At 40.7% G+C, this 72,089-nt stretch overlaps 1 protein-coding gene across 2 annotated transcripts; it reads left to right on the top strand.

Annotated features, from left to right (window-relative positions):
• Positions 1 to 24,424: 24,424 nt before the first annotated feature.
• LOC124291548 lies at positions 24,425 to 42,122 on the top strand. Of its 2 annotated transcripts, none has more exons than XM_046728565.1 (2): positions 24,425 to 24,534; positions 41,513 to 42,122. In XM_046728565.1, the coding sequence occupies exons 1-2, from the start codon at positions 24,426 to 24,428 to the stop codon at positions 42,046 to 42,048; spliced, it is 645 nt and encodes a 214-aa protein (XP_046584521.1). In that variant the 5' UTR covers position 24,425; the 3' UTR covers positions 42,049 to 42,122. The 2 variants fall into 2 exon arrangements, 1 of the variants encoding a protein (XP_046584521.1); XR_006902237.1 differs by lacking the exon at positions 24,425 to 24,534 and adding an exon at positions 32,060 to 32,131.
• Positions 42,123 to 72,089: the final 29,967 nt, after the last annotated feature.

Below are 72,089 nucleotides of genomic sequence, written 5' to 3'. Positions count from 1 at the left end.
TCGCATAATCCGGAATATCCCATTCTAGCAACACGTAGGCCTATCATTGTCTCTATAATCCAATGTTAATTTGCTAACGGACGGACCTTTTTCTTAACTCATCCGTTTGGACCAAAGGTCGATAGAGGGAGTTTCCATGTATATTCTCACGCCATTATCTAGATCAAAGTTACTACAACCAGGTGAATAGAAGTATACATGCATAGTGACAAGCAGCAAATTAACAACAGGTAATTCAGCAAGTAGCACATCGTTGGGGCCAACAGGAGAGTAAGATCAACAAGTCTAAATCCACTACATTGTCCAAGTGATGGAATCAATCAACATTCAATCAGCTTGTTTTTCCTGAACGATGTACATCGAAATGCCGCTCTATGCAATAAACAGGGAGTTGTTATCACGTAAGTGGTATGTTTCGTTGTGTATCCCCATACTGTTTACTGCAGTATAAGTGAGATCTGCTTCACCTTACGAATGACAAATCCTTTGAAGTTGATTAAAGTTCTACTTTTTAGTAAACTGCTACCTAACAGATTGATCTCTCAGATTAAAACATCTCATTCCAAATTCGTGTTTTCTATTTCAGGTACTAAGAAATACTGATTTTTTTACGTATTAGATATAAAATCTATCGGTACCAGTTGACGTGTCTGGTCATGAGTTAACTAACATAGTGATTATATATTTTTGACCATTACATGTCATTATCTCGTCATTTATGCCATTATAATGTTCTCTGATCCATTTCATCATACAGCATTTATTTCATTCAATGTTTTGAAGCTCATATGAAAACATGAAAAATGTTACTGTTCCAGTTCCTCTTGAAGAGTGAAATTATTTTTGTTCCTCAAGTGTTCCAAACAATAAAGTCATAATGGTTACAAACGGCCTGATTTTAATACCTATCAAGTTAGATGTTATACACGCGTGCATGCACACACACACAAAACATCCGTAATTTGTGAATTCTGTTCGGATTTGATAAGAATTACTATATAAATTATCTTCCCTTACTCTGAGAGAAGCATTGCATTATTCATTCATTTTTTAAATAATTTTATCTGCATAAAAAAAGGTATTATCAAAAATGTGAAACGAACTTCCGTACACTACCATTTCACTAACATTGCGATATTGACCATGGAATAATGTTAAGTTTAGTCTGTTTCCAATGGCATAATATGTGAGGTTCCTCATTCACACATACATACAAACTGACAGCATAACACAAAACAATATGCAACCAACCCAATAAAATACAATACAATTTTTCACCGCCTGTGCATACCACACCGTTGACGAATCTCTCAGGTGTGTTAGAGCGATAATCACATCGCGACATGATTAACAAACCTACAGCTCAGCAGATTTTAATAACTTACCTTTTAAATAAGAAAGCAAGATTTATGGATGTCAACTTCTATTGTGAATAACACGACGTTTCGGAGCATATGCTTGCTCCTTCATCAGGTGAAAATCAGGTCACAGTAAAGAAGTTGACATCCATAGATCTTGCTTTTTGTTTGCATTCTACTTCTAAACGCCCATCAAAGATTTAACTTACTTCCAGAGGCTTCTTTAAGAGGCATAAAAACTTGCAACTTGGTTTTCCTTCCAGAGGCTGTCTAAACTGACTTGACTCCCTCATTAATTGGTGACTCTTAACTGCCTTGACTCCCTCATCAATCAACAAGGGACTAGGTCCTGGGGCGTGCAAAGAACAATAATTTACCATCACCCACCAGTTATCTCCCCTTGTGGACATTTCCAAAATTGTAAATTTTAGGAAATCTAACATTTCCAAAATTGGATATGTCTTGGAAACATCATCTTTCCAAAATTAGAAATGTCTTGGAAACATCTTTCCAAGACATTTCCAAGCTTGTAAATGTGGACTTGTTTCCAGTGTTAGGAGCGACTGTTTGTACATGTCAGACCTGCTGGAATTTCATTCCAGCTTTGCTTTGAAACATTTGCAGCGGTTGGTTTGACACCGTTTGGCCCCAGCACAGTTTCATCTCGCAAATCCACCACAAATTGACTCAAGTTGAACTGCTTGATGTAGAGAGACTGTTTGATCTGTATTAAGTCACTGACATCATAGAGTTTCGTGACACATACATCAAATTGGTTACTGGAACACTTCCCATTTAGCACCCGACCCCTGACAGCAATCGTGAACATGTCATTGTCACTGCCTCCGGTCACTACACCAATGATGTTCCGAGGATCACTTCTTCCTCTGTCGACATGGGGGCTAGGAACAGTTACATTGTCTCCGATAGTTACAGTTCCAAAAAGACGTTTGCTGCTCTTCACCTAGACTAATGCTTAGCCTCTGAATATATATAATGTTAATAGTAACAAACAAGCCCATTTAAATTGAAAAAGAGCCCCAGGGAGACCAGAGATTCCCGAGGAAATCTAGACTTGCTTTATTTAGGGATTTAGCACTGCACAGAGGGCTTAGCAGTAGGGAAAATAATGCGGTTCAGGAACTGTGAGACAGACTACTCTTCACCATGCGCTGGGCCTGCTCTTCTTTTTGTGCATCTCTGGCTCTTTTTAAGAAACCTTTTCTGTTCTCAATTATGCTGTCATGTTGTGCTGATATGTGATCTTCCTGGGACTCAAGTGGAGGGGACATCTCTGGCGAGTCATCAGATGATTGCGTGGACACTAGTTATGAGGCATCAGCACTGGAAGTAGGAGATTCCATGGCAGACAGTAGATCATCTTCTGACTGCAGTCGCTGAAGGATCTCGTGTGGGAGGGTTGACGATGGAAGAGTGAGTGAGTGAGTTGATTTTTACGCCGCACTCAGCAACATTCCAGCTATATGGCGGCAGTCTGTAAATAATCGAGTCCGGACCAGAAAATCCATTGATCAACAGCATGAGCATCGATCTGCGCGATTGGGAACCGATGACATGTGTCAACCAAGTCAGCGAGCCTGACCACCCGATCCCGTTAGTCGCCTCTTACGACAAGCATAATCGCCTTTTGTGGCAAGCATGGGTAACTGGAAACCTACGGATCTTCACGGGTCCAAAAGTTTAGACTCACTTAAAACCATTCTCAAGAACCATTCACTGGACTTTCTTCATATATGACACCAAGCTTCATCCAGGGAAGGTGCAAGTTCCAGTAGATTTTGGTGACCGTCACAAAATTTTCAAGGTCACTGCGACACTTTGAAGATTTCAGCATGTTAAACTGCATGTTAAGATTGTCAGCGACATATCTCAAGAACAGTTCACTGGATTTTCTTCATAGACTTTCAAGACTTCCCTTGAATGTTTTTCAATAAGCAATTTCTTTCTTACTATTTTTGCATATTTCAAACACTAAGACATTCATGTCAAGGTCAAAGTGAGTCTTGAAAATATTTGTGCGTTTGAACAACTACAGAGCAAGATATCAAGAGAGGTTGACTGGTCATGTTTTGTTGACATTTAACGTCATCTTAAATTACGACCTTCACTTTCATTACTTTTTAAGTTTGATTTGATCATTTGCGTATGTAGCAGAGACATTTTTCATGTTTTTAATAAATCAGTTTGGTTTGTTTGATATAACTATTTTACAATTATTGAATATAAAATGGTGTTATAGTGTTTTATTGTTTACAAGTAAAATAAGAATAAAAAGATTATATAAGTCATAAAAAGGTCACTAAAAATATTGAAGGTTGGTGGTAGTGTTCTAAAGTTTGTGGTTTTATGCATATGTCAATCATATTGATATTTGGTTGTATTTGTCAAGTATTTCAGATGAATTTCATTCATCTGACACGTTCTTATTATGTTTAGGATTCACAAAATATGCTGGATCTAGAGTATGGTCTCATTCTGGATTATTGTTGATCACATGACCCTAATTCCTAGCTTTTAATTGGCTAATTTCAAATTCCCATAATTCCCAAGCACCAATATGAGCACCCCAGTAGAAACACTTTAGCACAGCACAGCACCCAGGCAACAAGGCAACAAGGTCTACTACACAGCATCAAACAGGTTAGTTAAATACTTTAACACTAAATTATGCTTAAGTGTATTTGTTCTTTGACATCTCCATTAAATTAATTGCAGTCTAAATGTTATTTGGTAATTTGTAATATATGGTCATGTTGTAAACCTACTAAAGTTGGTTAATTACCTTAAAGCCAAAATTCATGTTGTATTGTATTATAACTCATGTAAAACCAAATAGCATTGTAAGTAACGTTCTGTTTTTACAATCATCTCCCTCAGTTTTCTAAATGTATTTAAGTGCACTGGTTTTCTGTGTGTTCTGTGAGTGGAGAGCAGAACAAATTGTGAAAGCATTGTCATGTTGGTGAATGTTCTGTATGAGCAACCATGGTGCTCAGCTTTCCCTTTGTATGTGCTTACAATGGTTTTCTTTGCGTTGTGTGAACGTAGATCGCCAGTGACGGTGAATGTATTGTCACAATGATGAACGATGTTTGTAATTGGCAGGTCACATATGTATCAGATCAACACGGATTACTCCGTAAGGCTCTATTCCACAAATGGGTAAGATGTATTTTAATATGTCAATGTATATCCTTTTTTTTTTTTATGTACACCTTTCGGGTAACCTTTAAGGGTTACCAAATATTTATCTGGCTGTATGTCATGTTAATTGTGAACTTTATTGTCTGTCAGATATGTGTACATATTTTTGTAATTTAACATTATTTGGGCAAATGTGTTATTTGGCAATGAATTATCTCCCCTTGGTGTCACAACCAACGTTGTGCATATAGTTTCATGCTATTAATATTTCCTTTGACAGTTTATAATGTGGTATACTTCACATGTGTAAATGTTAGACTACAGAATTAATTGTGGTAAGCTAATTGTGATACCTATGCAAAACATTATGTAATGTGTACATGTTTCTAAGAATGTTATGTGTGTTTCAGGGCTTGAAGTATGATATATAGTATCTGAATAAACCGCACCTCACCCCTACAGCGAGTCATGTGATCCTTTGACATTACTTGGCGTTTAACCAGCTGTAACATTTGGAGCCCCCAGTGAGGACTATTCAGAAAGGACCATGAGCTGTTGTCTGCTGGAACAAGAATGTTGACCGGAAGTTGTAATTCAACTGCTACGGCTTGATGTGACCGTGAGTGACTTTGCCTTGTGCCATTTTGTCTTGTGATACCTATAATGTGCCTGTGTTAACGTCAACTGTGCTGTGTGAAACACACTGCTGTGCTCTTACACCAGAAACTCTGTCTACATTGACTTTTTATTCATTTTAAACGACAAGAATTTGACTTTTATATGTGTGCAGCAGTGAATCTACAGAGGTATTATATGGTGTTTGCAATTTACAGATTCTGTGATATTATACATTGTCTGATTTATAGCATGTTTTAATATATATACTTGTATCTCAACACTGATATTTGTATATTTTAGGGGTGGTGAAACACAAAATGAACTTAGTCGTTGCCCATGTGTGTCAATTATTGCCCATGTTTATTTTATAGGTTCATTTTTGTGCCTGTGTGATGTGTGGATTTTGTATGTTTATCTTGTGACATGATTGGGTGATTGCACGATGAGGTGACATGAATGAGTAGTCCTTGTGTTGTAAATTCCTTCAGTCATTTTTTTTAGGTAACTAGGTTCCTACTGCTATATCTTATTAATTCAAATACCAAATCCAAACTAAGGTTATATTAACTAAATATTTAAAACAGTACTCAGTTAATTCAATTCTTAACTACATTTAGCATTAACTATGTAGTAACATAGCTTACTTCAGGTCAATAACTGCCTTAGTAAATTTGTTGTTGCACGTTTCTTTCTTCACATAGTTAGGTACCCTCTACTCAACTAATTCGTCACATTGCCCTCTAGTCTGTATAGTTGTGTCGACTTTTATTTTAAATTTTGGTTTCTTCTTTATAGCTAGTAGTTCTTTTTATAAACCATTCACATTGGTTAGTGTCATTTTGTGGCTAGGCAGTTGGGTCTGTTAGTCATGGAGGGAGCGTCGGCTATCAAGGAGGAGGATCCAGAACAGGGTGATCCGAAAGGGTCAGATTCTATGCCAGAGTTAGAAGATGATCCAGATCTCACTGGTCTTAGTGACACTTTGAAGCAGATGGGTGTAGTGCCTGTGGTAGATAGCCCTGAACATTTTCAGGATTGGATGGTTTCCTATTTACAGTCGATAGGGAAGTTGTCGGGTGATACTCAGTCTAACCCTGAAGGTACTTTGGGTGGAAAAGGTTTTCAGCCTAAGCCTGATAGCAAGTCAGTAGTTACTTTAAGTCAGACTCCTAAATTGTCATCTTTCTTTGGGGAAGCTGGTAAAGGTGAGGCTCCTTATGATCTGTGGCGCTATGAGGTAGAGTGTCTATTGGTTGAGAGTGCTTATCCTAAGAATGTCATATTTGAGGCTGTTCGACGTTCTCTGAAAGGAAAGGCTGGTAAAGTAGCTTCACTCCTAGGTCCACAGTCTACCATTGATTCATTGTTAGCTAAACTTGCAAGTGTTTATGGTAGTTGTGAGGAACGTGAATCCTTGATGGCAAGATTCTATAGTGCTAAACAGATGGCAGAAGAGGATGTTTCTTCTTGGGGTTGCAGACTTGAAGATCTATATGCTAAGGCTAGACAGAGTAGCAAGTCATCACCAAGTGAGACTAACCAAGCCCTTAGAAGTGTTTTCTGGCAAGGTCTTAAACCAACTTTGAAGGATGTGTCTGGTCACAAGTATGATGCTATTGAGGAATTTGATGAGTTACGTGTAGCAATTAGACGGATTGAGTTTGAGTTGAATGAGAGGAAGCCCCAAGAATGTTCCAAGAAGCCCATCCCCTCTAAAATGGCTGCTCGTTCTTCTGACAAAGATTACCAGGAATTGAAAGGCATGGTACAGCAATTAACGTCAGAGTTTGGTGCCATTAAAAAGCAACTAGCTGACATTCCTACCCTTACTCATAGTCCATCTCCTTCCGGATTTAGAGGAAGAGGCATACCTAATCGAGGCTCAATTTGTAGTCATGGCAGATCTAATAACTTGTCATATTGGAACCATGTAGGACGAGGTCAAGTTAGTACAAGAGGTCAACCCAGATACAGTCCTATATACTTACCTTACAAGGGAACTGTTCCTCATGATGGCAGCCAGAGCGTTGTTTGTTGGAAATGTGGACAAATAGGACATTTGTGGCGTGGATGTAGGGTTATTATGGACCATAACTGGACTTTAAACGCAGGCAGGCCCATGGAGACTGGCAACACATGGGCCAACCCACAAGCACGCCAGGAACGACGTTCAGGCCACCTCCAGAAGGATTGATTGGGAAAAGCAAATGAAGCCAGTGTCACAGTATGTGGTACAGTATGCACAGCTTTACTTGATACAGGATCCACAGTATCTACTGTAAATGAATCTTTCTACAGGAATCACCTTTCTCATCTTCCATTGCATCAACTTGAACGTATTTTGGACATTGAATGTGCAGATGGTGGAACATTGCCCTACTTAGGATATGTTGAGAGTGAATTGTTTGTCCCAGACCTTGATTTACCGGACACTTTACCTTGCTTACTACTAGTTGTAGCAGACAGCAGATATAACTTGTCAGTGCCAGTATTGTTGGGTACCAATGTCTTGTCAACCTTGATGGAAAGATGCAAGTCAACAATGGGTCCTAGGTTTCTACAGAAAGCATCAGTTCACACTCCTTGGTATTTGTCATTCAGGAATATGGTCATTTATGAGAAGAAACTAGCAAAGAATGATTGGAGATTAGGACTTGTCAAGAGTGCCGAACATAGGAACATAGTTATTCCAGCAAACTCACAAGTTGTTGTCCAGGGTTATGTTGATAAGGAACTCAATTATCCTCAAGCTCTTGCCACACTACAGCAAAGTCAGAGTGCAACTATTCCATCAGACATAGATGTTTCCCCAACACTCATGTTGTACAAATATAAGAAGCAGGATCCTATCCAGGTACACTTGTCAAATGTTACCACTCGTACTGTTGTTATCCCGCCAAGGTCTGTACTTTGTGAACTTCAGCCAGTATCAGTAGAAGAGACAGAGCTGAATCAGTCATCCAATACCGAGTCAATTTTAAACCTTATTGATATCAATGACAAAGGACTTACCCCAGAGGAGTTGGATAAAGGTGTTAAGCTCATTTCAAAGTACATTGATGTCTTTTCAAGTGGAGAATTAGATCTTGGTCATTCAACTGCTGTACAGCATCGTATTGAGTTAGTGGATGAAACTCCTTTCAAACAGAGGCATCGACGTATTCCTCCATCAATGTTTCAGGAGGTGAAAGATCATCTTAAACAGTTGCTAGCATGTGGAGTTATACGTAGATCTCATAGTCCTTGGGCTTCCAATATAGTTCTTTGTAGAAAGAAGAATGGAAAACTTAGAATGTGCGTGGACTTTAGACAGTTAAACAATTCCACTATCAAAGACAGTTTTGCTCTACCAAGGATAGAGGAAACGTTAGATTGTCTCGCGGGCAGTAAGTTTTTCACAAAGTTGGATTTAAAATCTGGATATTACCAAGTTGAACTTGCAGAAGAACATAAGGAGCGTACTGCTTTTACAGTTGGCCCCCCTGGGTTTCTTTGAGTATAATAGGCTCCCGTTTGGTCTATGTAACAGTCCTGCAACATTTCAACGTCTCATGCAAGATTGTCTTGGAGATTTGCATTTGTCGATTTGTGTGATATATATTGATGATCTAATCATATTTGCTGATAGCTATGAGGAACACTTGGATCGTCTTGCCAAAGTTTTGGACCGCTTACAACAATGCAATTTGAAATTGTCACCTGACAAGTGTGAATTCTTCAAAGAGAAAGTTGCCTATGTTGGACATGTCATTTCCAAGGATGGAGTTGAACCAGATCCTACAAAAGTGGAAGCCATCAAAAACTGGCCACGACCTACAAACCCTTTTGAGGTAAGGAAGTTTCTAGGTTTTGCAGGATACTACAGACGATTTGTAGAGAATTTCTCCAAGATATCTAAGCCTTTGTCACAATTAATGCCTAGTCCAAAAGACAAGAAAGGAAAATCTACCGTGGAATGGATCTGGGGAGATTCTCAGGAAGCAGCATTTCAGGAGCTGAAAGATAGACTTTCATCACCGCCAGTGTTAGGTTACTGTGATTATTCTATCCCATTTGAGCTCCATACTGATGCCAGCCAACGAGGTTTGGGTGCTGTCCTATATCAATGTCAAGGTGCCAAACAGAGGGTCATTGCCTATGCCAGCCGTGGATTGTCAAGGTCAGAGCAAAATTATTCAGCCCACAAATTGGAATTTCTTGCACTGAAATGGTCAATTACCGAGAAGTTCCACGATTACCTTTTTGGGAACCAATTCACAGTATACACAGATAACAACCCGTTGACCTACATTCTGACAACTGCCAAGCTCGATGCAACTGGTCACAGATGGCTCGCTGCCTTGTCAGCTTACAATTTTGATGTGAAATACAGACCTGGAAAATCTAACATAGATGCGGATGTGTTGTCACGAATTCCAGATAAAACAACAGAACCTGAAGTTAGTCAGATTTCTTCTGAATCTGTTAAGGCTATCTGTAACTCTGTTTCTGCATCCAATTATGTTGAGTGTCTAAGCATGTCCCCCGAGTCAGTTGATGTTGGTGATATAGGTCATGATCTGAAGAGCATGTCACCTAAGGATTGGAGACGTGAACAGTTCCATGATCCAGCCCTTGCAGATATCATCAAATGGATCCGAACAGCACAAAAGCCAAGACATGACTACATGCACTCCAGTGAATTTACAGCCCTATCTCGAAGCTTTGACAACCTGAAACTGAAGCAAGGTGTATTATACAGAGTAACTGCTACAGATGATGAACTTACTGAACAGTTGGTAATACCTTATCATCTCCGTCCACAAGTTCTCAGAAGTCTTCATGATGATATGGGTCATTTAGGACGAGACAGAACTTTGGTGTTGGTAAGAGAGCGATTCTTTTGGCCTGGAATGGCAAGCCAAGTTGAGAAGTGGGTCAAGGACTGTCCGAGATGTTTACGTCGAAAGTCAGCAACTAATACAAGAGCTCCCTTAGTAAACATTGAGACTACATATCCACTGGAACTAGTTGCTATGGATTTTCTCACTTTGGAACCTTCAAAGGGAAACTATCAGCACATCCTTGTGATCACTGATCACTTTACCAAGTATTCTCAAGCCATTCCCACTAGAAATATGACTGCTCGTACAACAGCTGAAGCATTTCTGAACCATTTCGTTGTACATTATGGTTTACCAGCAAGAATCCATTCAGATCAAGGTGCCAACTTTGAAAGTCGTCTTATAGAAGAACTTTGTACAATTACCGGAATGAAAAAGTCAAGAACAACGCCGTACCATCCCATGGGTAATGGTCAGACTGAGCGCTTCAACCGAACACTTTTGAACATGCTTGGAACTCTTCAACCTGACCAAAAGAAGGATTGGAAAATGCATGTGTCTCCTCTAGTTCATGCCTACAATTGTACCAAACATGAAACTACTGGGTATTCTCCGTTTTATTTGATGTTTGGACGTCATCCACGATTGCCGATAGACCTTGCATTTGGAATTGACCGGGATCACACCAGCCAGTCATTACAATCCTACACAACGTCTCTTCGTGATAGACTGAAGAAATCTTATGAACTAGCCACTAATATCACTCAAAAGTCTAAAGGAAAACAAAAAACAGAACTATGATCAACGAGCAAGAGGAGCAGCTGTACATGTTGGTGATAGAGTGCTAGTGAGAACTCTTGCCTTTGAAGGTAAACATAAGCTAGCAGACAGATGGGAAGTGAATGCTTATGTTGTCAAAGGACACCCAAACCCTACTATACCTGTATTTGTTGTGGAACCTGAGTGTGGGGAGGTCGAGTAAGAACTTTGCATCGGAATCACCTTCTCCCCATTGGAAGCGTGGATACAGGACCAGGAAAACCACAGCCAAAACCACGAAAAAGAACCAAGATTCAAACTGTACCAAGTAACATGAATGGCATACAGCAACAGGATTATGATGACGAAGTCATTTTGTCTGTTTCAGCCAGTGATACTCCCACAGGTAACATGACTGGTGCTGAGGTTACACAGATGGAAACAAAGAAACAGGATGAAGGTAGTTTAGTCCTTGTTGATGACGTTATGCCAGATGAAACTGAGCAAGTAACTGGAACAGTGGAATATATCAGTGGTGATTCCCCACCAGAATCAGAGTCCACATTATTGATTGAAGATCAGGATACCACAGATCTTGTTGATGTCACTTCCATTAGAGATAAAACTGTCATTAATGATTCTGACGTCACAGAGCTTGCTGTTGCCCCTGACGTAGACAACGTCACAGATGTTGCAACTAGTATTGACAGTGTTTCGGATGATATTGACACAGGGACTAATAGTAGTCACGAGAATGCACAAGTGAATGATACAAGGATTCAAACTCCTGCTCAAGACATTCCACATGCTCAGATCAGACGATCAGAAAGAGCTAGACGGAAACCTGCATGGCAAACTAGTGGTGAATTTGTAATGTCACAAGCAGGTCGACCACCAGATTGGTTGGAGAAAGCAAGATTTTTTGGAACATCTTGCAACCAGTGGAACTTACTACACATTACCTTCGAAAGTATCAGATGTTCTCTTGTCGGTTGTCAAGGATAACTGAATGATGACGGGGACGTCATTTTTTGATAGGGGGGGTAGTGTGTAGCAGAGACATTTTTCATGTTTTTAATAAGTTAGTTTGGTTTGTTTGTATATAACTATTTTACTATTATTGAATATAAAATGGTGTTATAGTGTTTTATTGTTTACAAGTAAAATAAGAATAAAAAGATTATATAAGTCATAAAAAGGTCACTAAAAATATTGAAGGTTGGTGGTAGTGTTCTAAAGTTTGTGGTTTTATGCATATGTCAATCATATTGATATTTGGTTGTATTTGTCAAGTATTTCAGATGAATTTCATTCATCTGACACGTTCTTATTATGTTTAGGATTCACAAAATATGCTGGATCTAGAGTATGGTCTCATTCTGGATTATTGTTGATCACATGACCCTAATTCCTAGCTTTTAATTGGCTAATTTCAAATTCCCATAATTCCCAAGCACCAATATGAGCACCCCAGTAGAAACACTTTAGCACAGCACAGCACCCAGGCAACAAGGCAACAAGGTCTACTACACAGCATCAAACAGGTTAGTTAAATACTTTAACACTAAATTATGCTTAAGTGTATTTGTTCTTTGACATCTCCATTAAATTAATTGCAGTCTAAATGTTATTTGGTAATTTGTAATATATGGTCATGTTGTAAACCTACTAAAGTTGGTTAATTACCTTAAAGCCAAAATTCATGTTGTATTGTATTATAACTCATGTAAAACCAAATAGCATTGTAAGTAACGTTCTGTTTTTACAATCATCTCCCTCAGTTTTCTAAATGTATTTAAGTGCACTGGTTTTCTGTGTGTTCTGTGAGTGGAGAGCAGAACAAATTGTGAAAGCATTGTCATGTTGGTGAATGTTCTGTATGAGCAACCATGGTGCTCAGCTTTCCTTTGTATGTGCTTACAATGGTTTTCTTTGCGTTGTGTGAACGTAGATCGCCAGTGACGGTGAATGTATTGTCACAATGATGAACGATGTTTGTAATTGGCAGGTCACATATGTATCAGATCAACACGGATTACTCCGTAAGGCTCTATTCCACAAATGGGTAAGATGTATTTTAATATGTCAATGTATATCCTTTTTTTTTATGTACACCTTTCGGGTAACCTTTAAGGGTTACCAAATATTTATCTGGCTGTATGTCATGTTAATTGTGAACTTTATTGTCTGTCAGATATGTGTACATATTTTTGTAATTTAACATTATTTGGGCAAATGTGTTATTTGGCAATGAATTATCTCCCTTGGTGTCACAACCAACGTTGTGCATATAGTTTCATGCTATTAATATTTCCTTTGACAGTTTATAATGTGGTATACTTCACATGTGTAAATGTTAGACTACAGAATTAATTGTGGTAAGCTAATTGTGATACCTATGCAAAACATTATGTAATGTGTACATGTTTCTAAGAATGTTATGTGTGTTTCAGGGCTTGAAGTATGATATATAGTATCTGAATAAACCGCACCTCACCCCTACAGCGAGTCATGTGATCCTTTGACATTACTTGGCGTTTAACCAGCTGTAACAATTACATTCCTCGTTGAACAGGAAATAGATGATGATATTTTGACCTTGACTGCGAAAACAGAAGTTTTGGCTCTGTTGGAATTGGAAATGGAAGCTGGGAAAAAGAAATGAAATAAATGAGATTAGAAGCTGAAAAGAGAGAATTTGGGATTGAAAAGAAAAACGTCGCAATAGAATGTCATCTCTCTCAAAGTACCTCAAAAGATTAAAGATCATGTGATCTTTCAACGCAGATTAAACTTTTTTGCCTTTCTCTGAATGCGATGTTGAACGTTTTTTCGTATTTCGAAAAGGTGGCTAACAAACTGAAATGGCCCGTGAATCATTGGACCATGTTCTTGCAAAGTGTATTTAGGAGAAAAGCTCTGGACGTTTGTTCTGCCTCACCTATTATTAGAAGTTCTAATTAACAGACTGTTAATGCTGGAGTTCTGAAGGCTTATGAATTAGTTCATGAAGCTTACAGGCATAAGTTAAGATAAGATATAACTTCATTATATATACAAAATTCACAAACAATATGCACAATAATTATATGCACAAAATGAATGTTGATGATTCCATACAATTAACCACATAGGTAAAGAGGGTGAGTTAGTAGTTATCACATGCATGATGACTATTCAAAAACATTTGTTGTATTAAGTTGTACTCGATTATTTTGATCGTTTGAAACAGTCTGAAAGTTGATCAGTTTTAATATTAATAATATCCATTTATAAGGCGCCTTTCCATGCACAAAGCATGCTCAAGGTACACACAAAGAAGGAACACATAAAAGTGGTGGGAATCATTTGGAATAGGCGGGTCTGTAGACGTAGGTCTTGAGATAAGATCGAAAGGAAGAATAGTCTTGACAGAGTCTAATTTCAATGGGAAGGTATTCCAGGCAGTAGCAGCAGGCCAAATCGTTTGGTCCGGACACGAGAGACAACAAGGAGTTTGTTCTCTGATCTGCTATCGAGGAGACTAAACAAATAGTCTGGAGCCATTCAAGAGAGGCACTTAAAAGCAAGACAACATTGTTTGTAAGTTATTCTGTGCTCAATTGGGAGCCAGTACATTGATTGCAAAACTGGTGATATGTGATCCCATCTAATGGGATTAGTTTCAAGCAGTCAGGGTTTTAAAGCAGTTCACAGGGTTATAAACCAGGAAAGGATAATTCAACCTCTTCCAGTTCTCGTTCAAACATTTGAAAGTCTTCTCCTGGGTTTGTTGACAAAATGTCAAGTTGCAGTTGGTTGTAAAGATACGTCTGGATTTCGTCTGAACCTACTCGAAGATAGTCATTATTTCACCAGTGCTGATGTGAATGTCAAGTCACAGTAATGCTGTAGTTCGACTGACGAGCAGCGGTTTTGTAGACCTGTCATTAGTTGTTGTTATGAGACAGGTGTACGTACCTTTTATTGGTAAAGATTTTGTGTCAGCTAGCCCATTACCATTTTGAGGGATACCGGTGTTCTTCAAACTCTTGAAACATTTCGGATGTGCCACTTTCTGAGGAGTCATCAGCCAACTTTGAGGTTCTGTTAGAGGGTTTATGCAGATTTACCAGTACGCCTTTCCATTTTGTGAATTTGCAGACTGACTTCGTGTCTGACCTAGAACTCACAGTTGTTGCCAAAAGCTGACATGGTTCCAGTTTCCTATATTTCTAGGATAGATTTTAGATGATAAAATGGATGCCGTCAGGTGTACCTGCTGATTATGAATGGAGAGGTTTTCATCGAAATTCCTATCAAAAACATGTTTTGAGTTTTTCACATGAAACTCCTTTGTCATTTGACGTACAAAACTTGTTACAAAATTATGTCTTATTTCTACTGGCCTAATTTTGCAAAACCTGCCATGTTTGTCAATTGGATGGCAAACCAAATCAAAAAATCTTTTGAACAGCCTTTCACCAGGGTCGTCATTGCAACTACGTCAGGCAATGCGGATAGTGACTCGTGTGAAGGCGAAACGCCCCGCTCCCTAAACATGAGAATCAAGGAACCAAACCGAAACATGAGTCTCATTAACCTATTCAGACAATGACCTACTTTTCAGCCGATCCGAATTTTCTCGTGTGAAAGAGAAAATAGACATCACAAACAACTATGGTTACACTGAATTCCAATTTCTTGTTTCATAAGAAAATGGTATTTACAAATGAATTTTTATTTTAAACTTTCATAACGTTCAAATGCCATCAAATACTCATATGAGTATATTTGCTCATATAAGCAATTTTGCTTACATGAGTAAAAGCAAAAATACCACACGTTCACATGAGAAAATAGTGCCAGTTGCAAACCATGTTTACTTATATGAGTATTTGTATTGTTATCGTCATTTGAGAACGTACCATCGATCTGATAAGATGCAGGCACTGCTTTTAGCAAACAAAAAGATGTCAGGACTTCCCTTATTTCTTTAGCACAGGTCTGCTTCTAGGGCTTACAAGACAGAAGAGGATATGGGTGAAGCCCAGTTCTCAGCATTGGTGGTCAAATGTTGTCAGAGAAAGATTCACAAGTAAAGAATGGGTAGAGAACTTTAGAATGACAAAGACAACATTTGATATTCTGTGTCGAGAGCTTGAACCTGGCTTGACATCAAACTGTGCAGGTCGACCTGTCAGAGACAGACTGGAGATTGATCGCAAAGTTGCAATCGCAGTATACTGGCTTGCATCCTCGACTGAATATAGGACCATCGCAAATTTGTTTGGTGTTGGCAAGTCCACAGTATGGAAATGTGTGAGGGATGTATGTATTGCAATTGAGGAGATAATGCTGCCAACATAATGTCTCATTTCCAAAAGGTGAACTTCTCAAAGCTGTTATTGAGGGATTGAATCAACCTGGGATTTTCCAAACTGTGCAGGTGCCCTTGATGGCACACATATTTCTATCATCGATCCCGCTTATGTCCATGGTGACTACTTAAATCGAAAGGGATACTATTCAGTGATTCTGCAAGCCGTTTGTGATCACAGATGTATCTTGTTTGACATCAACGTGGGCTGGCCGGGACGGGTACATGACGCGCGTGTTCTGGGAAACTCTGAGCTTTTCCACAAAGGAGAGACAGATGATTTGTTTCCTCAGTGGTCAAAGAAACTAACGACTCCCCACAAGGAGTTTCACATGCCGATCATTCTCGTAGCTGATGCAGCCTATCCCCTTGGCTTTTGAAACCCTTTACTAACAGAGCTAACCTCAGCCTCTCCCAGACCGCCTGAGTCGTGCCCGTATGACTATAGAGAGTGCATTTGAGAGCCTGGGTTGTCTTCAGAAGCGCTTAGACACGTCTGTTGAGTTCACTAGTACAATGGTGATTGCGTGTGTGGTCCTGCTTATAAACCTATGGCCAATGTTGTCTATTGTTCTTGCAGTTGCTTCGCATTATGGAATAACCTCGGTAGAGGTTTTACAATGATCATTGTAATACCTCGCAGGAGGTTTTACAATGACCGTTGTAATACCTCATACGAGGTACGAAGTTTTACAATGTTCGTTGTAAAACCTCATACCCTGATGACTGCTCGTAAAATTTATAATTATTGAAAACTTCCAATATTCTTTGGCGATAACTGGTTTCGAACCCACAACCCATCGCTCTCTAGCTTGGCGGTTTTATCCACTACGCTACGAAGGATCGCTGTGAGGAATGAGATTGTTTGTCAGTATGAACCATGTGTTTCTCACACGACAGGTACTGCGGGCAGCGCATGTGCAGGACACGGGTAGCGCGTGCAGAGCACGAGCATTGCGCGTGCGGGGCAAGGTGTTGGCTGCCAATCGCATCCCAGTTGACACCGGCTGTTCCATCATTTGCGGGCTGTTCCATCAATGTTCTTCTACTCAGTACATGCACAAATTGAAATTAAGTGTTGTCTTAGACGGTTTATAAGTTAGATAAAACACTCCTCCTCGGTTTTGGTTGACCGAGGGCTAACGCGCCCTCGGGATTTCCTTCCCCTGAGGTTTTACAATCTCAACCAAAACCTCGGAGTCGTGTGTTGTCCTACACATAATCTCTGTGAGATGAACCGTGAAGCGTTTGGCCAAGAGGACGGTGACCTAGAGGACCAGGATGAGGTGGATCCAGAGGACGATGTAAACCTCAGCGCCAGAACTCTGCGCAAGGACTTGGCAGAATATTTTGTGCTGCAGTGAACCTTCCATTCTTTATATCTTATGTGAATATGATATGTTGCAATGTGTTCATATCGTTTTGTGAACAATAAAGAGATTCAATACATCTCAAAACTTTTTATTGTTATTGAATAATGCCCAAAAAGTTACAGTTCACACACTTTTAATAACCAAAAAGGACTGAAAAGACCAATGGATCCGGTTATATATCACAATGGAATAATACTCATATATGTTAAATTGAACAAACATATTTTAAAATAATTCCAATAAGAAAACCGTCTCTTCGCTTACGGAAGTGGTGTGCATAAACAATTATCAAACACAATTATCCTCAAACAACAAAGGTCATTCATCACATTATTAAAGTATTAAGGGAATAATTGAAAATGAAACAAGAAAACATTGTGTCCAGGGACACGGATGCCCCAGCTGACATTCATAAGACATATAAAGATCAATAATTGAACAAAATTCACGAACAAGTTCAATAAACATCTATGCAACTATGACATGCACACCTTTCGAGTCCCAATGAAGCACATGTATAGGCTTAATTAATTCTGTTGAGCAGTTTTTGTGGAGAAGTGGATAGACTTAATCCCCTATTTCACTATCATCAGAGAGAAATTAAACAATATTTATCTAAGCTCAAATGTCTCTAAACATACAAAAAACTATAAAATACAAAAACAAAATATGAGATGCAGACCTTTAGAGTCTCTATAAAAGACATATGTAAGCTAAATGTGTTTTGTGCAGTGTTTTTTTAGGAGAAGTGGATAAAGTACACCCTCTGTTGTATGGGACGTACAGGATGAATAGAACCAAATTCAAACATCTGTAGAAGTGACAAAAATAAGAACTTGGATGAACAAGGTATGTGATGCACACCTTTAGAGTCCCAATGAAACACACGTAGAAGCTGAGTCAATTCTGTTGAGCAGCTTTTTTGGAGAAGTGGATAGACTTCATCCCTATAACACTATATTCAGAGAGAAATTCAACAAAATTTATGCAAGTTCAAAACGGCATTAATATTGGAAAATATGATAAAATACAAAATCAAAATATGAAATGAACGCCTTTAGTGTCCCTATAAAGCACATGTGTAATCTAGATGAATTCCTTGAAGTAGTTTTTGGGGAGAAGTGGATAACGTACACCCCCCTGTTGGATGGAACGAACAGGCTGAATAGAACAAAATTCAACTAAGTTCAAACATCTGTAAAAGTGACAAAATTAAGAAATTGCATAAACCAATTATGAAAAGCACACCTTTAGAGTCCCTACGTAAGACATGTAGAAGTTCATTCAATTCTGTTGAGGAGTTTTTGTGGAGAAGTGGATAGACTTCATCCCCTATTACACTATCATCATAGAGAAATTCAGCAAAATGTTCAAATGTCTCTTAACTTACAAACAAAAAACCAATAAAATACAAAAACAAACTATGAGATGCACACAATTAGAGTCCCAAGAAAGTCCATGTATAAGTTCATTGAATTCCACAGAGCGTTTTTTGTGGAAAAGTGGATAGAGTACATTCCTTGTTTCGTACGACGGACGTACGGACGGGGACGGACACGAAGGATAACCCAATATGCCCCCTGCCATATATGGCCGGGGCATAAAAATTATGATGGCCAATGTCTTTGGTCACATGAGGCCAGTATCTCCATACTCTGATTTAAGTACATGAAACTTTACATGTTATCATATGAGTCCCCATAAGAGTTCTCAGTACGAGATGGTGTACCGCCCCAGTGTGAAGGACCTGCAATAGGTTGCTGTTGAGACTGTGGAGCCATCCTGCCCAGGATCATCTGCATCATCCGAAATTGATGGTCTGTCTCCTTGCGCTTTTGTCGTTCCTCTGATTCGATCTTTTGTTTTTCGAGCTCTATTCTTTTCATTTCGGCCTCTGCTTTCTTTTTCTCCAAACTCAGGAACATATTCGCAAATTTTGTATTACCGTCAGTAAAGTCTTTCATAACTGATCCAAGTGCCATCTCCAAACGAGTTTTTCTCACTCTCTTTTTAGGTTTCTTTCTCTCTGTTTCTTTAGTCTCTTCTGTTTTCTCATCACTTTCAACATCTCTGTTTTCATTCCTCGCCTCCCCCACTTGTTCTTTTTTTTCATCATTTTCACCGTCTCCTTCTTCCTCTTCATCTGCGTGTACTTCAATGGGCCTTGCTAAATCGTCACCATCCTCTCATCCTGTCGCTCTCGTCTTCTTCCAATTTTCTTTAAGTTGGCATACTTTCCACAACTTTCCAAGGGGATCTGGCGGGTCTATTTCCCAAGAGCTCATTAAGGCTGCTGTAACATTTACACAGTGTTCTCCTTCTTCCACTTTTCTTCAGATTCTTAGTACACTCACGAAATGAACGCTTAAGTGTGTGCATCCTGTTTTTGCATTGTGCACTTGTCTTTTCAACGCCATGACTTCGAAGTGTAGAAGATACGTGTTGATAAATAGCTGTTCTCTTTCTTTTAGGATCTTCCAACTGTTCTTCAATGTCTTTTTCTTTCCATATAGACAGTAGTGTCTCTGTCTCCTCATCAGTCCAGGAGTTTCCTCTTCTACTCATTTTCTGACCAGCCATTTAGCTTCTTTTCACCTCTGTTGCCTTTAACTATATGACCTGTCACCACTACAATCACACCACCAGGGTTATTTTTAGAAATCATGTAATACTTGTCTAATTTTAGCTATGATGAAACTTATTTGCTCATATAAGCAAATGAATTTTGTGTTCACATGACACAAATACTCATATGAGCAAATTTGCTTATATGCAAATTTGCTTTTGCTATACCTCTGGAGTTGTAGTAAATTTTCTACTTTAGCAAATTTGCTTATATAAGTAACTGCGTTCACATGGTCAATGTGGAGTCTCATTAGGAGTAAATTTGCTTATATGAGCAAATATACTCTTATAAGTATACCGTGCCATATGAACGTGGCCTAAGACGTCACAGATTGCCCCTGTTTGAAGAGGTCGTAAAATGATTCACAATGCATCTGGCTCACTGGTTGCACCTGTTAGGTGTTTTTTCAGCTTATTCAGAGTAGTTCTGTAACGCACAATGTGATTGATATAATATCAAGTCCGTACCAGACCGCCAAACTTTTCTAGCGGGAGATCCTCGTTTTGAGATTTCCACGATTTCCAGGTTTCCGTTTGTCAGAGCTCGCCGTACGAGCACGACGTATTTGCAAGGATTAGAAGGAACGTAGTGTTGCAATATACAAGTGCTTAGATGTATCAAATAATACCGATTAATATTTATGTATCCAGTTAAATGAATTGGTCTCAAAATTCTGTACTGGTTATTGTACTAAGTTGCGCAATAGGACGAAACCCAGTCAACAGGAAACGAGACTGTTGTGTAATCAATGTTTTGACTTGTCAGGCATCTGTGAAACATAAAGACTCCAAATTAGTCATTTCCGACCAAACCGAAGCCCATCCAAAACATACCATCCTTTGTATCAACACCAACAAGAGATCAAGGTCATTGCATGCCCCAAGCTTACCATCATCTAATCAAGGTCAGTCAAGAATAACCCTTCACTACCCTTGTTCCATCTGGCTTCATACTCATTATCTATAATCACAGCAACTATCCGTAATGTCATCACACTGCACATCAACCTCCTTCATGTCCTTCATATCCTTCATGTATATATTCTTCTTGTGTATAACGTTGTGTGTCACTTGCCTGAAAACATAGTTAGCATCTACACCGAAACGTCTTTTGCAATACTTAGTCTTTTGCTGTGTTACTGAGTCTTTCAATGTTGACATCAGATCGATCGTCTTCACTTGACGACAGCTCCTCCTGGCTTTCATCGCTGCTGTCATGATTATCTTGACAAACCACGGGCACATATTGGTATGGACGAATATGTGTGAGGCCACTGAGCGAAAATTTCAGCCTTTTCGTGGTATTATAGTCTGTTGATGCCATCGAGAACGTTAGTGAACTTTTCAACAGTACACGTAATGAGCGATCTGCTGCAAGTCGACCGAATACTATGACGTCAGGTCACATGACAGCAACTCTGCCCATTAACTGCCGGTAGTTTCCGGAATGCAAGTAGGTTTTAGCGTTTTGTTGCTATTAATATTGACTTTTGAAAATCAAAATCTTCTACATGTTACTAATTTTGATATGCCTTATAGGTGATTCAATAATAGTATGTTACTGTATATCTCCTTAAACACTCGCAACTGAGTGATCGAGAGGGTTTAAACCACATGATAATATGTGTGTGGTCTCCATTTGAAATGGCAACAGCTCCAGTTTGAAAATGTGAGTGTATCGGTTGTTTAACGAAGCATTCAGCAATATTTAAGCTACATGGCGGCTGTATTTAGGACCAAACAATGGTTGATACTATGAGCAACGACCCATACCGTCGGGGCACGTTGACACGCCACCAATTGATCCACTTGCTTCCTTTCCTCCCGCACAGGCTGCTCGACACCAGGCCTAACCCGGACACCCTACGTTTTTACGAAACTTACATGCATACATCCCAGCGACTCCAGTGATAAACCGATGGACCACAATGCTTATTTGCAAACAGACAATGTGTAATCATTATACATTATAATTCTATAATGATCATCATTCTATCGCTTCATATTGTTTCAAACTGTCGTTCTTCAAACTTGAAGTGTTCGAAGATGTATGAACACAAAAATATCCCTTGTAGTGTAATCGTTGTATTTCATACGTGTTTATTCACGTAGACAGAACATATACGGCGTACGGGATTGAGTGCAACACACGTTACATATTGCTCTGGATGCTTCCACTGTCCACAGTAAGGATATTTGGTCCCACACACCTCAAGATCTAGTGTCTGTGTCACAATCCCCGAACTGCAACATTTCCTTACGCCCTGCACTTTCTGTAATGCTGAAGCCCTAAATGAAACAAATCTACATTTCCTCAGGCTCAGAAATCTCCTATTTCACTGGTGCTGCTTTTCAATTTAAAAGGACTTTCTTGTTTCTATCAAACTAACATATATGCAAAGACTAAGCGTTGCTCTACAGGACCCACAACACTGCAATGAATGCCGCATGTGAGGTAGGAGGGCGGTCCGGGGACTGCAGAGAGCGGTCTAAATCTGAAACATTAGCAAATCTCGGTCCTTGGGACATGTCCATCAGTAAGGCATGCCATCGCAGCCGACTGCTTCCTTGGAGCATCGTGAGCAGACTGGCTACATGTGATTGTCCGTTAACATTTGTACATGGGTTTTTTGGTCTAATTTACGCCTGAAAACCTCCACACTCTTCCGGTCACTCTCTGGAAAATCAGCAGTCAATCAATTTTTATAAATGCTCCGTCGTCTTGGGGTTTTCTTTTCTATATGCCAGGCATCAATGCAATGATGGAAGATTGATAAGACGAATGACATAATATTATGTTGTTATATGCAACAAGATACCATTCACTACCCTTTATATGAACTACAGTTACTTTTTGTTTCAGCATTGTATTAGTTATATTCTGAGAAAAAAGATCCAATTGCTTTCATGACGACGTTATTTCACATCAAGCACACTCACCCGAGCCATAGATTCGGGTACGGTTTCCTATGGTACACCAAACTCGGTAGAGGGTAATTTTCAAAGGCTCGGTTTGCAGTTGCTGACATTAACGGTTGAAACAAAGTTTCAGAAAATATAACAGCTCACATGATAACATAGGGCGCAGTTAACATATGGTTGTAATATCAAAGTAATGAGTGAAGCATATATATATATAGTTTTTAGTTCCGCAGTTTTGTTCATGTCAATTTCATTATACAGCTGCATGCTGGGTTGAGCAAGCATATATTTCTTGCATTCATCTTTTAAGGCTGATGCATAAATTGATTCCAGAGTTTATACATTGTCAGCTTCAGCCAGACATACACATATATAGAGCAAAACCTTGTCGGAGTTTCAGCTCACTCGACACTTATGCAGATTATCAAATGTATGTTATTTAATCTCTGTTGTCAAAATAATACATTTTTTTAGTCCCCGAAAGTGCCTGTCGAATAGATAAACATGGCATATGGCTATTTTTATCCTTGGAATATTTACTTCAGGCAGTGGGCATGCATGTACAGTGATTATATTAAATGTTCGTATCAAGGCCACTCTTATACCATCTTCCTGTTGTGTAAAAATTATTTATGATGTGAACAGATACGAGTAAGATGTAAGAAAGGTAATGACTAACTAACAGTAATGACTAACAGTATAGCTCAACGATCTGGCTATGTGACCATTGTTTCTACTTCACTACACGTGGAAAGGACATAAATCGCAGCTGTGGCTAGTTGGTGTATGTGACCGCAGCCTTCATTGATCCATTACCGTGATTAGGATTCTTTGTGGTAGCGCGTTGAAATAAATCAAGTGTAATATTGAATGGTGTCACGGAAATGTCTGTCACATTCCTCTAAGGTTTATTTGCCTTTTGTATTTGATGCAACGACCGGCACATCTATGGCATCAAAGGTTGGACATTGCATACATCAGATTTAAGGTTTATATCTACTTTGTTAGCTAACAAAATGAGTCGGTACCCGACGGATTACTGTAACCATCCTAGAAAGACAATCAATTACGTACACACGTCTCAAATACTGTCGTTAGGAGGCAGAGAATGTACATGTACTGTCTATGCTGTAGGAAACCATCCTGCTTGCTGCCTGACAAACGTTGAATGAGATTTGGCGGCAAAGGGTGTAATTGTGACACGAGGAGTACCTTACTGACAACATGAGAATAAAGCTAAAACTAAATGAAGTTTTGATGACCCTACTGACACTACATTTGTGAGAAGGTGTGAACAGCACAGGTGGTGATCTGCGATTACCAACTTGGACGAGGTTTAAATGACTGTGGGTATTTTAAGGTGGTGGGAAAAGACTGTGCTGAGTAACTGGCGACGACATGTGTCAGCATACGGAGTTGATGTATGACTCCGACACATCCAGCAAGCCCAGCATACAGTAGCCATACAGCTCTCTTCACGGGACACAGGCAGTCAGATAGCCAGTATATACAAGACTCACAAAACCCACAAAGTAAGGCGTTAAATACTAGTACTCACAACCTAGGACATTATGTACCAGCATTCAAAAAGTAAGGCGTTATATTGTAGTATTCAAAATGTGGAACATTATATACCAGTATTCTCAATGTAGGACTTTATGTGCCAGCATTGAAAAAGCAAGACGTTATATTCTAGTATTAACAATATAGGACGTTATATGGATATACTCTCAATGTAGGACATTATGTACCAGTAATGACAAAGAAGGACTTTATATGCTAGTGTTCGAGCGGCGGGGTAGCCTACTGGTTATAGCAATCGCTCGTCACGCAAAAGACCCGGATTCGATTCCCCACTTGGGTACAAACTGTAAAACCCATTTCTGGTGTCTCCCATCGTGATAATAATCATATTGCTGGATTATTGATAAAAGCGGCGTAAAACTAAACGTACTCACTCACTATACTAGTGTTCACAATGTAGGAAGTTATATGCTAGTGTTCACAATGTAGACGTTATATGCTAGTGTTCACAATGTAGGACGTTATATGCTAGTGTTCACAATGTAGGACGTTATATGCTAGTGTTAACAGTGTAGCACGTTATATGCTAGTGTTCACAATGTAGACGTTATATGCTAGTGTTCACAATGTAGGACGTTATATGCTATTGTTCACAGTGTAGGACGTTATATGCTAGTGTTCCTATTGAGGACGTTATATGCTAGTGTTCACAATGTAGGACGTTATATGCTAGTGTTCACAATGTAGGACGTTATATGCTAGTGTTCACAATGTAGGACGTTATATGCTAGTGTTGACAATGTAGGACGTTATAGGCTAGTGTTGACAATGTAGGACGTTTTTGCTAGTGTTGACAATGTAGGACGTTATATGCTAGTGTTCACAGTGTAGGACGTTATATGCTAGTGTTCACAGTGTAGGACGTTATATGCTAGTGTTCACAATGTGGGACCTTATATGCTAGTATTCACAATGTAGGACGTTATATGCTAGTGTTCACAGTGTAGGACGTTATATGCTAGTGTTCACAGTGTAGAACTTTATATGCTAGTATTCACGATGTACGAAGTTATATGCTAGTGTTCACAATGTAGGACGTTATATGCTAGTGTTCACAATGTAGGACGTTATATGCTAGTGTTCACAGTGTAGAACTTTATATGCTAGTATTCACGATGTAGGACGTTATATGCTAGTGTTCACTATGTAGGACGTTATATGCTAGTGTTCACAATATAGGACGTTCTATGCTAGTGTTCACAATGTAGGACGTTATATGTTAGTGTTCACAATGTAGGACGTTATATGCTAGTGTTCACAGTGTAGGACGTTATATGCTAGTGTTCACAATGTTGACGTTATATGCTAGTGTTCACAGTGAATGACGTTATGTGCTAGTGTTCACATTGTAGGACGTTATATGCTAGTGTTCACAGTGTAGGACGTTATATGCTAGTGTTCACAATGTAGGACGTTATATGCTAGTGTTCACAATGTTGGACGTTATATGCTAGTGTTCACAGTGTAGGACGTTATATGCTAGTGTTCACATTGTAGGACGTTATATGCTAGTGTTCACAATGTAGGACGTTATATGCTAGTGTTCACAGTGTAGGACGTTATATGCTAGTGTTCACATTATAGGACGCTAAATGTTAGTGTTCACAATGTAGGAAGTTATATGCTAGTGTTCACTGTGTAGGACGTTATATGCTAGTGTTCACAATGTAGGACGTTATATGCTAGTGTTCACAATGTAGACGTTATATGCTAGTGTTCACAATGTAGGACGTTATATGCTAGTGTTCACAGTGTAGCGCGTTATATGCTAGTTTTCACAATGTAGGACGTTATATGCTAGTGTTCACAATGTAGGACGTTATATGCTAGTGTTCACAATGTAGGACGTTATATGCTAGTGTTCACAATGTAGGACGTTATATGCTAGTGTTCACAATGTAGGACGTTATATGCTAGTGTTCACAATGTAGGACGTTATATGCTAGTGTTGACAATGTAGGACGTTTTGCTAGTGTTGACAATGTAAGGACGTTATATGCTAGTGTTCACAGTGTAGGACGTTATATGCTAGTGTTCACAGTGTGGGACGTTATATGCTAGTGTTCACAAAGTGGGACCTTATATGCTAGTATTCACAATGTAGGACGTTATATGCTAGTGTTCACAGTGTAGGACGTTATATGCTGAGTGTTCACAGTGTAGAACTTTATATGCTAGTATTCACGATGTAGGAAGTTATATGCTAGTGTTCTGATAATGTAGGACGTTATATGCTAGATGTTCACAATGTAGGACGTTATATGCTAGTGTTCACAGTGTAGAACTTTATATGCTGAGTATTCACAATGTAGGATCGTTATATGCTAGTGTTCACTATGTAGGACGTTATATGCTAGTGTTCACAATGTAGGACGTTATATGCTAGTGTTCACAATGTAGGACGTTATATGTTAGTGTTCACAATGTAGGACGTTATATGCTAGTGTTCACAATGTAGACGTTATATGCTAGTGTTCACAGTGAATGACGTTATGTGCTAGTGTTCACATTGTAGGACGTTATATGCTAGTGTTCACAGTGTAGGACGTTATATGCTAGTGTTCACAATGTAGGACGTTATATGCTAGTGTTCACAATGTAGGACGTTATATGCTAGTGTTCACAATGTTGGACGTTATATGCTAGTGTTCACAGTGTAGGACGTTATATACTAGTGTTCACATTGTAGGACGTTATATGCTAGTGTTCACAATGTAGGACGTTATATGCTAGTGTTCACTGTGTAGGACGTTATATGCTAGTGTTCACAATGTAGGACGTTATATGCTAGTGTTCACAATGTAGACGTTATATGCTAGTGTTCACAATGTAGGACGTTATATGCTAGTGTTCACAGTGTAGGACGTTATATGCTAGTGTTCACAATGTAGGACGTTATATGCTAGTATTCACAATGTAGGACGTTATATGCTAGTGTTCACAATGTAGGACGTTATATGCTAGTGTTCACAATGTAGGACGTTATATGCTAGTGTTCACAATGTAGGACGTTATATGCTAGTGTTCACAATGTAGGACGTTATATGCTAGTGTTGACAATGTAGGACGTTTTTGCTAGTGTTGACAATGTAGGACGTTATATGCTAGTGTTCACAGTGTAGGACGTTATATGCTAGTGTTCACAGTGTAGGACGTTATATGCTAGTGTTCACAATGTGGGACGTTATATGCTAGTATTCACAATGTAGGACGTTATATGCTAGTGTTCACAGTGTAGGACGTTATATGCTAGTGTTCACAGTGTAGAACTTTATATGCTAGTATTCACGATGTAGGAAGTTATATGCTAGTGTTCACAATGTAGGACGTTATATGCTAGTGTTCACAATGTAGGACGTTATATGCTAGTGTTCACAGTGTAGAACTTTATATGCTAGTATTCACAATGTAGGACGTTATATGCTAGTGTTCACTATGTAGGACGTTATATGCTAGTGTTCACAATGTAGGACGTTATATGCTAGTGTTCACAATGTAGGACGTTATATGTTAGTGTTCACAATGTAGGACGTTATATGCTAGTGTTCACAATGTAGACGTTATATGCTAGTGTTCACAGTGAATGACGTTATGTGCTAGTGTTCACATTGTAGGACGTTATATGCTAGTGTTCACAGTGTAGGACGTTATATGCTAGTGTTCACAATGTAGGACGTTATATGCTAGTGTTCACAATGTAGGACGTTATATGCTAGTGTTCACAATGTTGGACGTTATAGTCTAGTGTTCACAGTGTAGGACGTTATATGCTAGTGTTCACATTGTAGGACGTTATATGCTAGTGTTCACAATGTAGGACGTTATATGCTAGTGTTCACAGTGTAGGACGTTATATGCTAGTGTTCACATTATAGGACGCTAAATGTTAGTGTTCACAATGTAGGAAGTTATATGCTAGTGTTCACTGTGTAGGACGTTATATGCTAGTGTTCACAATGTAGGACGTTATATGCTAGTATTCTCAATGTAGGACTTTATGTGCCAGCATTGAAAAAGCAAGACGTTATATTCTAGTATTAACAATATAGGACGTTATATGGATATACTCTCAATGTAGGACATTATGTACCAGTAATGACAAAGAAAGACTTTATATGCTAGTGTTCGAGCGGCGGGGTAGCCTACTGGTTATAGCAATCGCTCGTCACGCAAAAGACCCGGATTCGATTCCCCACTTGGGTGCAAACTGTAAAACCCATTTCTGGTGTCTCCCATCGTGATAATAATCATATTGCTGGATTATTGATAAAAGCGGCGTAAAACTAAACTTACTCACTCACTATACTAGTGTTCACAATGTAGACGTTATATGCTAGTGTTCACAGTGTACGGCGTTATATGCTAGTGTTCACAATGTAGGACGTTATATGCTAGTGTTCACAATGTAGGACGTTATATGCTAGTGTTCACAATGTAGGACGTTATATGCTAGTGTTCACAATGTAGGACGTTATATGCTAGTATTCACAGTGTAGGACGTTATATGCTAGTGTTCACAATGTAGGACGTTATATGCTAGTGTTCACAGTGTAGGACTTTATATGCTAGTGTTCACAATGTAGGACGTTGTATGCTAGTGTTGACAATGTAGGACGTTTTTGCTAGTGTTGACAATGTAGGACGTTATATGCTAGTGTTCGCAGTGTAGGACGTTATATGCTAGTGTTAACAGTGTAGGACGTTATATGCTACTGTTCACAATGTGGGACGTTATATGCTAGTATTCACAATGTAGGACGTTATATGCTAGTGTTCACAGTGTAAGACGTTATATGCTAGTGTTCAAAATGTGGACATTTTATGCTGGTGCCGTTATATGCTAGTATTCAAAATGTAGGACGTTATATGCTAGTATTCACAATGTATGGCGTTATATGCTAGTGTTCACAATGTAGGACGTTATATGCTAGTGTTCACAATGTAGGACGTTATATGCTAGTATTCGCAATGTAGACGTTATATGCTAGTATTCACAATGTAGGACGTTATATGCTAGTATTCACAGTGTAGAACGTTATATGCTAGTGTTCACAATGTAGGACGTTATATGCTAGTATTCACAGTGTAGGACGTTATATGCTAGTGTTCACAGTGTAGGACGTTATATGCTAGTGTTCACAATGTAGACGTTATATGCTAGTGTTCACAATGTAGGACGTTATATGCTAGTGTTCACAGTGTAGGACGTTATATGCTAGTGTTCACAATGTAGGACGTTATATGCTAGTGTTCACAATGTAGGACGTTATATGCTAGCTGTAGGACGTTATATGCTAGTTCACAATGTAGGACGTTATATGCTAGTGTTCACAGAGTAGGACGTTATATGCTAGTGTTCACAATGTAGGACGTTATATGCTAGTGTTCACAGTGTAGGACGTTATATGCTAGTGTTCACAATGTAGGACGTTATATGCTAGTGTTCACAATGTATGACGTTATATGCTAGTGTTCACAGTGTAGCGCGTTATATGCTTGTGTTCACAGTGTAGGACGTTATATGCTAGTGTTCACAATGTAGGACGTTATATGCTAGTGTTCACAGTGTAGGACGTTATATGCTAGTGTTCAAAATGTAGACATTTTATGCTGGTGCCGTTATATGCTAGTATTCACAATGTAGGACGTTATATGCTAGTATATGCTAGTGTTCACAATGTATGACGTTATATGCTAGTGTTCACAATGTGTAGGACGTTATATGTTAGTGTTCACAATGTAGGACGTTATATGCTAGTGTTCACAGTGTAGGACGTTATATGCTATGTTCTAGTGTTCACAGTGTAGGACGTTATATGCTAGTGTTCACAATGTAGGACGTTATATGCTAGTATTCACAGTGTAGCACGTTATATGCTAGTGTTCACAATGTAGGACGTTATATGCTAGTGTTCACAGTGTAGCGCGTTATATGCTTGTGTTCACAATGTAGGACGTTATATGCTAGTGTTCACAATGTAGGACGTTATATGCTCGTGTTCACAGTGTAGGACGTTATATGCTAGTGTTGACAATGTAGGACGTTATATGCTAGTGTTCACAGTGTAGGACGTTATATGCTAGTGTTCACAATGTAGAACGTTATATGCTAGTGTTCACAATGTAGGACGTTATATGCTAGTATTCACAGTGTAGGACGTTATATGCTTGTGTTCACAATGTAGGACGTTATATGCTGGTGTTCACATTGTAGGACGTTATATGCTAGTATTCACAATGTAGGACGTTATTTGCTAGTGTTCACAACGTAGGACGTTATATGCTAGTGTTCACAATGTAGAATGTTATATGCTAGTACTCACAAAATCTAGTTCACCAAGACGTAAGTTTAACTTTTTCGTCCGGAGTGTTTCCTTTGTAGTTTACTTGGCGTAACAGATGATTTATGATGAAACTTGGGGCTTGAGTGCGCCAGTAGATGATCTGACGCAAGAGGTGATTCATGGTGAAACTTGCGGGCTTCAGTCCGCCAGTAGATCATCTGACGCAACAGATGATTCATGGTGAAACTTGGGAGCTTCAGTCCGCCAGTATATCATCTGACGCAACAGTGATTTATGATGAAACTTGGGGCTTGAGTGCGCCAGTAGATGATCTGACGCAAGAGGTGATTCATGGTGAAACTTGCGGGCTTCAGTCCGCCAGTAGATCATCTGACGCAACAGATGATTCATGGTGAAACTTGGGAGCTTCAGTCCGCCAGTATATCATCTGACGCAACAGATGATTTATGGGGAAACTTGGGGACTTCAGTTCGCCAGTATATAATCTGACGCAACAGATGATTTATTGGGAAACTTGGGTCTTAAGTCCGCCAGTATATCATCTGACGTAACAGATGATTTATGGGGAAACTTGGGGACTTCAGTCCGCCAGTATATTATCTGACGTAACAGATGATTTATGGGGAAACTTGGGGGGAAACTTGGGGACTTCAGTCCGCCAGTATATCATCTGACGCAAAAGATGCTGTTGGTCGTAAATGGCAAAATAGCGGGCAAAATTAACTGACTTTTCAATCGCAAAAGGTTGATGATGCCAGATTGACAGTTGACGGAGTTAGAGAGAGAACATAATTATAATATGCAAGATAGTATTTTCGTTTGATAAGTGGATTGCCAACATTAACACGCGATAAATGTTGAACTAAATTTAGTAACTTTAAGAAGATATGCAGCCTTAACTTATTTTTAACATGAAACAATTATTTTTGAGTCCAATGAATCACTCCTTCAGTTTGTGCTGACAGTGTGGCAATGGCCAATATTGACACGAGTGACTGTTCTCGGCTCGGGGTTTCTCTACCAGCCTACTCTTTGCTGACTTGTCATTCGTCAATTGCACGTGGGCTTTTCTGATCCCCACCCAATGAAACCTGCTGCCCGTAACTCCCCCGTCCCCCTCCCTCACTAACCTGGCAGCATTTGGATGCACACTGTGCTATATAAAGGCGTAAGATTTGGTGTGCCAGCCAGACCTGACTACAGAGCCGCGCTGTCAGATCCTCCACGATTCAACGTCAAGGTAAGTGACAGTCCTTGTTTCATATTGGGATTATTGAGAATTTTGAAGTCTGAGTGTTTTAATCGCAGTGCAGGTCGTTCAGTAAGAGATGTTTCATAATGTTTGATGTTTATCATCAATATCTTTTCTCACGGTATAGTTGTCCAAAACTATTATTACATATCGTATATCGGTTACAACACATTTGAGCAGTAAAACCCGCATACGCTGGTTTAACTACTCCTGTTGTCAAAAAAAGTCAAGTTTACCGGTGAAACAACGCTCGAAATTCCATTACAATTTCCATTGGTACAATTTGGTGGTATTTAGAGATAGGGTTATGATGATGTTTAAATGAAAACACCCTAACCCTTGCGGTTGCATATTTGGCGAATGCTGTCTTTCCGCTCAGCTCTACCCTCAATATCTCCGACGGAGTGTGTCATGTGTATCTTTAAACCTATTTTATGAAATGTGGTTTAGACATTAACAGTCCAAAGCGTTGCCATTGGCCTATTCCTTAAAATAAATAACTGTGATATATCTATTGCTGTCATTCCATATGACAAAAGCGTTATATTAATGGTATAGAGACATGATACGTTATATATGTGGTATAGAGACATGATACGTATGTTATATTTGTTAATTTTCAGATGTTCAACACATCACAGTGATGTTTCAGATAAGGAGGAGTGAAACCTCTCATTGTGTTTTTGCATATCACTGATGTTATGGGTCACATCTGCTTTGCAGATGTCGCTGAATTTACAACAAAAATTAGTTTAATATTACGTTTTATTTTTATTCGGCAGATTTTTAGGACAAAGAAGATACCATACGATCTTCAAATCTCGCTGATATTGATAATGCAGTTACAAAGTCACCCACGCTGATGTTGGTACCATCGTTTATGGTGGAACCTGCTAACGCATCTTTAAACTTTAAGACTCTGTCCTTCACCAAGGTCTCAGACTTTGATTTGGACCTTTCGGAACACCACCATTGAGAATCTGTATGTAGGGTCCGAGGAACCATCTCTTCAACAACGCCGTATAAATCACAAATCTGTATTCAAATGAGTTTTCCATCCTCTCTATGGGATCTGTAAATCTAAAGTCTTCTCTTATACCTGCTGTACTAATAAGACTTAAACCTTTCATTTCTACTGCTAATATCTACTTTGAAAATATTATCTCCTTTCCGCATGCTTTCTTCTTCTCTTTGGCAATTGGTAAAACCACGGGGAACCTTACACCAGCTAAACTTAAGAAATAGAAAACCAACAATCCAACCCATCAACAAGAATACAATCAATTAAGAAACACATATGCCCCTTACAAATCTATATTTACAGATAACTGAAAGGATGGTGGCGTAGGTGCTAGTGGCACTGTCACTACTGGACCCAGAATTTCTAGATTACCAGACAACGGTCCTTTTTTCACTGCCGAAGCAAACGTAATGTAACTCCTCTTAAATATGTCAATAAAAAGTTTAAATATAAAGACATATTATTTCCAGATTCCCTTTCGGGCCATCGGACTATGAAACACATGTCACATCTACTTCAAAATTGAAATTCTTGAACTGCATAATGATGACACCCTTTACAATACTATAAAACGACTAAAAGACTATAATTAGATGTTACATTCGGAATCTGATGCAAATGAAGTGGAACACCCAAGTTGATGTAAATATGTTACAGGAAATTATACGATGTATTGTTTACACCTACTTGCATTGTCAGTCCAGGGTTAAAGAGGTCATTCTGCGACGATATCCTATTGGATATTCGAGATATACACATGAATATACATTAAATGGTGAAGATCCTCCATTGTAATTGATGAGAGACTTACAGTCAGGCATGTCCTGTTTGTCTGTATTGATTTTCTATCAAAGGGATAAACTGTTCATTGTTTCATTCCTAAGGGTGTTTTTAATGTAATTTGATTCTTGATTTTTATAGAAATTGATTCAACTAATGAATTATGGTTATGCATTGTAATTAACAAGTGCATATATAAATTCGATAGAGTGAATAGATAAATATGGTTGTAAGTTGTTGTGTACCCTCAAAGGGGGTTGAGGTAGTGTAAAATAATTGTCCCCAGGAGAGGGTACATAAGACCATATCATTCAAAGTATGTTTATCATTGCCAAGATTTTAATCGCAGCATTTTTGTTATTATAACTTGCAACTGGAGGGGTGATGTAAATAATGCTGTGGACCATGCAGGTAGCAAAGGTTCTGTAAGTCCTCATGGTTCCTAGTAAGGTGATCTATCTTCAGTTGTTGGTGAACCTATAGTCCGTTTTTATGTTGTATTGTTAAGTATGGAGATATATTTTTATGGTTACGCACACGCACTGTGATAGTTATTAGTCTAGTTAGTTCACAATCCTTTTTAATGTTAACTGCATGTCTATTAATGTGGTCAGAATATTTCTAGTTATACAATGTGGCTGAAATACTGCCGATTTGACTTGAAATTCATTTCACTCATTCTAATTCATGTTCTTCACATCCCGCTGATGTTGGTAATACAGTGTAGTCAAATCCCACTTCTTCACATCCCGCTGATGTTGGTAATACAGTGTAGTCAAATCCCACTTCTTCACATCCCGCTGATGTTGGTAATACAGTGTAGTCAAATCCCACTTCTTCACATCCCGCTCATATTCGTAGAGTAGTGGAGTTAAACATCCCAGTTCTTCACATACTGAAGATGTTTGTGATGCATTGTATTAATATTTTCCATCTTGTTCACATCCTATTGATATTGGTCGAGTGAGTGAGCGATGAGTATGGTTTAACTCTACTCTTAGAAATATTCCAGCAAATTCCACGGCGGGAACACCAACGCCCCGATATTATTATTACGGTAGTGTCGTTAAACATGCCCTGTTTTTCACATTCTGAAGATGTTGGTACTTTTGTGAAGTAGTTTTCCCCCAGATTCTTCACGTACTGCTGATGTTGGTAATGTAGTGTAGTCGTATTCACCATGTTCGACATATCGCTGATGTAGGTAATGTAGTGTGATCTTATTCACCAGGTTCTTGACATACCACTGATGTTGGTAATGCAGTGTAGTCTTATTCACCAGGTTCTTGACATATCGCTGATGTTGGTAATGTAGTGTAGTCTTATTCACCAGGTTCCTGACATATCGCTGATGTTGGTAATGTAGTGCTGTCTTATTCCCCAGGTTCTTGACATATCGCTGATGTTGGTAATGTAGTGCTGTCTTATTCCCCAGGTTGTTGACATATCGCTGATGTTGGTAATGTAGTGTTGTCTTATTCACCAGGTTGTTGACATATTGCTGATGTTGGTAATGTAGTGTTGTCTTATTCACCAGGTTGTTGACATATTGCTGATGTTGGTAATGTAGTGTAGTCTTATTCACCAGGTTCTTGACATATTGCTGATGTTGGTAATGTAGTGTAGTCTTATTCACCAGGTTCTTGACATATCGCTGATGTTGGTAATGTAGTGTAGTTTTATTCACCATTTTCTCGACATATCGCTGATGTTGTTAATGTAGTGTAGTCGTATTCACCAGGCTCTCGACATATCGCTGATGTTGGTAATGTAGTGTAGTCTTATTCACCAGGTTCTTGACATATCGCTGATGTTGGTAATGTAGTGTAGTCTTATTCACCAGGTTCTTGACATATCGCTGATGTTGGTAATGAAGTGTAGTCATATTCACCAGGTTGTTGACATATTGCTGATGTTGGTAATGTAGTGTAGTCTTATTCACCATGCTCTTGACATATCGCTGATGTTGTTAATGTAGTGTAGTCTTATTCACCAGGTTCTTGACATATCGCTGATGTAGGTAATGTAGTGAAGTCGTATTCACCAGGTTCTTGACATATCGCTGATGTTGGTAATGTAGTGTAGTCTTATTCACCAGGTTGTTGACATATTGCTGATGTTGGTAATGTAGTGTAGTCTTATTCACCATGCTCTTGACATATCGCTGATGTTGGTAATGTAGTGTAGTCTTATTCACCAGGTTCTTGACATATCGCTGATGTTGGTAATGTAGTGTTGTCGTATTCACCAGGTTCTTGACATATTGCTGATGTTGGTAATGTAGTGTAGTCTTATTCACCAGGTTCTTGACATATCGCTGATGTTGGTAATGTAGTGTAGTCTTATTCACCAGGTTCTTGGCATATCGCTGATGTAGGTAATGTAGTGAAGTCGTATTCACCAGGTTCTTGACATATCGCTGATGTTGGTAATGTAGTGTAGTCGTATTCACCAGGTTCTCGATATATCGCTGATGTTGGTAATGTAGTGTAGTCTTATTCACCATGCTCTTGACATATCGCTGATGTTGGTAATGTAGTGTAGTCTTATTCACCAGGTTGTTGACATATTGCTGATGTTGGTAATGTAGTGTAGTCTTATTCACCAGGTTCTTGACATATCGCTGATGTTGTTAATGCAGTGTAGTCATATCCTCCATTCTTTCAGATCCCACTGCTAATGGTAATATTATGTACGTAAATATCCAAAGTTCACATTCTGAAGATGTTGGTCGTGTAGTGTAGTTATACTGCCCAGGTTCTTCGCATCAAGTTGATGATGGTAATATAGGGTTTTCCCACTGCTACTGTTGGTCGTGTAGTGTAGTCATGTTTCCCAGGCTCTTCGCATCAAGTTGATGATGGTAATATAGGGTTTTCCCACTGCTACTGTTGGTCGTGTAGTGTAGTCATGTTTCCCAGGTTCTTCACGTCAAGTAGATGTTGATAAACTAGGGTTCTCCCGCTACCGTTGTTGGTCGTGTAGTGTTGCCATACTCCCCAGGCTCTGCACATAAAGTTGATGTTTACATCATGTTTACTAATTCATGGTGGCATATATTACTAAAGAATGTGTTTGGTCGGACCATTTCATGTTTGTATAAATGACTATTGTTACATCTCCTTTGCCTTGATCGCGTCTCCTTATTCCGCATTATCTCCACATTTGTTGCAAGAGTGGGACACGGTGCGTGCTGTGAGTTGATGAGCAAGTATTCTTCCACTCACATGACAATGTTTTTCGCCTTTTAGAACATCACTGTATAATATTTTGCAGGAGATTTTGCAGAACCTTAAGAAATGCCCCATTAATTTTGATAGACAGTTATGTGACAATGTACTATTTCTACAATGTGATTCTTTACACGGCTTGTACACGAGGATGCCAGATATGAGAACCGTGATGAGCGACGTTAAGGGCAGAAAACACTAACATATAATTCTAAACTCACGCAATGCGAGACTTAATCTTGTACTTGAACACAAGTAAGGATGATGATAAAGGGAGACGTATAGGTGGTACAGTAAGGCGCCAGTGATGGTACACAAACCCGCATATTGAGAAAAATATTGTTAGTATACAGGATCGTATGCAGAATGATACAGGAGCACTTAGATATACAGGATCTTGTGCAGAATGATACAGGAGCACTTAGATATACAGGATCTTGTGCAGAATGATACAGGAGCACTTAGATATACAGGATCGTGTGCAGAATGATACAGGAGCACTTAGATATACAGGATCGTGTGCAGAATGATACAGGAGCACTTAGATATACATGATCGTGTGCAGAATGATACAGGAGCACTTAGATATACAGGATCCTGTGCAGAATGATACAGGAGCACTTAGATATACAGGATCTTGTGCAGAATGATATAGGAGCACTTAAATATACAGGATCTTGTGCAGAATGATACAAGATCACTTAGGCAGGATCGTGTGCAGAATGATACAGGAGCACTTAGATAGACAGGACCGTGTGTAGAATGAAATATGACACTTAGATATACAGGATCTTGTGCAGAATGATACAAGATCACTTAGGAAGGATCGTGTGCAGAATGATACAGGAGCACTTAGATAGACAGGACCGTGTGCAGAATGATACAGGAGCACTTAGATATACAGGATCTTGTGCAGAATGATACAGGAGCACTTAGATATACAGGATCGTGTGCAGAATGATACAGGAGCACTTAGATATACAGGATCTTGTGCAGAATGATACAGGAGCACTTAGATATACAGGATCGTGTGCAGAATGATACAGGAGCACTTAGATATACAGGATCTTGTGCTGAATGATATAGGAGCACTTAAATATACAGGATCTTGTGCAGAATGATACAAGATCACTTAGGCAGGATCGTGTGCAGAATGATACAGGAGCACTTAGATAGACAGGACCGTGTGTAGAATGATATATGACACTTAGATATACAGGATCTTGTGCAGAATGATACAAGATCACTTAGGAAGGATCGTGTGCAGAATGATACAGGAGCACTTAGATAGACAGGACCGTGTGCAGAATGATACAGGAGCACTTAGATATACAGGATCTTGTGCAGAATGATACAGGAGCACTTAGATATACAGGATCGTGTGCAGAATGATACAGGAGCACTTAGATATACAGGATCGTGTGCAGAATGATACAGGAGCACTTAGATATACAGGATCTTGTGCAGAATGATACAGGAGCACTTAGATATACAGGATCGTGTGCAGAATGATACAGGAGCACTTAGATATACAGGATCTTGTGCAGAATGATACAGGAGCACTTAGATATACAGGATCGTGTGCAGAATGATACAGGAGCACTTAAATATACAGGATCTTGTGCAGAATGATACAAGATCACTTAGGCAGGATCGTGTGCAGAATGATACAGGAGCACTTAGATAGACAGGACCGTGTGTAGAATGATATATGACACTTAGATATACAGGATCTTGTGCAGAATGATACAAGATCACTTAGGAAGGATCGTGTGCAGAATGATACAGGAGCACTTAGATAGACAGGACCGTGTGCAGAATGATACAGGAGCACTTAGATATACAGGATCTTGTGCAGAATGATACAAGAGCACTTAGATATACAGGATCGTGTGCAGAATGATACAGGAGCACTTAGATATACAGGATCTTGTGCAGAATGATATAGGAGCACTTAAATATACAGGATCTTGTGCAGAATGATACAAGATCACTTAGGCAGGATCGTGTGCAGAATGATACAGGAGCACTTAGATAGACAGGACCGTGTGCAGAATGATATATGACACTTAGATATACAGGATCTTGTGCAGAATGATACAAGATCACTTAGGCAGGATCGTGTGCAGAGTGATACAGGAGCATTTAGACAGGATCGTGTGCAGAATTATACGAGAGCTCTTAGATATGCGGCCGAGATAGGGGGGCACTTAGATAAACGGGATCGTGTGCAGTTCGATTAAGTTTTGTCAGAAGTATATACAGTCTCACAACATCTGACCTTCCCCACAATTCCTATAAGCATTTTGTTGCCATATATGTGCATGCATGGCTGGTCCAATAACACCTATAAGGCGCTCGTTAGGACGTCTGCAAACTCCGCTCATGGAAGTCGAGAGTGAACCTCAATTCGTCACAAAACACAACGTCGATTATCGAAGTGCTGAAGTTTCTTTCACCAGCGCCGCTTCAGATTCAAATGACGTGCAGTAAATTGTGAGAAGACACAGGGACAATTGCCATCTTTGCAGACTATAGTATCGCCTGGGCATTAACCCGTACACCAGTTACCTGTTACAAGTGATCCCTTATCTGAGTGGCAAGTCATGTCATGGTTGTGACTACCTCTGTTGGGCTTGAGGGGCGTCCAGCATCGACGCTATGGTATTGGCCTTCACCAATAATCTGGCGTGTGCCACCCAGCAGCATACGTTTAGCTCGCTGCAAACGTCGCATGATCAGTACAGAGTGGATGTTTTCAGAGAGATTATTTGAGCGTTTGGTTCTAAGAAAACTTATTCGCGTTTGCTCACAGCAGTGGGTGTAACAATGGTAATTATATAATACAACATATTGCAAGTACTGTCTGAAGTCACAAGGTCCATGATTGTCACGTCTGTCAATCGCTTAAGATGTTTACCACTTTGAGGACCTTTTACCAAAAATGACACTGTACCGTTTAGGGAGATATTAATGGTGATTCAGTTGTGAAACATGTGCACATGTATAACTTATATTCATCATGTGAGATAAAAATCGCATCTGTTGGGACATCTAACATTTCATCGATTAATGACGAATATTACACCATAGAAAGTAATGAAATACTGTTGCCGAGATAATCGATGCAATTTGTTGCTATATTCACCTTGATACCTTTGCAAAAGACACCCACTCAAATTGTTCAGTTAAATCAAATCATTGCCTTCGTCTTCCTCTCGCCTCACCACCCCCTCCAAATAATACTTCACCAACCACCCTTAACCTTTAGTTCTCCACCCTCTGTCCTCGCCACCCCCTCCAACACACTCTACAACCTCCCCTTTCTTTAGTTCTCCGTCCTGTCCTCACCACCCCGTCCAACACACTCTACAACCTCCCCTTCCTTTAGTTCTCCACCCTGTCCTCACCGCCCCCTCCAACACACTCTACAACCTCCCCTTCCTTTAGTTCTCCACCCTCTGTCCACGCCACCCCCTCCAACATATTCGTCTACAACCTACAACCCCCTTCCTTTAGTTCTCCACCCTCTGTCCTCGCCACCCCTCCAACATATTCTGTCTACAACCTCCCCCTTCCTTTAGTTCTCCACCCTCTGTCCTCACCACCCCCTCCAACATATTCGTCTACAACCTCCCCTTCCTTTAGTTCTCCACCCTCTGTCCTCGCCACCCCCTCCAACATATTCGTCTACAACCTCCCCTTCCTTTAGTTCTCCATCCTCTGTCCTCGCCACCCCCTCCAACATATTCGTCTACAACCTCCCCTTCCTTTAGTTCTCCATCCTCTGTCCTCGCCACCCCCTCCAACATATTCGTCTACAACCTCCCCTTCCTTTAGTTCTCCACCCTCTGTCCTCGCCACCCCCTCCAACATATTCGTATACAACCTCCCCTTCCTTTAGTTCTCCACCCTCTGTCCTCACCACCCCCTCCAACACACTCTACAACCTCTCCTTCCTTTAGTTCTCCACCCTCTGTCCTCATTAACCCCCCAACGTACACGTCTACAACCTCCCCTCCCCTTCCTGTCCCCATCAAACCTGAACATTCCCCAACTTCCTCCTCTCCATCAACAACCCTGTCCAACATCTCTCCCCATCTGTTATGGTTGCGATCTCTGTTTTTCAAATACAGAAGTCCATGAGCCAGGCAGCATCTCACCTCCCAGCCGCTGTCAACGAGTTACGCCATAACTCACAACAGGAATACCATGTATACAACTGCCGTCTCCTCCGTCCATCCTCTCAAATATCATAACTGTAACATCAATCCTCTCCTATCTTCAGTCCTTCGTTTGTTGGTCTCCTCAGTATATTTTTTCTCCTTCTGTTTTCAGAGACTCACAGCTGGGGAATGACCTCTTCTCCCATGCCTGTTTGGTATCTGCTAGCCCTCGCCCTGTCGTCTGTTGTCTACGTCACTCAGTCACTTCCAGTACAAGACGTTAAAGACTTGAATGACGTCATCATCAATCAAGATGACAACACCTGTAAAGCCGACTTTGTTGAAAAATTCGTCAGGTTAATGTCTGGACCACTTGGCACTGAAGCAGATGCCCTTTTAGCATCAGTGATGAAACTTTTGTCGAAGAATGACCGTGTTAATTTTGCAGGAACGGCTGTGTCTCAAAACAGTCTACCCAAACTCACAGATGGGAAACCTAGTTTTTCTCAGAAACGTTTGAAGCCTGATTTCAATCCGACCGGTTGGCGACGGAAGCGTGACGTTGGAAGAAGGATGAAAATACGACGGGCACTGCAGGGCTTATATGACATGCTAGAGAGCAGTGATGTGGTCAATATAGCGAGTCAGTCATGGCTGAAGAGAGACAGGTCACAGGATAGAGCCATGTTCAATCCTACAGGCTGGTGACAGCCATATTCTCTCAATACTTTGTCCGCTGGTGCGTTCATTGATATATGGTAATAAAGGATGCAAGGATGCAAGTTTACTTATTTGTTGTTTCTGTCAAAACTGTTGATTCATTGGAAAATATGATAGCTTTACTACAATAGGGTGTTTTGCGGGTACTCATTGATATGAATCCTTGTACATAATGGTATGTGTACATGTGTACATAACTTGGTTCACGTGTACCATATAATATTGTACCTGCCAGCTTGACTGTGTGTGTAACTGTTTGCATATTTTAACATATTCTGACACAACATGTTTCCCCCGACTGATATTCTGACATTATGAGCAATATATCTACATACATCGCTCTTCCCATTTTGTTCCAGAACCTGCGTTGCGTAAATCAATCTCAAAGGATCACGAAAACTTAGTAATATGATAATATTGTAAAATGAAAAAGCCAGAAAATGTAAAGCGATTGCCCAATATCTTCATACAGCACTATTCTCCTTTTGTTCCAGAACCTGCTTTGCCTAAATCAATCTCAGTGGATCACGAAAATTTAGTAATACGATAATATTGTGAAATGAAAAAAAATGAAAATGAGATATAAAACAATTGTTCAATATTGCAAAGGAATGTTTACCTGTTTCACAAACAGCATATGTCGTAGTTTTTTATTGGAATATCTTACGGAATCGGCAGTTTTGACTGGAAATGTTTAATAATCTATTTACCTATCCTCATAACACTTATGATATGGTAATTGTAAATAGAGGCTATGGTTTATAATGAGGTGAAGCCCCGGAGTTGTGTATCGCATTGCCCTGTGTAGGTTCACCATGGGTAAGATCTAGTGGTCTTCTACGACCGTACGATATTCTTTAAGAAGTTTTCGTATTATGTTTAGGGAATTTTGCTTTTGAAAAGAATACCTTCACATAAAAGTAGACCGGTGTGTCTCTGGAAACGCATGGGTGGAACGCACTTCTATGTTATCTAACTCCAAGGGCGCCAATTTACATTCTTGCATTAGAGTATGTGCCATCCTTTATATTTCGATCTACAAAACTGATTTTTCCAAAAATTCAATTGTAGCATTTCACGTGTATTTTGTAGTATAAGACAATAACTTTTGACAAGGCTTTTGCAAGTGACACAATTTCTCGAGGCATTCAGAGCAACACTCGTTATTCTTGAGTTATTCACATATATACACTGGCCGAATGTCCTAGTCTGTCAGTATGCTGAAGAAAAGACGCAATGACATTGTACTTTGACTTGAGGTTATTCCACAATCTGATTGTAAAATAGAACTGGCCATTGGGTGAGAATTTACAGCAGTGCCGTCTATGCTGCTCATCTCTGTCCCTTCTTAACCTTCACAATAAAACCATTATTAACAAAATCATACTGTTTAAGAGCTATCTGTGCTTGCCTAATGTTCATGAGAAGGTGAGATAACGCACCAGTGTTTGACTATTTGAATTACACACAAAGACTTAGCTGCCCCAATCAAGCACACTAAGTTTTGTCCAAACAAGGATCTCAAAGCTTGAGGACCTAATTAAACTATCATAGGTCGTTATGGGTTCTCTTTCCAAGATTACAAAATTGATTTTGGAGCGCGGTTTAAGCTGTGCGCCTTGTTGATTTAGGAATTATAGATAATGGCTTTTGAATACCCATTGTTCATCCCAGTATCCAATGTTGCCTTTCCTTACTTTCATAGGGATTTTATAACCCAGCCATTTAGCGTTTCAGTAGAAACACATCCAATATTCAATTGTTATGCTGAAATTTAAAGGGAAAGGTTAAAGTGCGTTGTAACAGAACTAGCAAAAGACAATTAGAATCCAGTCCTCCTCCACCTAATCTAATAGTCCCAAAACGATTGAAGATGAGGCCACGTGATACGTACACTGGCTTGCTGTATAGTGTGATATAACTGACGTGTCCATAGTTTGTGAGGACTATTTGGGTGAATGTGTGCGTCATGACACCTGAAACAGCATATCACAAACGTATCTTTATGTGTCAGCGTTTGAATAATATTCGTACAAGGATGGATGTAGCCTCTGTAAACACACATACGGCGTATGTGTATAAAGTGGATGTATCGTCTGTTTTACGAAGACTAACTGCAACCTTTCCTGGATGATATCTCTCAATGAACGTATTTCTTGGCATTATATGATTCTCCTGCGTTTGACTGTCGTGCCCGTTGCCAACGTCCCCTTACCTACAAGCACATGTGTCGGTGCGTGAGCATGCAGCGAGGGCAGCCGGAGGGCCCAACAACTTCAGGCGGTAGCATGAACAGCAGTCAGTGCGAGGATTGGTCGAGAACTGTCAATTGCACAGTTGGATGCTCTGCAGTCGGCAGTAATTACAAACTTATGGATGTCAAGTGATATTAACTCCATCGTCTATCTACTCGACAAACCCTCTCTGGGCGCTTGAGGTAATTGATGAGAAAGAAGCGCAACAAAACAACTGGACACCTGCACAAGTAACAACATGTGGCAGCTATACTGTAGTGTTCGTCGAAACCCCGCACACAATTAAGAAACTAAAAATAAATACGTAACTATATAATCTATAACTTAGAACGATCGATATGAACTAAGCTGAGAATTCGCGCTGGTCATTGTAAATGCATTACGAATCTAACATATTCGTACAAGATGTAAGTACATGGTACAGTGGTTAGCCAGAGCATTAGCATACTGTATCATAATGAAAATCAATCTCCAAACAGTGAAACCTGTTCTTAGTGTTTATAATCTTGATATATAACGATGAAATACTGTCATACTGTTTGTTTGAGAAAACAGATTTCACATAAAATACGCCTTTTCCACGATTAACTCTCAACTAATATTGCATGTTTGTAAGGTTGACAATTTCAGCAGTTACGATTTCGGTACTATTAGCGATGCAATATGAATTTGTCATCTTGGAGATTATAGACATTTTCAATATTGTTCCATGTTTTCATTTCCGCAGCAGCGTCAGTCCAGTGTCGCTAGGCGACGGTATCCCATGTTTGTGATTTTGATATTCAAAACAAACCGTTCTAACAAGAACAGACAGGGCAGATGTCCTTAATTTAAAACCTACACTACACACGAGGTCTATTAAAGGTTCCCCGCAAATAACAACAGATACAATAATACATTTGTCTTCGGACGGCACATTACCAATTCATGAGTAGCGTAAAGCACCATTTTCATCATTAACAGCATACGCAGAAGTGGTGCACTTGAGTGTTCCAGGCATTGTATTTATGAATTTAAAGTACTTCTCCTGTTGCGATATTATATTGCCAACTTCATTGCAAATTTGGGGGAATTCGTTTTTGTTAACAAAATCCGTTTGGCCGCTTTAGAACGTCGACTAGTGTTTGTTTGAATATGCAGCCAAGACACATGGTGTAATGGCTGGGCCTCAATGCATCGCAGCCACGCGATTGGTGTGAGATATATACGCCGTATATATATATATAATCTTGAAGCATTAGAGTAATAGTAGAATTTGCACGCTGTACTTTTACCCAAAAATATTTATAGGACCTAGATAATAAAATGCAAAATATACATCATTCAAAATCGGAATGGTGGAAGAGAATGCTTCATACCTTAAGATAGCTGGACACATTAAACATGATATCCTCAGAGAAACTCAAACACAAGTTCCATGTAAATAATGAACCATGTACATGTATTTCAGGTTAAAATAAGTAATGGTGTCACTAAAACAAAATCTTGACAAAGTCTTAAAGTAACCCTTATAACTAAAGAAATTTTGATTGCGCGAGTGATTGTTATAACGTGGTGGACAACTGTCTCAAGGTATGGTAACGATCAACAGTCCATGCGAACGGTACACTTGCTATATGCACATGAGCCACAACAGAGGGCTGGGTTCCCAAACAGGTTCACAGGTCAGAGAAATATCACATTCTTTAAAGTTTTAAGTACCTTACTCACTGTAACTCAATATGAAACTGACAACTGTATTTAAGATGCATGTCATATTGATGTGCTGTATGAGGAAAGGCAGGCATGAAAAATACATAGACCATATCAAGTAATGAATGCTGAATGTTGTGCTAAAATATGATTGAAATATAGTTGAAAATCGATTAAATAGATGACAATGATATTATAATCCAGCAGCTGTGTTTATGTATGATGGCAAATTTGGAATCAATGTCACAACAGAAAGGGCTCTAATGTTTATTAGGGTAGCATTTTCGTCAGATGAGGTGACGCTTTAAGGTTGCACCCTTTGTAAAGCGAAAAAGATTGTGTACAGTAAGGTCTGATTATTACTACTGTTATAGTGCAAATATTTCACTAATATTTCACACACAAAAATATAATAACTATGATATGAAATTTATATGAATTCACAAAAGTTCCTATGTTGTGATTTTCCTATGTTGTGATTTTCCGTACACAAACGAGAGTAACTCACTCAGGTTGTAAAATACATGCCGCCAGACATGGACGTACTGTAGACAATAGATAACGGTTTGCACTGGCTGTCTGTCACTTCCTGATGGACACGCTGACCACATAATGATAATCCCACAAGCAAGTCGGCGGTCAATCTGAAATGCTTCTGGCTAAATGAAACGGGGTCTTCCCATTTACCCAACTCCTATTGCTTCAGTAGAAGAAATCACTGGGGTGTGATAATCCCCTTTAATCCCTTATTTTGTTCCCTGTGAAATAGTATCCGGGACCAAATGGAATCAAATACTACTACTTTTGACTCAATGTTTGTCTGTATTTTTTAATCACATATACAAGTTATCCAGTTATACAAGTTATCCAGTTATACAACTTAATACAACATCAACATCATATCACATATTACATCAATATTTCGCAGCATACCTTTCACACTTAATATCCAGTTAAATGTGGTACGAGTCAGTGTATGACATGACAGTTCTGGCACCAGTTATTAGTTCTCTCTTGTACATTTCCAAGGCATGGTTCAGTTCAACATATCTTCTCTTCCTACGTGAAGGTCTGGCACCGTTCCTTTGCTGTAGAACATATGCCTCTACCCAGGCTGGCTCCTTCTTAAAAATGTTGGGGTGACTTTCGGCAAACACATCACTCACTTTACGATGCCACCCCTCCACATGATTTGTTGTCCTAGGACATTCCGTTCTGTAATGGTTCCACACTTCACGGTTATGATTACCCTCCACCCTCCTGTTCTTGATACTGAACTTCCAGCCCCTGTAGACCAAGTACTGACCGCCGCGTTACACTGTGAATGAAACAAGTGCTTACTTGAACGTTTGTCATAGTGCAATGGAGAAACAAGGACATCTCCATACTTTATAATACTTGTCATTGGCATAGTTCACTTAATTAAAATTCAGTTTATAACAAATGATAGTTCACTTAGTTTATCTTGTGAAATATGTTCCCCGGTGGCCATGAGATTGTTCCGTTTGGCCATGATTGGAGTGCTGGGTGAACTCGTGTCACAACCAAAGCAGGGGTAACAATTTCACCCTGTACAATCACTGACCCGTAACTGTTAATCTCTTTTAAACCACCCAACCCATGGTTTTTCTTAAACTATTACTCCAAATTACTGCAACCATGGCTTTAATACAGTGGAATTGCAATGGACTCCGAGCCAACGGGCATGAGCTTAAGGCACTCATTACCCAAAACAAAATGTTCCCCCAACTAATCGCTTTACAAGAAATCAGATTATCTCCCAAAATTGCCTTCAAAATACTAGGCTATATTTTCATTCGGAAGGATAGACCTCGGCCGGAGGCCTGGGCATCTTCATATCAGAGAAACTAAACTATACCACTTTCGAAATCCCCACCCAAGATCTAGAAGTCTTGGCAATAAAAACAAAACTTAATAATAAAGAATTTACCATTATAAATGTATATAGAAGGCCCACACATAAAATCACTACCAACGATTTAGAAATACTCTCCAAATTCATAAGCCCATATACCATTGTCCTCGGAGATTTCGACGCACATCACCCACTGTGGGGCACAAGACCTTTAACCGACATTAATGGAACCCGACTATCCGACTGGCTGGATAAACACAACCTATCCTCACTAAACGACAACCAACCAACAAGATACCCACTCTCCCACTTACAATCACCTACAGCCATAGATATCACATTCACCACACCAAAACTAACACAATCTGGTACATGGGAGGTCCACGATGACACCTGGGACAGTGACCACTGCCCCATAAAAATCACAATTACATCACACAACCACCACACCACCCCCCACCCCCAACCCCCACCCCACACACACACACACACAACAACAAACACCACCAACAATACACAATCACCCCCGCTGAACTTAAGTTCAACCTGAAAAAAGCAGACTGGCCCAAATTTACCACACTTTGCAAACAACTAGACACAAACAGCATCTATAGCCAAGACATAGACACATTCAACAACAACTACACAAACGACATCATAAACATCACAAAAAATGCATCCCCACTATTCGGACCAACACCGCACTAAAAACAGTCCCCTGGTGGAGCACAGATATCATAAATGCCAGAAAGGCAAGGTAAAAGGCCCTTAATCAATCAAAAAGGGACCGCTCAAAATTATATTTTGCCAAAAAATTACGAAATAATACTAAACAACTTGTAAAGGCAGCAAAAATCCAACATTTGAGAAAATTCTTTTCAACCCTTAGGCTAAACAAATGTAACACTCGGCAAATGTGGAATAAATTTAAAGCCATAAAGGGCATTTCAAAAAAAATCATTTCACCCAATCTTCCGGACCTGACCACAAACAAAGATAAGGCTAACGCTATTGCTGCCCACTTCTCGGCCACTAGTAGCTCCACCAACTACCCACCACAATTCCAAAACACCATAAACGATCCAGATTCATTCCGCCCCATCTCTCTCACTTCCCACTTATGTAAAATCCTCGAAACCATTGTAAACAACAGGCTAAAACACCAAATCCTAAATAAAAACCTTATAAAAGAGGACCAGAGTGGCTTCACTCCAAACCGACAAACTTTAGATCACATTTTACATTTGGAACAAGATATCAAAGTAGCACAGGCACAGAAACAATACACAATGGCCATTTTAATAGATTTCAGTAAAGCATTCGACATGGTTTGGGCACAACGGCCTCCTACAAAAACTCAAAAAACATGCCATACACGGTCGAATCCTAAATTTCATTCACTCTTTCTTAAACGACAGACAAATAACAATCAAATCCCACAACACCATTTCGGATCCCTATCCTATAGAAAATGGAACCCCCAAGGGGAGCATAATATCCCCAACTTTATTCAATTTTATGATTAATGATATATTTCCAGAAAAATTGCCTGAAATCTCAACTGCCAAATTTGCCGACGACATTTCATTTTGGACCTCTTCCACCTCAGTAAAACAGGCATACATTAAAATTCAAAGAATGTTAAACTATATTCAAACTTGGGCCCAAAAATGGGGGTTCCACATAAATGTAAAAAAAAACGTGGGCATACTATTCAAAACTCAACGAATGCAAAATTATACACCCAAACTACACCTAAATAACCAAGAAATTGAGTTAAAAAAAGAAGCCAAATTCCTAGGAGTAACTTTTGACCAACATGTGAGATGGACACCCCACATTCATAACTTGGTCAACTCATGTCAAAAAAAATTTAAACTTAATGAGAGCCATCAGCGGCACAAACTGGGGTGCCGACAAACATACACTCATCAACATATATAAAACGCTCATTCTGTCGAAAATGGATTATGCCGCTCCGGTCCTCCATAACCTCACCCCCAATAACCTTCAAAAATTAAATTCAGTTCAATTCAAGGCCCTCAAACTTGCCACGGGCACGAGGAGTGGTACCTCCCTAAATACACTTCTCCTCATCACAGGCACCTCTTCAGTCACCCATAGAATCAATCAAACCATACTCACTTACTGGGCTGGGGCCCAACACAACCCTATCTTCAAACTAATCACAAACAAATACAACAACACTAAAAAATCTACACTCAAAAAGTTTAAATGCAACCCATCTAAAGCTCCATGCCTCACCTACCTCAACAGTCTGCTGCATGCACAACAGCTAAACACTATACAACACACACCTCCCATTACAAGTTACATCCACGACAAACCACCACTAAATACAGACACCACCCTAGCCTCCACCTTACCAAACTTGCCAAACAACACTGACACACACACAAAACTAAACATAATAAACAACCACATCACCACATATTACCCATCCAACACCCACATCTACATCTACACAGACGCTTCCATAAACACAAACAACAAAACAGGCATAAGTATCCATGTACAGCAAACTCCCCCTTTAACAACAAACCTGCACTATACTAACCATACCACCATCAATACTGCAGAACTAACCGCAATTCTCACTGCGCTGCACCTAATACCCACTCTTCAACAATCAAACTTCTTATTACTCTCCGACTCGCTCAGCTCCATCAGACAACTACACAATATGCACTCAAAATCACGCCCAGATCTAATCCACAATATCACCATTCAAACCGATTCACTTAAACGCTTACATAAAAACATAACATTCCTATGGATACCCAGCCACACTAACATACCAGGAAATAACACTGCAGACACAGCTGCTAAGCTTGCCACCACACACAACTCACCTAGTATCAACTTCCACACATCCAAAACAGAAATCAAACAACTCATTAAATCAAACATAACCGAAACAAACTTCCAACACAACATAAACACCAACAAATCAACATGTGTTAAAAACATCATCAAAACACCTATTAAGAAAATTCCTACATTCTCTAACATCAAAAACATTGACACGTGCATAACCCGACTAATTACAGGCATCACAAATCTCAATTACCCATTATTATATACAAACAAAATAGACACCCAGATAGACTATGCACCCACTGCAACACACCAGAGGACATTAACCACATATTTACACAATGCCACCTACAACAAACAAACATTAGGCAACTACACAGCTCCATACCTCCAAAATACCATAACAATATACATCTCCTACTCAATCCGCATAATCCCCCCAGCATATTCAAAGCCCTAGCCACTTTCATTCAAAATTCAAACATTAGGGGTGAGTATTAAGACACGTATAGCACAGGGGGGCATAAGTTGTGAATGCAGTTAAGCTGCATGAGTTAAATAGTGGGGATAAATAAATAAAGAAAAAGGGGTTAAGTTGGGATGGGGATGGGGAGGGTGGCCAGGGGGAGCCGGAGCTGAGAGGGGAGTGGAGACGGTGAGCTGGGTGTGTTGGGATGGCCTTGGCCTTAGCAGTGAGCGCTTGTGGTAGTTTATTTACATTGGTGAGCGAGGGGCGAGCGAGCGTGCCGTGTGCAGTGTATGGATAAGTGAAATTGAGCGTCGGGTCTAAAGTTATAGGTTAGATGGTTATGGTTGGGGGCATAGGCTGGATAAATGAGGTTTGAACGGCTGGCCTAAATGTAGCAGTAGGTGGGAGGTGAGAGAGTTGGCTGTGTTTTATATGTGGGGTTCTGGAGGTGAGAGAGTTGGCTGTGTTTTATATGTGGGGTTCTGGAGGTGAGAGAGTTGGCTGTGTTTTATATGTGGGGTTCTGGAGGTGAGAGAGTTGGCTGTGTTTTATATGTGGGGTTCTGGAGGTGAGAGAGTTGGCTGTGTGTTTATATGGAGGTGTGGGGTTCTGGAGGTGAGAGAGTTGGCTGTGTGTTTTATATGTGGGGTTCTGGAGGTGAGAGAGTTGGCTGTGTTTTATATGTGGGGTTCTGGAGGTGAGAGAGTTGGCTGTGTTTTATATGTGGGGTTCTGGAGGTGAGAGAGTTGGCTGTGTTTTATATGTGGGGTTCTGGAGGTGAGAGAGTTGGCTGTGTTTTATATGTGGAGGTTCTGGAGGTGAGAGAGTTGGCTGTGTTTTATATGTGGGGTTCTGGAGGTGAGAGAGTTGACTGTGTTTTATATGTGGGGTTCTGGAGGTGAGAGAGAGCTGGCTGTGTGGGGTTTATATGTGGGGTTCTGGAGGTGAGAGAGTTGGCTGTGTTTTATATGTGGGGTTCTGGAGGTGAGAGAGTTGGCTGTGTTTTATATGTGGGGTTCTGGATTTTATGCAGCAGATTGGAATTTTGGAGGTAGATGGCTAGTGCGTTGAAGATGCTTGTGGGGTTGTGTGGATTTAGTAATAATGGGATGTTGTTGTGATATTTAGGGGTAATGCTGTTGTGTAGTTGCTTGATATTTGACTTTTGTAGCTGGCAGTGTATGAGTGTGTGATTTATGTCTTCTTGAGTTTTGCAATGTGTACATAGTCCATCTGTATGTGTGTTTTGTTTATAAAGTGTGTGGTTTAGGTTTGTGATGCCTGTGATAAGTCTATTAATAGCCGTGTCAATATTTTTAATGTTTGAGAATGTAGGGATTTTTCTTATAGGTGATTTTATTATAGATGTGACCCAGGTTAATTTGTTAGTATTGATGTTGTGATGGAAGTTGGTATGTTGTATGTTTGATTTGAGGAGTTGTTTTATTTCTATTTTGGATGTGTGGAAGTTTATGTTTGGTGATTTATGTGTTGTTGCTATTTTGGCCGCAGTATCAGCTATGTCGTTGCCTGTTTTGTTGGAATGGCTGGGTGTCCAGGTAATTGTTATGTTTTTGTTTGCTCGTTTAAGTGAGTCTGTTTGTATGGTTATATTGTGTATGAGATCAGGACGAGATTTTGAATGTTTGTTTTGTATTTGCTTGATAGAGTTTAATGAGTCGGAAATGATAAGGAAGTTAGTTTGGGGGAGGGTGGGGATTAAGTGCAGTGCAGTTAGTATGGCTGTTAATTCTGCGGTATTTATTGTGGTATGATTTGTATAGTGTAGGTTTGTTGTGATGGTGTGTGTGTGTGGGGGGGGGGGGGTTGTTTGTTGAACATGTATCCCTATACCGGTAGTTTTGTTTAAGTTGATGGAAGCGTCTGTATATATATATGGGTGTGGGTGGGGTAGCTGTTGTTAATGTAGTTGTTTGTGATGTTTGTTATAGTGGATTTGTTGGTGTCTTTTGGTAGCTGGTGTAGGATGTTTTCCAGGGTAGTGTCTGTGGTGGGTGGGGGTTTGTCGTGAATGTAACTTGTAATGGGAGGTGTGTGTTGTATGTCGTTAAGTTGTTGTGAATGTAATAGTTTGTAGAGGTGTGTGAGGCATGGAGCTCTGGTGGGGTTTAGTTTGAATTTTTTAATTGTTGATTTCTTTATATTGCTGTACTTATGTGTAACGAGTTTAAATAGTGGGTTGTGTTGGGCCCCAGCCCAGTAAGTGAGTGTTGTTTGGTTGATTCTTTGTGTGAATGAAGTAGTGCCTGAAAGTAGAAGTAATGTGTTAAGGGAGGTACCAGTCCTCGTACCTAGGGCTAGTTTTAGTGCTTTATATTGAATAGAGTTAATTTTTTGGAGGTTGTAGGGGGGGCGAGTGGAGGACCGGGGCGGCATAGTCCAATTTAGGCAGTATAAGCGTTTTATATATGTTGATGAGTGTGTGTTTGTCGGCACCCCAGTTTGTGCCGCTGATGGCTCTCATTAAGTTGAGATCTTTTTGACATGAGTTGACCAAGTTATGGATGTGGGGCGTCCATGTCATATGTTGGTCGAAAGTTACTCCTAAGAATTTTGCTTCCTTTTTTAATTCAATGTTTTGGTTATTTAAGTGCAGTTTGGGTGTATAATTTTGCATACGTTGGGTTTTGAAGAGAATGCCCACGTTTTTTTTGACATTTATGAGGAATCCCCACTGTCGGGCCCAATTTCGGATATGATTTAGCATTTTTTGACATTTTGTGGAGACTTGTTTAATAGAGGTAGAAGAAGTCCAGAAGGAAATGTCATCTGTAAATTTAGCTTTTGAAATTTCTGGCCATTTATCTGGGAAAATATCATTAATCACGAAATTAAAAAGTGTTGGCAATAATATGCTGCCCTGGGGGCCCATTTTCTAGGGGGTGGGGGTCCGAGAGGGTGTTGTGAGATTTGAGGATTATGTGTCTATTATTAAGGAAAGCGTGAATGAAATTTAGAATTCTTCCGTGAATGGCATATTTTTGGAGTTTTTTTATGAGGCCGTTGTGCCAAACCATATCAAATTCTTTACTAAAGTCAATGAAAATGGCCATAGTGTATTGTTTTTGTGCATGGGCTACTTTAATATCTTGTTCTAAATGTAAAATATGGTCCAAAGTTTGCCGGTTTGGAGTAAAGCCACTCTGGTCCTCCTTGATTACCGGTAGGTTTTTTGAAGAGATAAGGTGTTTGAGCCTGTTGTTAATTATACTTTCTAGAGTTTTACATAAATGGGCGATATGAATCAGGCTCATTGCTGGGTTTCCCTGGTTTGAGGATTGGTACCACCTTGGCTGTTTTCCATGTATTTGGTATAGTACCTGTGGTCCAGATGTGGTTAAAGAGGGTAAGTGTTAGGTTTTGCATGTTTGGTGTAAGTTTGTTGAGTATAGTGTATGTAATGGTATCTGGACCCGGGGCTGAGGCTGTCTGTTTGTTTTTTTAATGCAGAATGGAGTTCGTGTATATTTATGATTTTATTTATAGGTGAATCTGTATGGGGTGGTTGTGGGGTGTATGGAGGATGATTTTTTATAGTGTTTTGGAAGGAGGGTGGGTAGTTGGTGGAGCTACTTACGGCCGAAAGGTGGGCAGCAAATGCATTAGCTCTGTCTTTGTTTGTGGCTAGGTCCGGAAATAGTTTTTTTGGAGATGCCCTTTATGGCCTTGAATTTGTTCCACATGGTTCTGGAGTTTCGATTTGATAGCCTAAGGGTAGAACAAAATTGTTTCCAGTGGTCACTTTTTGCTGCCTGGATTAATTTCTTGGTTTTATTTCTTAGTTGTTTTGCCAAATGTAATTTCGAACTGTCCGTTTTAGATTGATTTAGGGCCCTTTTTCTTGCCTTTCTGGCTTTAATAATTTCAGTGCTCCAGTGGGATGACCGTTACATGGCTTTCGATGACAGCAAGGATTACCGAGTCTGGAAGTTCGAGCAGGGGCCCGCGGATGATTGGAAAATGTTCATGCTGGACACGTCGAAAGGGTTTACTCGTGCCGGCACCGAACGCTTGAACGACTCGATTCGAACGTACGTGTGGGCGCTGTTAGGTGCGCAGGCACAAACGCGTTCCAGTATTATAGGTAAGGGGACTGCTTACGACGCGCAGAAACAGTTCGTTGTTAACGTTGAGGATGCTATCAATGCTCCAGTTGATCTACCGAGTGCCATCAAACGCTACCAAGACGTGTTGGAATACGCCCGGTCGAAAGTCGACTACGTGTTCGACGTGGGACTGTACATGGCTCCGAGCGATATGCAACTGAGAGTAAAAAAAGTGGTGGGCTACAACAACGAAATAGTCATAGCCACGGCAGACCAAAAGTTGGGCGTCAACCCCGATGTTAACACCCCCCAAGTCCCGCCACCAACGACCGGTGAAACGGGTATAGTGGTGCCACCCCCAGAGCCGGCAGGCGTCAATGCCAAGACTAGGCTTAATATGATGAAGCCCAATGCAGTCAGAATGCTGGCGATGGTGATGCCTTGCTCTCGGAAGAGGATTCGGATCCTGTTGGCCAACGTGGTGTCCTCATTGAGGACTCGATCGATGGTTTCCCGTACACGACTGATCTGTGATCGGAGGGCTTCCCGGTTCGAGGTTTCAAAGTTTTTTATTCTCTCCTCGATACGACGTTTCATATCACTGTCCGATTCAGCGAGTTTTATTTTCTCGCGAGCGATGTGCTCGTCGACTTCGTTCAGTTTCCCCATGTTGTTCACGAGTTCTCCGCGTACATGTTTCAAGGCTTCGTCTAGGCCCCGCAGTTCCCTCAGGGTAAATTCGAGGCCCGGCAAGGGGTGGGCATGGTACGTGGCCAATATTTTTTCGAGACTGTCCGATGTTTCTTTAGAATGTTGGGGTACGTCCCCGGTATTACTGAGTTCGGCCCTGGCTGCTTGCAGATCTTGGACGACCTTCGGGGGAAGCTTAGGCCGTGTGCCACCGTAATCTATGAAGCCTAGTTCATCACAGAGCAGTTGACTCCCACCAGGGCGACTGGTGAGTGTTGACAAAGCATATGGTCCTTTCCCGTCTTTTTCATGATATGGACCCCCGGGTGAGCCTTCAATCGGAGCGTGCCCTTCTTATCGATGGTAAACTTGGCATAGTCTCGTACCAACGGCTTCATGTTGTCTCTCTTTTCAACTGCGTCGTAATAATCGTCGACGGCCGGCTGTACAAGTTCAGCACTTAAGGGGTTGTTCGTGAATGTGGTGTCATCCTCCCCGAACGCCTGGGCACTATCATCCCACATATCATCCACAGGACTGGTTGAAGGCTTATCACAACAAATTTAAAGGGGAGTCGACGCTGTTCATCCTAGACGACTGCAGCGTTAATCGTGAGATAACAAAAAAGAGAGACATGCTATCGTACCTGGCCTTCTCCGGCCGGCACGCAAAGCACAGCGTCTGGGTGCTAATGCAGATCTTCAACTCGGTGTTGAAAGACCTCAGGGAGCAGACGCGATGGGTGGCCTTATTTCACTGCAAGGACAGGGATTCGTTCGAGGCGTGTTTGAGAGAGAACGATGTGATGAGCAAACATGATAGGGAACGTGATAGTAAAGATTAGCAAAGCTTAGCAATGCTTAGCGCTTAGCAATTAATTGTTACAGTTCTATAGGGAAGACCGATGGTTTTTGAAGTTCTCATCGTGTGCAACTTAACCTTCATTTCGCTGTGTTTCACCTGTATCGGGTATTATATTATTAAAACTAAAACTTGCTTATTACGTTATAAGATGGAGTGTGATGAATTGCTAGAACAACTGTTGGTGCCACAGTCGCCACAGGTGAGTGACGACAAGCGAGAGAGACTGGTGGCGCTGGCTGTTGGTGGCAAAGCCAAACATTACTTTGGGGACTACACTCCCGATAAAATTCACAAAATGTCCCCCGAAGAAATCGATAAGCTGTACGCTAGATACGAGGCTAGACTCGGGGCCGAGATGACAAAGACTATAGGATCGGCTATGACCCAGATATACACTGGTATTGTGTCGTACTTCCTTCCCATTCCCCAAGAACGCCGACTTTACCTTTCGGAGGACCTCGGGAAAGACCCTTTTATTGAACACGCCTTGAGCTCTATCAGCTGCGTGCTATACCACAAATACGGTATGTTTTTAGCCCCGGTGACAGAGGCGATTATACTGGCAAAGCATTGCCAATTTAAGGAGGGGAAAAATAATAATAATAGTATACAAGATGGATGCTGCCCAAGAAATGAGTCCCCCAACGTTGGGGGAACCCCAACTGGAACCCCAACCCCCTACAGTCACCAGGCAGAAGAACCCTAAGAGAGTAGCTGCCGGTAAAAAAAAAGGTGGTCTAACCAACATAAAAGTAACACGTGGAGCCGGGCTCCACTCCTGTTGATTGCAGGCACTACTGCTGCCGCGGCTCTCTCATGGTTATATAATAAACAACCCCCTAGGGAGCCCCGGGAGGAACCCCCACAATTAGAGGTCAACCCACATATCATGTTATAAATATATTTTTTTTTATACAATATACATAATGTCTGAGGGGAAAACGTTTGTCAACGACGCATACCACGCCACCGTGGTTGCCAGTCTAGCCGTAGGGTACGCTAGGTTGACCAAAATGGTGCTTAAACAACCGACTATCAAGCTAGATTTCAACCTGCAGGATATGGGTATGCTCATAATGAACCTGGGTATGGCGATGGCCACCGAGGACATCCTAGTAAAACAAGGGATCCTACCGGAAAATATTTTGAAGTAAATGTAATTATATATAGGATGGCTACGATCGCCATGATGGTCGGCGTGGCGTTAGTAAACGCCCTGGCATTTTCCGGGAGTAATTTCCTCTTCTCGAAACTACGGGAGTCACACGCGGCTGAGATACGGGCTGAACGGAAACGGCACAACATAGTCGTGGAACGATTTCAAGCAGCGCAATCTGAGTACGCGAAAAAACGTGTACAGAGGATCGATTACATTAATGAACAACTCAGGCATGAGAACCATGCCGTTAAAACATTCCACGATGTCGATGACGCAGCGAGAGAATACTACCTTCTAACAGGTAAACAGCTAGAACCACTCCATAAGCCCACACTCACTCAGTACTACACACCATCCCCGGGGCAAATGGACTGGGAATTGATCTTTATCGCGCTGGGTACTCATATGGGTATACCAAAGATGAGACCTGCCCCGTACCGATGCCAATATATACTTATGGGGAAGACAGAGGCCTGCGGTAGGAGATGCAGGACTGAGGGGTACTGTTGTTTTCACATGGGAAGCCCGAACTACACGTGTTCTGTGTGTGGTATCGGGGTGAAAAGGCACGACTGCCTATGCAAAGCTCACGGAGCAAACGTAGTCAGGCATCATCTTATCTACGAGATGAAAAAGGACTACAGAAAAGAACGTAGGCGCCTCCTCAGGATAGCAGTGTAGTGCCCCAATTAGAGACTGTGGACACAGCTAGGTATAACAATGTTTGTGGAAATTGAGCCCAGGGAAAGTCGTTGCCTGAGAAGCTGGCAGATGGATGTGGGGGAAAGTATAGATATCAGTGTCCTCAAACCCATGATTGTTAGCAAACTATATAAGGGGTGCTCGTTTACAATCATGGTGAAAGTGGGCTGGGCACACTTTGAATTACTTTGATCGTGGCCGAGTAAATGTGCATGGGGAGATAGATATACTTGTTGACGACTCGTTGCAAGTAATACAAATCACCCTACTATGTTGCACATGTTCCGGGTGGGTCATGTGTATAATCGATAAGGTCTATCTAGATATTTACTAAGGATTTAATAGCGCCTTTTTTTTATCAAGGTACCTCCCTTGCCGGCGGCCCAATTAGAGATCGATATACTTAGGTGTGTACGCAACTATGTCTACTACTCGCGAGCTCAAGCAGATCGCCAGGCGGCGGGGTGTAATTGGTTATTCTAGAATGAGGAAACCACAGTTGTTGAGGTTACTATGCCGACAAGCCCCTCCCACGGTAAAACAACTAAAACTCCGAGCAAAAGAGCTAGGGTTGACGGGTTATTCCCACCTGGGGAGAGTATATAGGTGTTTATATAAACACGATACCCTGTCGGGGCGACATGTCACTGAACCAGAAAGAGTTTGAGGCTATTTACTACAGCCCGCGTGGGTACTGGAAAGGAGTTAGCGCCGTACATAAGCCGGCTAAAATGGCGCGAGTACCCCCAGAGGAGGCCAAAGCGTGGCTTGAAAAACAAGCCCTGTGGCAGATCTATTTACCGGCACCACGCTACGTGCCTAGAAGAAAGTTCAGTATTACCGCACCCAATAGCGTTTACCAGGCCGACCTCCTATTCCTACCCCACGATAAGAGGTACAAGTATGCCCTGACCATCGTGGACGTGGCCAGTCGCTACAAGGAAGCCGAACCCTTAACCGCGAAAGACTCGGCCCAGGTAGCCCGCGGATTCGAACGCATATACAAACGCAGTCCGCTGACGTGGCCCACAGAGCTGCAAGTTGACCCCGGGCGGGAGTTCATGGGTGTCGTGTCACACCTGCTGGACAAACACGATACCAAGGTCAGGCGTGGCATGGCCGGAGCCCATCGCAGCCAAGCCATAGTTGAGAGATTCAATAGGACTTTGGCTGAGCGCTTATTCGGACATCAGTATGCGAGAGAGATGACCAACCCGGGGGAAACGATCGACTGAATGGGTAGCTCGGCTACCTCAGGTGGTGTCGGCCATCAACCATGAAGCCACTCGGCTCACTGGTAAGAAACCAGCCAACGCTATCAAACTAAAATCAATAGTGGCTGAGTCGGCTGCACCATTGTGTGGGAAGGAGAAACAGATACCAGATAGGGCCCTCGTTAGGTACCTATACCAGCCGGGGGAATACGAGGGGGATAGTCGTAAGCGAGCCACCGATCTGATATGGTCAGTCAAAACTTACAACAAAGTGGACATCAAAGCCGACGAGCCGAACTTGTACTACTTGAGAGATGGGCCAGGGAGAGGGCTCGTTAGAGAGGAATTATTAATCATACCGTACGGCACAATGTTACCTCCTGTCAACGCGACATAGAGCTATCACGTGGGGTCGGGAAGTTAACTGGAGATTCAAAAGTAGTAGACACGATGGGGGCGAGATCTAAGGGCCTGACAAAGCTTTATTAATGAAATAAAGCTTTACAGCGACCTTTCTTGAAAGTGATCTCGTACCCCCCATTACTTCTACTACTGAAGCCCCGGCCGCAATTGTTTATGTATTTGTATTGAATGTTTAATTGTTTGAGGCATAATGCAAATTTGTTGATTGAATAAGTGTGATCGAGGGGTGTATGCGTGTTGGTGGCAAATGCTAAAAGAATGTATTTGATGGTTTGGGCTTGGGATGGGGTAGCTTGGGCGCATTGTTTCATGCTTGATTGGATGTTTTCGGTAGGTGAGATGTGTGGACGTTTTGTGGTTTTGGATGTAGTTGTGGTAGTGGTTATAGTAGGGGTTGGTGGGGGGGCAGTATGACTGGTTGGTTGGGAGGGTAGGATAGAATCAAGGTCAAGGCCGAAATCAATGGGGATGGGGTCTATTTGATGAGGCGATGTGAGGGGTGGGAATTCTTTGGTTGGGGTGGAAAAAAGCGATGATGCGAGGCGGGGGATGCCATGATGCAATGGGTAGAGAGGGTGGGAGAGGGTTGGGAGAGGGAGGGGGTAGTGGACTGGTTGGGGACAGGGTGGGTATGTACACAAAATATAAACACAAATGTAAATGAAAGGTAATAAGTGAACATATATACAAAATGAAAGAGAAGGAAAAAATGTTTTAGAATAATAAGAGTCTGATGAAAGTTCGACGATGGCTATGTACACAAAAGTTTGTTGTCTATATAGACACGAATGGTTCAGTGGGTAACACTTGCGTGTTTCCTGGCCCGAGGGCTGCGGTGGGCGGCTGGTGGGGTGAGGTCTGTAGTCAGTTAGCTGAGGGCTTGAGAGGAGAGGAGGTTAGAGATGGCGGGGCCAGCTTTTTAGTTAAGGTAATGGCGGCGATCTGCGATCGGTGCAGGGCGTTGCTTGTCACCAGTGACCAACTCCAAGCGGAGATAAAAGAAATTATCAAACTTGTTTTAAATTTATTCTTAGCACCCATATTTAGAAAAGGGATCCAAATTCACATTCCATAGCGCGGATGTCCTCTCCGACGTCCGCGCGCGATCCAAATTTCACATTCCATAGCGCGGATGTCCTCTCCGACGTCCGCGCGCCGCACCTCAAAACAGCCATTTCGATCCCCTTCACCTCTCCCGGCTACGGCTTACCCTTACAATAACACCAGCTCCAGCCCTACAGCATACATTGATTCATTCATTCATTCATTTTCACTTATCCTATCTCATTGGAGCTGGACGTACTGGTTTCGCCTGGTACACCCTACACCCATCATCGATACCCTTCAACCAAATTCATCAATCCTACACCAAATCTACCCTCCTCCTCTCAACCTCAGACACCCACATCAGCAAAGCGACCGGTCACCCCTACCCCACCGGCCGCTGGCCGTGGACACCCAAGCTGGGACTAACAATCGCAAGTGTGCGCCATTTGTTCCTTGTGACTCTGTGTAAATAGACGATCTGTAAATAGACAATCAAATAATTCAAAGACAATTCATCACATTTCTCCCAGTTTATTTTGTTTACCTTTCATTTGTATATATGTTCATTTGTAATTTGTTTCTATCATACCTATATATTGTGTACATAGCCAAACCACCCACCACAGCCCACAAAACAACTCTACACCCCTCCCTCCCCCGCCCCCTCCCCATCCATCATGGCCTCCCCTACCCCAACTCATCCCTATTCTCCACCCCTACCAAAGACTTTCCGCCACTCACATCCCCCCACCAAGTCGACCCAATACCAATAAACTTCGGAATCGACCTAGAAACCATCCTTCCTGACCCCCAAACCACAACCAATCCTCCCAACCCCCAATCTCCAATCATTCAAACCAAACCCTCCAAAACGGCAAAAACACCACATATCTCACCCAATCAAACAAAAAACAATGTGCCCAAGAAACACCCCCAACCCCAACCTATCAAACACATCCTCTTAGCTTTCGCCATCAACACACACACACCTCTTAACCACACCTACTCCATCAACAAATTCGCTCTATGCCTCAAACAACAACATATCCAATACAAATACATAAACAATTGTGGCCGGGGCTTCAAAATTACATTTCCCGACAAACAATCCCTCACTAACACCACCAAACACGCACTCATTGATGGAAAACAAATAAGCTGGCAGCTGCCACGATGGCAATCATCTATACAGGGGGTAATTCACATTGATGCCAGGGAATCACAAACAGATATAGAAAACTACATAGACATTGCAAACACTATCCCAACACAACCTAACATCACCCAATACCGCACAATCAATAACAAGCAACCCACCATGTACAACTCAAACACCCAAACAACCTTTCTGACCTTTTACACCACCACACTCCCCACTCATATCACATTTGGAGCACTATCATACAAAGTACACCCCCTCAGGAAAAAGCCACAACAATGCAGATACCGTTTCTCTTACACACACACAACCAACACTTGCAAATCACCAATGTTATGCCCCAAATGCGGGTCGGACAGCCACACAGTAGAAGAATGTACATGGCAAAAATATTGCATTCACTGTGACACATACGGACACACTTCAACACAAAATACATGCCCCATCAAGCAAAACCACATCCTCAAACTAAACAAACACATAAAACACACCGACCTGCCGAAACCAGCACGCATACCACTCGCATATCACTCTCTCCTCTCAGTGTCTTCCTCCACACCATCCGCTAATACTTCAATCCCCTCAACCCGCCCACTATCTTCCACGCCATAGCCACCTTCCTCCAAAACTCCAACCTAATCCATAAAATTTAGAACCTCCCAAACAAATCTCCATTACACTACCTCTCAATAGCTTATATATTTAGACTAGGCTTCAAAACTTCATTTATCCATACTATTACTCTATTACCAATATAAGCCTTCCTATATAGACCTGGGAATCAATTTCACTTATCCAGAGCGCTTTATTTCTGCTATGAGGTCCGCGCCCTCTCTCAGCCAATCAGTAGTCACTAAATTGTAAACAAACCAGCACAACCTCTCCAGTACAAGGTCACGGCCTCTCAACCCAGCCAGCTCACTCACAGCCTTTCAACCCACGGCCTTTGCCTCTTTGCCAACACACCACCCTCCCCCTTACCTCCCTACCCCCTTTTTAACCCTTATTTCTTTCTTTCTTAAGCCCCTTATTTAAATCATGCAGCCTACCTGCATCATTTTATATGCCCCATTATGCTATACTCATTTTATACCCCCACCCCCACCCCCATCCCCAAATATGCCCCATATTTACATCTTATTTTTAGTTTAACTCTATCTCTCATGTATTAACAATCACTGCGGTTTTTTTCCTCATTTCTTTCCCTTTTATAACTTCGGCTTTTATTTTATATTTATCTTATTTCTAAACGTTTCTATTGTAAATTACTCTAGGTTAAAGCCCCTGCATTTACATTTTTGGGGGCAGGTGCTTTACTCCCTATTACCAGCTATTTATAATTTAATGTTAAAACCCACCTGCCCCGTCGGCGAAATTGGCGCCCGCCAGAAGCCGACGCTAAACCATTTAAATCATTCATTCAGCATACATTAATACTCACACACACTCTCTCTCTCTCTCTCTCTCTCTCTCTCTCTCTCTCTCTCTCTCTCTCTCTCTCTCTCTCTCTCTCTCTCTCTCTCTCTCTCTCTCTCTCACACACACACACACACACACACACACCTCCCCACCCCACCCCCAACCATCCCATAGGCCCCTTTTACGCTACTTATCGTATAATTTCAACTCTTTCTCCTACGTATTAACAAACATTACCTCTATTCCTTCCGTTTTCCTTGATAAATTCGGCTTTTTATTATTTTTATTTCCTTTTCTATATTTATAAACGTTTTTATCACAAATTCTACCTAGGTTAATGCCCCACCATTTACATTTTCTTGGGTATGGTGGTTTATCCCCTATTATAAACATATTAATTTTTACTTTAGCTCCCACCTACCCCGTCGGCGAAATTGGCATCCGCCAGAAGCCGACGTAAAATCCTAAATTACGATACGATACAGCATACATTGTCTTCTCCGACGTCCGCGCCCCTAGCAATAACTCCATTTCAATCCCGTCTTATCAATCACCCTCACCAATAATCTCCCACCTCTCCCCTCAGGCACGGCCACCCACCTAATCTTCTATACCAAGCAAACTCGCCTTCTTTGACCCCCCCCCCCAAACCCCTCCTCTTCTTTAAACCCTATTTGTTTATTTTATAGGCCCCCTTATATATACACCGCAATACAGCTTAACTGTATTATCTAAATAAAGTCCACCTATGCTATACCTATCTCTCATTTTTTTCCCCAACCCCCATCTCACCACCCACTCCACCCCACTCAACACCCATAGAAACAAGATACAACGTTAAAAAGCAGATTGGCAAAAATTCAACACACTATGCAAACAAATAGACATCACATCAATATACAACCCTGACATTGATACCTTTAACACCAACCTCACCAATGCCATCTTAGACATCGCAGATAAATGCATACCCACCTTTCGATTTAACCCTGCTCAAAAAACAGTCCCCTGGTGGAGTTCAGAAATAATCGATGCCAGAAAGGCAAGAAAAAAGGCCCTTAATCAATCAAAAAGGGACCGTTCCAAATTACTTTTGGCAAAACAACTAAGAAATAAAACCAAAAAAATTATCAAGGCAGCAACTTCTGTTCAACCCTAAGGCAAACTCATCGTAATACTAGGACCCTGTTGAACAAATTTAAAGCCATAAAGGGCATTTCCAAAAACCCATTTCACCCAACTTTTATTATAAATAACAGGCTCAAACACCTCATTCTTACCAAAAACCTAATTAAGGAGGACCAGAGCGGCTTGACTCCAAACCGGCAAACTTTAGACCATATTTTACATTTGGAACAGGACATCAAGGTAGCACAAGCACAGAAACAATATACTTTGGCCATTTTTATTGATTTCAGCAAAGCTTTTGATATGGTCTGGCACAATGGCCTTATATAAAAACTTTAAAAACAAGCCATTCACGGGAGAATTTTAAATTTCATTCACTCATTTCTTAACAATAGACACATAATAATCAAATCTCACAACACCCTCTCGTCGGACCCATTTCCTCTAGAAAATGGAACACACACACACACACACACACACACACACACACACACACACAGAGAGGGGAGCATATTATCCCCAACACTTTTAAATTTCATGATTAACGACATATTTCCGGACAAGTGGCCTGAAATTTCAACTGCCAAATTTGCCGACGATATTTCCTTTTGGACCTCATCCACTTCAGCCAACCAAGCCACACTCAAAATACAAAGAATGCTAAATCATATTCAAAACTGGGCCCAAAAATTGGGGTTCCATATTAACGTTAAAAAAACCGTGGGCATATTCAGCGATTCAAAATTCACACTGATTTTACATTCTTAGGTGTAAAACTCTCATTGATATTGTCAAGACTGGACTACGCCGCTCCAGTCCTCCACTCCCTCCCCCCTTGTAACCTTCATAAACTCAACTCACTCCAATATAAAGCCCTTAAACTAGCCCTAGGTACGAGGAGTGGTACCTCCCTAAACACACTACTTCCATTACACTACATTACCACAAATCTCCACTATACCAACCACACCACAATAAACACTGCAGAACTAACAGCCATCCTCACTGCACTTCATTTAATCCCCTCCCTCCCCCAAAATAATTTCCTTTTACTCACCGATTCACTCAACTCCATCAAACAGCTACACAACATGCACTCCAAATCTCGCCCCGACCTCATCCACAATATAGCAATACAAACCGATTCACTCACACGCTCAAATAAATATATCACATTCATATGGATACCCAGCCACTCTAATATCACAGGAAATGACACTGCAGACACTGCAGCCAAACTCGCCACAACCCACCTATCACCAAACATCAACTTCCATACATCCAAAACAGAAATCAAACAACTCATTAAAACAAACATGTTAACCACCAACTTTCACCACAACATAAACACAAACAAATCCACATGGGTCACATCTATCATAAAATCACCAATAAGAAAAATTCCCACATACTCAAATATTAAAAACATTGACACGGCCATAAACAGACTAATCTCAGGCACTACAAATCTAAATCACACTTTATACAAACAAAATAGACACCCAGATGGCCTATGCACACACTGCAATACACAAGAGGACATAAACCACATTCTCACACATTGCCACCTACAACATACAAATATAACGACACAACAACATACCTACAAAATACCACAATAATATTCATTTACTTCTAAATCCCCACAACCCGCCAACTATACTTCAAGCTCTAGAAAAATTCCTACAAAACTCCAACCTACTACAAAGAATTTAGACCGTCCCAAACAAATTACTACAACTCTACTACCCACATTTAGACTAGGCATCCAAACTTTTCAGTTATCCATACTATAAAACCTACCATTACCACAGCCCACCTATTTAGACCTGGGACTCAATTTCAGTTAACCATACCACTAGTTGTCTTCCCCGACGTCCGCGCACCCCTCTCAACACAGCAGTCTCTCCTCTAATTCATTCAGTTCGTCCCATAAGAAGAGTGTGTAACAGGGGGTGTACTTTATCCACTTCTCCTAAAAAAACACTGCACAAAACTCATTTAGCTTACATATGTCTTTTATAGAGACGCTAAAGGTGTCCATCTCATATTTTGATTTCGTATTTTATAATTGTTTGTATGTTTAGAGAATTTTGAACTTAGATAAATTTTCCTGAATTTCTCTCTGATGATAGTGAAATAGGGGATTAAGTCTATCCACTTCTCTACAAAAACTGCTCAACAGAATTGATTAAGCTTATACATGTGTTTCATTGAGACTCGAAAGGTGTGCATGTCATAGTTGCATAGATGTTTATTGAACTTGTTCGTGAATTTTGTTCAATTATTGATCTTTATATGTCTTATGAATGTCAGCGGGGGCATCCGTGTCCCTGGACACAATGTTTTCTTGTTTTTTCCTTATTAAGCCCCCTTATTTAATACAAGCAGCTTATCTGCACTCACATCATATACCCCATATGCTATACATGTTTACAAACCTACCCCCCACACCCACCCCCCAACCAACTTAACCCCTTTTTCTTTCCTTATAAGCCCCCTTATTTAATACAAGCAGCTTATCTGCACTCACATCATATGCCCCATATGCTATACATGTTTATATACCAACCCCCACCTCCGCCCCACCCCCTAAGGCCCCCATTTACACTTATACCTACTATCGTTTAGTTACCTCTACCTCTCTGTTATCAACTAATACTACCTTTATTTTTTCCTCTTCCCTTTATAATCTCGGCTTTTTATTTATGTTCCTCTCATGTTTCTTGAAAGGTTTCATAACCAAATTCTACTTAGGTTAATGCCCCATCATTTACATATTTTTGGGTATGGTGGTTGATTCCTTATTATAAACTTATTAATTATTATCCTAGCTCCCACCTACCCCGTCGGCGACATTGGCTACAGCCAGAAGCCGACGTTAAACCTCAAATCATCATCATGTCAAGTCACTCTGCATCTGAATAAACCTTGGAACGCTAGCAACTCTGATGTCATCATTATCCTGAATTCATATATTTTATTTTAAGGTAAGACATTTCCATGCGTTGTTTCTTTGTCCGTTTCATTACATGTTGAAAGTGTTTTGTGATTACTGTTTTAGATTTCGGTAACTTCAAATCATATATATTATTGTAGATGTTCAGCTACAGGCGTACGTTCATTTGTGTAATTATTGTTCAATGTATTGCGAAATTGTTATAATGTTTAGGAAGGGTTGAACCCCTGAAACATTCCCACTTACCCAATATGCTGGGGATTAAAAGAGATTAACAGTTACGGGTCAGTGATTTTGCAGGGTGAAATTGTTACCCCTGTGAACTATGCCAATGATAGGTATTATAAAGTATGGAGATGTCCTTGTTTCTCCATTGCACTATGACAAACGTTCAAGTAAGCACTTGTTTCATTCCCAATGTGATGCGGCGGTCAGTACTTGGTCTACAGGGGCTGGAAGTTCAGTATCAAGAACAGGAGGGTGGAGGGTAATCATAACCGTGAAGTGTGGAACCATTACAGAACGGAATGTCCTAGGACAACAAATCATGTGGAGGGGTGGCATCGTAAAATGAGTGATGTGTTTGCCGAAAGTCACCCCAACATTTTTAAGAAGGAGCCAGCCTGGGTAGAGGCATATGTTCTACAGCAAAGGAACGGTGCCAGACCTTCACGTAGGAAGAGAAGATATGTTGAACTGAACCATGCCTTGGAAATGTACAAGAGAGAACTAATAACTGGTGCCAGAACTGTCATGTCATACATAGCTCGTACCACATTTAACTGGATATTAAGTGTGAAAGGTATGCTGCAGATATTCCAATATTGATGTAATATGTGATAGGATGTTGATGTTGTATTAAGTTGTATAACTGGATAACTTGTATAACTGGATAACTTGTATATGTGATTAAAAAATACAGACAAACATTGAGTCAAAAGTAGTAGTATTTGATCCCATTTGGTCCCGGATACTATTTCACAGGGAACAAAATAAGGGATTAAAGGGGATTATCACACCCCAGTGATTTCTTCTACTGAAACAATAGGAATTGGGTAAATGGGAAGACCCCGTTCCCAATGTGCCTACATCCCAGTTTGCCTACACTGCTATCAAAACAAATCCATGCATAAGTGGTTTGTGTATTGGGTTCCTCTAACCTATGTTAGCAAATGAACTCTTCCATTGGATGAATAATTTTTAATAATAATAAGTAATAATAATTATTACAGTATGTATTGTTTTAATATCTGCACAGCATTATTAGTACAGTTCTACTGAAGTGACCATAGTCATATTAATCACAGAAGTCACTGACATCACTGAAGTCACATAATCACAGAGATCAATAAATGTTCAACGTCACTGAAGTTTGACTAGATGTCCCACAGCGTCGTATATGTTAGGGTGGGCTTTCTTGACTTTTCAACCCGTTGTGGAAACCTTCAATCTGGTTGTTGGTCCTTGGTCCAGTGTTGCTGTGCTGGTTCCACATCTGACAGGGAAGCGCGCGTCGTAGTCTACCCAGGTAGTTGCCATGTAATCGTTGAATGTTTGGATCTTGTCACCATCTGGTCCAGACTCCAGCACTTCCATCCAGACATCCTGGATGATGTCGGCTAGCAAAAGCAGCATGGCAGCAACTCTTCTGACATGAGACGGTACATGGGGATCGTCATGATGCTCTGGAGCAAGACCTTTCTCTGAGCAGAGACCATATAATATATAGATCTATTATATGGTCTCTGCTCTGAGACATGTCGCCACGCTTGAGTGTAATGCCCTGATTATCTGGAGACAGTTCAATACCAAGTCGTCTTGAAACCTCTTCTGTCAGCAGAGTGAACAAACTGGTGGAAGTGTAACGGGAATTGTTACGAAGGAGACAGAAGGCAACAGGAAACACACACACACACACACACACACACACACACACACACACACACACACACACACACACACACACACACCAGCCCCCCTCTACAAGACAATGTACAGTGTACAGCTGCAGCCAGAGATTTAGACACACGAAGAAGGTACCGTCCATGTATATAGTGTCCGACTCGGCTAGAGTCTCCAGCATCTCTGTAGTCGAAAACACTAATATCAACACTAATAAGAAACTGTCGTCCATCTGTGGTCTGTGTCCATGGTCCTTCTAAAGATACGTCACGGTGCGTCTGTGGCAAAGGTGGAAGAACTTTTCTGCAGTGGCGGTACATAGCTGATTTCACACTTGGGAAAGTGGCAACAGTTGCAGCAGCATCATCGTCGAGTGAAGTTACCTCATCGTTGTAAATCTGCTGAACAGGTGAACAGCAGTAGGCATTATGTAATCACTGCTGAACAGGGTTGATGTCGTTACCGACACGCTGTCTAAGTCGGCTCAGTAGACGGTTCTGGTCCTCATTCTCTGATGCATGGGTGTGGACTTCATTGAGTGTGGCAATGTGGTCACCGATGGTACTACAACGTCCCTTGCATCCGCTGACAAAGCATTCCCAGTGTGTGGCAACTTGTCGTCTGACGTTCAGGCGGAATCTAAAACCATTGTGTAGCACTTGCTGACCTCCTTGTTGCGAAACAATGAACTCTGCTCTGATGATGTGTGCTATTTTAGCATGAGCATTACTGATCCTTACATACCTCTTACAGTCACAATAACACATCGGAGAAGTTTTTTCCAGTTTATTACTGTTAATCTGAGTAGAGACCTACTGCTGAATTTCCATGTTCAGTTGTAACTAAGTTGTTACCTATGAAAATAATTCTATGCAGATTATAGTGGATAAGGCACCGAGTAGAAAACCACAGGGGGTAGTATTGTAAGTTCGACCTTTGGGTCGAGGTAAAAATCCTTTGATGTTGTGAAAACGGTGTTGTTTTAAGGGATTAAGACACTGGTTTTCTACAAAATGTGAAATGTTTCCACTCAGGCAACGAAATATGTCATTTTGCACTGTACCACCTAAGCGATAGCACGCTCTCTCCCTCTCGCCCGCCTGCCGGTGTGGTAGCTGTGCAGAATATACGCTTGGCTTGTCATTGCCTACTTATTATATATTTGTGCTACGGCCTTTTTAATTCATCTATTATTATTCATAGGCTTTTATTTTTATTATATGGATTGGTGTTTGCTGTGCTTTGGCACGTTTTGACCTTTTGTGTTGCGCCCTGTCGCTTGGACTGCACAGTTGCGTGGCTCGGCTTGCAAATCCCCAGCATTTAGCACGTGCTACAAAGGCGTTTTGCCTTTATCTCAACATTATTATGCCATACACAGCTGGTGCTGTATAATATTTTACACAATATTTTAAACATAAATTACACTGCTTAGCCTATATGCCACACTTGGCTTTCGTATTAGCAATTGTGCTTTTGGAATATTGGAACCCTCCTAGTCTGTGGGTATCAACATATTATACTGGACTTTTGGTTCAGCAATCTTTCTTTGGCAAACTGCAATCCTGCCACTCTTTTATCATCTAATACAATATTTATACAATTGGCACAATAATTGCCTTTTGTCATACCATTATATTTTTGTATAGGCGTCTCGCCTTCTTCCCAGCATAATATACCTCATACTGCTTAAATGTGCTGCCAGTATGAAATACAAGACTCCCTCAAAATATACATTTTATATTAAACTACGTTCACATAATAACCATTACGTTCTACTGAAAGAAAGTACAAAATATTGTTTAACATATATTGTTAAACAAACTAAACAAAATAGTCATACAGTAACCTTAGCTATTTTTAGTACCCTCATCCTTGTATTATACTCTCCATAGTCACCAAAGTATACCATATAACCAAAATGAATAGCCCTGGGGCTTCAAACTCCACCAATCTCCTAGACTTATCACATCGTCTACAAGATATCCAATCCTATAAAAGCCAAGCACAACTCAATTTTCCAGACCAAGATCAAGACTTCTGGGCTTTTAGTAATGTTAAAACTAAACCAGACGCTCAACAAGAGTTTCACTACACTCAAGTAACAAGACCAAGCAACAAAAGAAACAAATCAGTAATCATACCCTTACAGATACAACAGTATCA

The sequence above is a fragment of the Haliotis rubra genome, unplaced genomic scaffold (assembly GCF_003918875.1).
Source record: "Haliotis rubra isolate DU_JTF1 unplaced genomic scaffold, ASM391887v1 Scf495, whole genome shotgun sequence".
Taxonomy (NCBI): Eukaryota; Metazoa; Mollusca; class Gastropoda; order Lepetellida; family Haliotidae; genus Haliotis; species Haliotis rubra.
This window is presented reverse-complemented; position numbering and strand designations above follow the sequence as displayed.

What these genes read in the sequence shown, in the direction of transcription:
- LOC124291548 (XM_046728565.1), top strand. Translation starts at nt 24,426, where the DNA reads ATGACTCCGACACATCCAGCAAGCCCAGCATACAGTAGCCATACAGCT. An exon ending in AGACTCACAAAACCCACAAA is followed by an intron (nt 24,535 to 41,512) that starts GTAAGGCGTTAA and finishes TTCTGTTTTCAG; the next exon opens with AGACTCACAGCTGGGGAATG.